At 37.3% G+C, this 72,089-nt stretch overlaps 1 protein-coding gene across 7 annotated transcripts; it reads right to left on the bottom strand.

The window, feature by feature from the left end:
• Window positions 1-21,401: 21,401 nt before the first annotated feature.
• DEPDC1 (DEP domain containing 1) lies at window positions 21,402-50,314 on the bottom strand. 7 transcript variants are annotated; one of them, XR_011487825.1, is made up of 14 exons: window positions 50,180-50,314; window positions 46,895-47,160; window positions 44,376-44,532; window positions 43,585-43,703; window positions 43,030-43,160; window positions 41,677-41,724; window positions 39,109-39,249; window positions 36,352-37,203; window positions 35,732-35,904; window positions 33,335-33,511; window positions 31,772-31,957; window positions 30,910-31,086; window positions 28,039-28,146; window positions 21,402-21,625 (listed from the first exon to the last, which is right to left on the bottom strand). XR_011487825.1 is itself a non-coding variant. In XM_070467957.1 (13 exons), the coding sequence occupies exons 1-12, from the start codon at window positions 50,225-50,227 to the stop codon at window positions 30,946-30,948; spliced, it is 2,439 nt and encodes an 812-aa protein (XP_070324058.1). In that variant the 5' UTR covers window positions 50,228-50,314; the 3' UTR covers window positions 21,402-21,625; window positions 30,910-30,945. The 7 variants fall into 7 exon arrangements, 6 of the variants coding, with proteins under 6 accessions (XP_070324058.1, XP_070324055.1, XP_070324057.1 ...); XM_070467957.1 differs by lacking the exon at window positions 28,039-28,146; XM_070467956.1 differs by lacking the exons at window positions 21,402-21,625; window positions 28,039-28,146 and adding an exon at window positions 29,663-29,747.
• Between the last annotated feature and the right edge of the window lie 21,775 nt (window positions 50,315-72,089).

Raw genomic sequence — 72,089 nt, 5'->3', positions numbered from 1 at the left:
CGTTCATGGGGTCACAAAGAGTTGGACATGACTGAGTGACTGAACTGAACTGAACTGAATCATAGGCCAGATTTTGGGGAGCTGTGTGAACTATGAAAAGAAATTGATACCCATATCATGAGAACAGAGGGAATCACTGAAATATTATGCCCAGGAGAGTGATCTGATCTGATCTGCCTTTTATTAAGACCACTCTGATTACACTGTGGACAATATGTTGGAATGGGAGACTTGGGCAAGATAAACTAGAAAGTGAACAAATAAGTGAAGGTAGTTGATGAAGGGGAATGTTTTGGGTAGGAGGGAAATAATAATGGTCAGATTCAAGAACTATTTCAGAGGAAGACTGATAAAACTCTGTGCTTGGTGAACGTATGGAGAAATAAAAGGCAGAACAAGGTTTGCCTGAAGGTTTCTGACTTGAAATATGGTACAGTTCAATGAGATAATGCATCAGTTCAGTTCAGTCGCTCAGTCATGTCCAACTCTTTGTGACCCCATGAACTGCAGCACACCAGGCCTCCCTGTCCATCACCAACTCCCGGCGTCCACCCAAACCCATGTCCATCGAGTTGGTGATGCCATCCAACCATCTCATTCTCTGTCATCCCCTTCTCCTCCTGCCCTCAATCTTTCCAGCATCAGGGTCTTTTCAAATGAGTCAGCTCTTCGCATCAGGTGGCCAAAGTATTGGAGTTTCAGCTTCAACATCAGTCCTTCCAATGAACACCCAGGACTGATTTCCTTTAGGATGGACTGGTTGGAGTTCCTTGCAGTCCAAGGGACTCTCAAGAGTCTTCTCCAACACCACAGTTCAAAAGCATCAATTCTTTGACACTCAGCTTTTTTTATAATCTAACTCTCACATCCGTACATGACCACTGGAAAAACCATAGCCTTGACTAGACAGACTTTGTTGGCAAAGTAATGTCTCTGTTTTCTAACATGCTGTCTTGCTCATAACTTTCCCTCCAACGAGTAAGCGTCTTTTAATTTCATGGCTGCAATCACCATCTGATTTTGGAGTGATTTTGGAGCCCAGAAAAATAAAGTCAGCCACTGTTTCCCCATCTATTTGCATACTCTGTGTGATATTTTAGTGATGCAGAAAGAGAAAAGCCTGATTTAGATATATTTATTAAAAGAAAGACATCATTGGGAGTTGTGATAGTTTGAAAGCTTTATAGGGAAGTGAGGTGAGTTGGAATCTGAAGGACAGCCTAGGTATGGAGAAGGCAGAGAAGATGGAGAGGTCACTTCTGGTGAAGGGAGAGTGAAGGCAGTAGGAGAGGCACATGTTAGGAGGATTTTCTGACTTTGACACCATTTCGGCTGGATTTCATTTTCTCAGAAGGAATCTCATTTCCTTGAGTAGAGCCATGTGCCGTATTGTGATACCTGTACACTGGCAGTCCACTGAAGAGAAATCTCAGGAATACCAGGACCCAGATACTCTTCTTCATGTTCACCTCTCATTACAAGGAGCCAAAAAAGAAGGCTTTGTAGCAGCCAGGTGCCAGAAAACCACACTACACTGTACTACTACACATTGGCTGAGTGACGGGGCATTAACAAACTGTATTTTATATTGAATATCACTTCCAGGGAAAACCAATCCTACTGGTAACCACAACTGCACCAAACACCTTTCTTAGGTATTCCTGTGATGCTGCGGGTGTAGTCATGTTATTTAAAAACAAGAACTGATTCTAGTGATTTTTGTATTTGGCTTTTAATCTTTGGTAGCCTTTATTTTTCAGCCTGTTTTAATATGAGAAGCCAGCGAGCTGCCTGAGGACTAATTGTTTGAAAAATACAAATAATGGCAATTCCAGGAAGGCTTACAGACTCACGGATTGTATGAAATGTCGTTACCATGTGTGATTAAAGTCACAATGAAAACTAATTACTATGTACTGAACCTCACTGGGTTCGAAGTTCTTTAGGTAAAAAGCAAGAAAAATAGGTATAAGCATTTTTTTAGCTATGTACTCTGTATAAACATTGAGCAATACCAAAACTGATTCTCAGGGAGTTTGATTTCATGTCTAACTGTTCAGCTAATACCTTCTACTAGGTAACTTATTTCCTCTGTCCTGTCTCTGTGAAGTTAGAGAACAGCTGGGTTATATCCTTTCCAAAGTCCCAAATGTAGACCTCTCTTCCAGGTCTGAAAGCGTTAGTAGCTCAGTTGTATCTGATTCTTTGCAGCTCCATGGACTGTAGGCCCCCAGGCTCCTTTGTCCATGGAATTCTCCAGGCAAGAATACTGGGAAAAAAAAAAAAAAAAAAGAATACTGGAGAGGGTTGCCCTTTCCTTCTCCAGGGGATCTTCTGGGCAGAGGCTTTATGTTTGAGCTGCCAGAGAAGCCCCCTTCTAGGTCTAATTGTATCCTTCTGTCATTTCAGCATGATACACTGGACCTCCAACGGAGTGTTACTTTTTCTCTCATCCTCTCCTCTTATTCTCTCCCTTTATTTTTTTAGTTATTTGGTAAAATCAAATCTTTGTTTGATTTCTGTGTTTTCCAAAGAAACTGTTTCATTGTGATAAATTTTGGTGGTGGTGTTGTCATTCAGTCACTAAGTTGTGTTCTACTCTTTGTGACCCCGTGGACTGCAGCACCCCAGGCTCCTCTGTCCTCCCCTTTCTCCCAAAGTTTGCTCAAATTTGTGTCCATTGAGTCAGTCCCGCTATTTAACCATTTCATCCTCTGCTGCCCCCTTCTCCTTTTGTCTTCAATCTTTTTCAGCATCAGGGTCTTTTCCAACGAGTTAACTTTTCAGACCAGGTGGCCAAAGTATTGAAACTTCACCATCAGTCCTTCCAATGAATATTCACGGTTGATTTTCTTTAAGATTAACTGGTTTGATCTCCTTGCAGTCCTAGGAGTGAAGGACAGGGAAGTCTGGTGTGTGGCAGTGCATGGGGTTGCAGAGTCGGACATGACTTGGCAACTAAACAACAAAGTTGGATTTCTAAGGTTTTGCTTGAGCATTTAAATGAATATTACACTCTTCCTTAAGACTAAAGGAGGAATAGCTGAGTAGGAATGGATATATCAAGAGTTCACCATGAAATCTGAGATGCTATAAGATCTCCATCTTCTCCATAGGGGTTAGTTGTTTATCCTTCCCTCCTGTAACACCTCCTTACTCTGAAGGAACTTGTTCAGTAGAAACAGAATTTCAACCAAAGCAGTCATATTCCAAGGTCTATGTTCTTATAAATACTACTTTCATCCACAAATGGAAGTTCTGGTAAATGTTATTTTCTTGATTTCATTACATGCCCAACGATATTTTAGTGCTCCATGTAGATAGATGGGCCTGGAAGCTTCTCAGCTAACTTGCCTTCAACCATTCCCTAACCATACTGTCAGAGTCATTCCTCTTAAAGGAAAATCAGATCATGTCCCTTCTATACTTAGGACCTTTCAAGAGGTCTGCATTACCACTGGATAAAGTCCAAGTACTTTAGCACAGCAATAAGATCCCACACACCTGCCCCTGCCTACTTCTGTGTCAACATCTGCCGCTCTCCCCTTTCATCTGTGCTCTAGCAGTAGCAAGCTGTTTACTGCTTCTTGTCAATTGCATATTGTTTCGTGCTTCTCTTTCTTCACACAGGCTAACTCCTTTACTTGGAGCTCCCCTCCGTCTTTAATCTGGTAAATTCCCAGTTTCCACCACAACCCTGATAGAGCATTGCTTTCTTGTGATGCCTCAGACAAGATATTCTCTTTTGTACTTTTTTTGAAATTCATGTATAAGTTTAAAATTTTTGTATATATCACATCATGTTGTTCATTTGTTAGCATGTCTGTCTTCCACTTCTGATTGTGTGCATCTTGCTTATTGTGTGCTCAGTCACTTCAGTTGCCTCCAATTCTGTGACCCCCATGGACTAAAGCTTGCCAGACTCCTCTGTGGGATTCTCCAGGCAAGAATACTGGAGTGGGTTGCCATGCCCTCCTTCAGGGGATCTTCCTGAGCTAGGGATTGAACCAGCATCTCCTGCATCACAGGCCAATTCTTTACCCACTGAGCCACCTGGGAAGCTCTTGCTTATTGTAGAGAGAGAATTAACTCACCCTAGCACAATGACATTTGGCTAAGTCATTCGACATCTGTCAGGATGGAAACTGGCAGCCACCCATCTGTTCCCTCAGGGTGAGAACCAATAGACGGTCAAAAGTTCTGCACTTACTTCTGCTGCTCCCCTCTCCTCCCATAAATCACATATAAGGCAACCCACCGTGCCCATCTTCTCTCCCCTGCCACCACCAGAACTTAGTCTGCCCTGGCACCATTCAAAAAGATAATAGGCAAAGAAGGATATGTATAGATATCCTTATGATCACGCACACTCTGCCTCTCTCTTTCTCTGGGGATGTTAAGAGTGCTCACTTGCTGGTGGATCCTGCCCCTCACTCATGGAATCCCCCTTGCTTTGTATATGCCTGTTTCAGTAATAATTTGAATAGTTTGTGGTCTCTGGTTTGAGTGTGGTGTATTTTGATATCTGATATCTTGAAAACTTACAGCCCCGCAGCAGCCTACAGTAACATTTGTGCACTCTTATGCTCAGTGAATCAGTATAAGAAGGAAATAAAGCTTGTCTGCTCAATCAAGTTAATAGAGGCCACTAGAAGAACTGCCTTAATTAAATGAACACAAGAATAATTTAAAAATTGAATTTATAAATGAGTTCTTAAGGATTTGGGTTTGGTTTTTTTTGAAAGAATTTGAAATATTTTACTTTTTCTTAAAATCTTGATTATACTCATTTAAATTAATCAGCTGTTGATTCACAGAAAAAAAGGCACAATAAAAGAAAGTTCTGGGCCAGCCCCATTGGATTATGATGCCTCAGCTATTGAAGACCTCAGTACGCTTTTAAGTTCTCAGGTTCTGCCAGTTGGTACAAATGTAAAACAAAAGGGGGGGGGGTTGGCTACTGAATCTTTTAGAACAGACTCCCCCCACCCTCTGGGCCAGAGAACTGGTTTATTAGACAAAAGAACCTTACATGTGGATTAGGAAAACTTATCCTCTTTACTTCAGGCACATGAACATCAGAAAAGAGCTGTTCTAATAGCATTAGGAATTATGGTTGCACTGATTCAGTTTATGGAATTCCTGGATTGCTTATGAGTCATTCTCAGACAATGGAAGAATGGGTTTCCTAATAAGAGGAAGTTGTTAGTAATATTTAACCTTAAGTTCACTCTTAATTGTATTGCTTATCAGGATGTTATATCAGTTTTTATGTTTGTTTACCCACTTAGTGACTTGAGGACAGTGCCCTTATTTATTTGTTACTGTGTTGTAAACCTCAGCACTTAATAAGTAATTGTTAAACATTATATGCTATTGTAAATGGTACTGTTTTATTAATATGAATTTATTCTCCTTGTTGATGCTAGTGTAGAGATGAATTGGATTTTTGCATGTTGATCTTGTATCCAAAATTCTTCTAAACTCATTAAGAGTCCTAGTAGTTTTTTAAAAATAAATCATCATGTTTTCAACATAAAGATCATGTTGCTATGAACAAAGACTGTCTTACTTCTTCCTTTCCAATCTAAATGCATTTTATTTCTTTTATTTTCTTGCCTTATCACACTGCTAGAATTTCAGGACAATGCTGAGTAGAAGTAGTGAGAAATGATAGCCTCATCTTGTCCTTATCTTAAGGAGAAAGTATTGAGTCTTTCACTACAAAGCATGGCATTAGCTGTAGGCTCTTTCAAACATCTTTCATCAGGTTGAAAAAATTTCCTACTTGTTGAGGACTTTAAATCAGGAATGGAGGTTTGATTATGTCAAATGCTTTTTCTGTATGTTAAGATGATCATATGCAAATTGTTTATTAGCTTGTTAATATGGTGAATTGCATTGACTCATTTATAATAGAATATTAAACCAATTTTGCATTTTGGGGATAAACCAGAAAAATATACTATCATTTTACCAACTTTTAGATTCTGTTTGCTAAAATTTTGAGAGTTCTGCACTGTGTTCATGGGGGAATTGGTGTGTAGTGTTTTATTTCCTTTTCTGGTATTGATATCAAGGTAATGATGGAGTCGGAGAATAAACTGGAAATTTCTATCAGCTCTTAAGTTTATTGGAAAATTCTGTAGATTTACTGTTATCTCTTCCTGTTTGGTAGATTTTACCAGTGAAACAATTTGAGCCAGAGCTTTGTTTTTTGAAAGGGCTTTAACTATAAAATTCTTTTTCTTTAATAGGATCAAAGATATATGACTCTAGGTTATTTATTTGAGACATTTATTTCATGATATCTGTTTGTGTCTTTTAAGAATTTGTCTATTTCACCTAGGTTAGTGAATTCAGTGGCATACAGTTGTTCATAATAATTCTATTTTATCTCTGTAGAATCTGTAGCTATATTGCATTTCCCATTTCAAGTATTGTGCAACTGCACCTTTTTTCCTTTTTTTTAACTGATAAGTCTGGTTAGAGGTTTATCAGATTTATTGGTCTTCTCAAAGAGCCATATTTTCTATCTTCAACCTATTTGTGTCTGTATCTACTTGCTTTAGGGTGACAGTCACATTGGCTCAAATATATTAAAAAAATCTACATTTTCTTACTTTCTTCTCCCTCATTTTTTTTTGCCATTTAATTTTTTTAATTGAAGGATAACTGCTTTACAGAATTTTGTGGTTTTCTTTCAAACATCAACAAGAATCAGCCATAGGTACACCCATGTCCTCTCCCTCCCAAGCCTCCCTTCCACCTCCCTCCCCATCCCACCCTTCTAGATTATCACAGAGCCCCTGCTTAAGTTCCCTAAATCATACAGCAAATTCCCACTGGCTATCTATTTTATAGGGTATCATAAGTTTCCATGTTACTCTCTCCATATTAATTTTTAAAAATTAATTAATTAATTTTAGTTTAAAACATTGTATTGCTTTTGCCATACATTGACACAAATCTGCCATGGGTATACATGTGTTCCTCATCCTGAACCCCCCTCTCACCTCCCTCCCCATCCCATCCTTCTGGGTCATCCCAGTGTACCAGCCCCGAGCATCCTGTATCATGCATCAAACCTGGACTGGTGGTTTGTTTCACATATGATAATTTACATGTTTCAATACCATTCTCCCATATCATCCCACCCTTAACCTCTCCCACAGAGTCCAAAAGACTGTTCTTTACATCTGTGTCTCTTTTGCTGTCTTGCATACAGGGTTATCATTACCATCTTTCTAAATTCCATATATATGCATTAGTATACTGTTTTGGTGTTTTTCTTTCTGGCTTACTTCACTCTGTATAATAGACTCCAGTTTCATCCACCTCATTAGAACTGATTTAAATGTATTCTTCTTAATAGCTGAGTAATATTCCATTGTGTGTATGTACCACAGCTTTCTTATCCATTTGTCTGCTGATGGACATCTAGGTTGCTTCCAAGTCCTGGCTATTATAACAGTGCTGTGATGAACATTGGGGTACATGTGTCTCTTTCATTTCTGGTTTCCTCAGTGTGTATGTCCAGCAGCAGGATTGCTGGGTCATATGGCAGTTCTATTTCCAGTTTTTTAAGGAATCTCCACACTGTTCTCCATAGTGGCTATACTAGTTTGCATTCCCACCAACAGTGTAAGAGGGTTCCCTTTTCTCCACACCCTCTCCAGAATTTATTGCTTGTAGACTTTTGGGTAGCAGCCATTCTGACTGGTGTGTAGTGGCACCTCATTGTGGTTTTGATTTGCATTTCTCTGATAATGAGTGATGTTGAGTATCTTTTTATGCACTTGTTAGCCATCTGTATGTCTTCTTTGGAGACATGTCTGTTTAGTTCTTTGGCCCACTTTTTGATTGGGTCTTTTAGTTTTTGGAATTGAGCTGCAGGAGTTGCTTGTATATTTTTGAGACTGCAGAGTAAGGTAAACTTCCAAACTCATTCTATGAGGCCACCATCACCTTAATACCAAAACCTGACAAAGATGCCACAAAAAAAGAAAACTATAGGCCAATATCACTGATGAACATAGATGCAAAAATCCTTAACAAAATTCTAGCAAACAGAATCCAACAACATATTAAAAAGATCATACATCATGACCAAGTGGGCTTTATCCCAGGGATGCAAGGATTCTTCAATATCCACAAATCAATCCATGTAATACACCACATTAACAAATTGAAAGATAAAAACCATATGGTTATCTCAACAGGTGCAGAGAAAGCCTTTGACAAAATTCAACATCCATTTATGATAAAAACTCTCCAGAAAGCAGGAATAGAAGGAACATACCTCAACATAATAAAAGCTATATGACAAACCCTCAGCAAACATTATCCTCATGAAAAATTGAAAGCATTTCCCCTAAAGTCAGGAACAAGACAAGGGTGCCCACTCTCACCACTACTATTCAATATAGTTTTGGCCACAGCAATTAGAGCAGAAAAAGAAATAAAAGGAATCCAGATTGGAAAAGAAGTAGTAAAACTCTGTTTGCAGATGACATGATCCTCTACATAGAAAACCCTAAAGACTCCATCAGAAAATTACTAGAGCTAATCAATGAATACAGTAAAGTTGCAGGATGCAAAATTAACACACAGAAATCCCTTGCATTCCTATACACTAACAATGAAAAAACAGAAAGAGAAATTAAGGAAACAATTCCATTCACCACTGCAACAAAAAGAATAAAATACTTAGGAGTATATCTACCTGAAGAAACAAAAGATCTATATATAGAAAACTATAAAGCACTGGTGAAAGAAATCAAAGAGGACACAAATAGATGGAGAAATATACCATGTTCGTGGATCAGAAGAATCAATATAGTGAAAATGAGTATACTCTCCAAAGCAATCTATAGATTCAATGGAATCCCTATCAAGCTACCAACAGTATTTTTCAGATAACTAGAACAAATAATTTCACAATTTGTATGAAAATACAAAAAAAACCTCGAATAGCCAAAGCAATCTTGAGAAAGAAGAATGGAACTGGGGGAATCAACCCGCCTGACTTCAGTCTCTACTACAAAGCCACAGTCATCAAGACAGTGTGGTACTGGCACAAAGGCAGAAATATAGATCAGTGGAACAAAATAGAAAGCCCAGAGATAAATCCACGCACCTATGGACACCTTATCTTTGACAAAGGAGGCAAGAATATACAATGGAGAAAAGACAATCTCTTTAACAAGTGGTGCTGGGAAAACTGGTCAATAATTTGTAAAAGAATGAAATTAGAACACTTTCTAACACCATACACAAAAATAAACTCAAAATGGATTAAAGATCTAAATGTAAGACCAGAAACTATAAAACTCCTAGAGGAAAACATAGGCAAAACACTCTCCGACATAAACCACAGCAGGATCCTCTATGACCCACCTCCCAGAATATTGGAAATAAAAGCAAAAATAAACAAATGGGATCTAATTAAACTTAAAAACTTTTGCACAATAAAGGAAACCATAAGCAAAGTGTAAAGACAGCCTTCAGAATCGGAGAAAATAATAGCAAACGAAGCAACGGACAAAGAATTCCCCCTCATTTTATACTTTTGATGTCCTCTACTACATCTTCATGTTTATCCTTTTGCTGTTCATTTTGGTTATCATCATTTTCACAGAATTTAAAAATTAAAAAAAATATATACACTGACTTATTTAAGTGATTTACTTTCCAATTGTGGTTTTTCTCTTTCCTATAGAGTCTTACTTCTTTTCTATTTAAAGAAGGCTTTTAAATATTTCCTTTAGGATAGATTTAGTATTGCCATAATCTTTTAGCTTTTGCTTGTCTGAGAAATTCTTTCTCTCTCCTGTTCTAAATGATAATCTTGCTGGGTAGAGTATACTAGGTTGAAGAGTTTTCCTTTTCAGGGCTTTGAACATATCTTTCCACTCCCTTCTGTGGGTGCCAGACATTTAAAATTTTACTTTATTGATTGTTAAGTTTATTTGTATTCTTTTAAATATTATTGAACTTTATTCTGTGACTCACTGTTTTTGGAAACAGTTTGGCCTTTATTTTGTTTTTAAGACCCAGGGGAATCGGGTGGAGAGGGAGGTGGGAGGGGGGATTGGGATGGGGAATATATGTAAATCCATGACTGATTCATGTTAATGTATGACAAAAACCACTACAATATTATAAAGTAATTAGCCTCCAACTAATTAAAAAAACGAAAAAAAAATTTTAGATTGGATTGAAGCAGTGCTAAGACCAATTTTCCTTAATACTGTATTATATGATATTACTGTCCAATACTGAGTCAAGAATCTTCTGAGAATTCTACCAAATTCTTCATGAATCACGAGGCTTTCTAGTCTGTGTGGTGGGAACAGGTACTATATACTCAATTCTGTGTGGGTGAGTAGCACTGTGACCTCTAAACCACTCAAGTGATTCTCCTGGCCTTGGGTAATTTCCTAATATAGTAGTGCTAATAAGTATTTCAGCTGAATACTCAAGGGGAACACTTCACAGAGATTCAGAATTCTTTGTAGATATCCCCTTTTATGACTATTTCCTGTGAACTCTAGACCTCTTGTTTCCCACAATTCTCAACTCCATCTCCTTAATTTAGAATTTTCTAGGCTGTATGGGCATGACAGCGTAGAATCCTTTCATAGCATTAAGCTGGTACAGTTAGGTGCCTCATCTTGTCTAGTGGTCATTGTTTTTTTAATTATAGCTTCCAGTATCTTGAATAGCATTGCTTTTTACAAAATTATTTCATTAGTCTGGTCCTTAGTACTTAAATTTGGTTGGGAACTAAATTTCACTGATTGGTAAGTATATATTTTTGTCAAATAAATTTCAGAGAATTGCCTGAGCTTCATATAGAACAGAGTGAGGAGCTTCTGTTATACATTTTTAGAAGTGGGAAAATGAGATTAAGGAGCTTCATGACCGAAAGCATTAGGTATTATACAGTGGTACTGGAAGTAAGACAATGCAAGAGGGAAGAAATTTAAGACTTTTCTATTAAGACTTGTAAGATACAAATGTGTCAAACACTATGTATATATGGCAGTGAATAAAAAGACCAAGTCTCTTTTTTCATTAAACTGCATCCCAGTGTGCATGAAATCAGGTTTTGAGTACCTATTATTTTTGTATTCAATAATTGAGATGTTTTATTTAATTAGGGGTAGATGATGTAATATAAAAATACACAACATGTGATACATGTTACCTCATAGCCTTATACTTTGTTATAGCACTTGTTACATTATAATTGACAATTTATTCATCTCTTTCTCTAACTAGCCTGTGAACTTCTCCATATCAGGACTAGGGTTTCTTATTTAGTCTTTTAACTCCATTGTCTAGCACAATGCAGTGGACACAGCAGGTATTAGTGAGTGAATACACTAATGGATGAATGGAAGAGTGAATGGTGCAACTTTTCTGTACCACAGTTGATTGCCAAGAGAGTTGTTTTGAATAAATAGGGCTTCTGCCCACTGTCCTATCACCCTTCAGTCAAAATGGCTAACATATTTATTCTCAAGCACAACTGAGGCTGGTGTATAATAATAAGATAAATGTTCAGTACATGTTTTCTAAAGTTTTAATACTAAACTTCTATGACAACTTCAAGCTTTTTGCCTTTAAGTTTAAATGAGCAGCAGTAATTCTTAAATTCAAAGACATGAGAAGATAATTACATATCCACTTGAGTGTTACTCAGTACTTACTTCACAATATGACAAAGGCAGTTCTGTGATCTTTTACGTAAGACAGAAAAAACAATGAGGCAACAGAGAATTGTGGCCCATGTCCATGGCAGCAGGATCTTTCTGTCTCTAGGATCTAGAACAATGCCTAGAAATGAAGAGATGAACACCACCTCATCCTTCTCAAGGCTAATTCACCATCAGCAAAATGATTCAGTGCATAGCTGGAAAAAAGAAGTGACCTCATTTTTGATAATATCAATTTGTGATGAGGATGCTATTATCATAGTTTATGAAGAGAATTCTAATTTATGAAACGGTTTCTTCTAAAGATGCCTCTTTGAAAAAGCAGAGATTTTCTAGTCAAATGCATGAGCAGATTGCGTTTTAGAATATCTGTGGAATATAAGGCTTCATCTCAAGCCAAGCTATTCAAGCCATGATTCAATATCCTGAATTCCAATCAGGTTTGTAAAATAAGATGTCAGATTGAAAACCTCAGTCATTCTTAACTTGCTTCTCAGAAGATCCTTCTATGCAATCAGCAGAATAGTACAAGGGCACACAGAAGAAAAACAAGCCACACACAAACAGAATGTGGTAAAGTTGGGCATAAGTTACAGGGCTTTAGGCCTATTTTATAATTAAAAATTTGGCCAAACATTTGTTAAGATATCAAATATAATTATGAAAAGGTGAAATATCAGAAAAGAATTCACTGAAAATGTCCAAATCAGACTTGTTGAATTATTTATTTCCAGACTTTGCTTATCTTGCATATGGGAAAAAAAAAAAAAGCTGAGTGGGAAAAAAAGCAGATTAGTAGATTCTAATAGCTTACCATGCAAGCTTTGTCAATTAGTTTGCAACTGCTGATAAAAGCACAAAAATGTGTACTAGAGCCATGAGCTAGTCCATGAAACTGCTACAGTGTCTTTCCTGGTATTAATTGCAAATTCAAAAATTGACATTCAGTAAGATTTGCTAGTAATTTCTTTCCACATAAATCCCTCATAATCTTTCTTTAGCTAAGTTAATCATGTCTGTTCAGGTTGTGTGCAATTGATTCAATTTTTCAAAGAATCTTGGTCTCAAAAAAATCACTTTGATCTGTAATATTCATATTTCTGAATGAATGCTTTCAAGTTTTATCTGAATTATCTACTGTTGAGTCAAATTCCTGTTTTATTCTTTTGCATGAGGACACATTTTTGAGTTTCCTGGTAGCTCAACTGGTAAAGAATCCAACTGCAAAGCAGGAGACCCTGGTTCGATTCCTGGGTTGGGAAGATCCCCTGGAGAAGGGATAGGCTATCCACTCCAGGATTCTTGGGCTTCCCTGATGGTTCAGACAGTAAAGAATCCACCTGCAATGTGGGAGACCTAGGTTCAATACCTGGGTTAGGAAGATACCCTGAAAGAGGGCATGGCAACCCACACCAGTATTCTTGCTTGGAGAATCCCCATGGCCAGAGGAGCCTGGCGGGCTACAGTCCCTTGGGTTGCAAAGAGTTGGACATCACTGAGCGACTAAGCACAACAATTTATTGTTTCTTTTTGTATTCATTAGAGGTGTTTTACTTAATTAGGAATTTCTTTTAACAACTGGATTTAGAAAGGTTCCACTGCACTGAAATTATATTTTAATTTATCTTAGGATTTATCTTAGATAGAAGCATTGTGAAACTCTTCGCTGTGTCTTGGAGCTTTACTCAGCCATGAGAAAAAGGCCAGGCTAGACTGCTGGAAGGTGAGAGGCATGAAATGGAGATAAGCCATCTAAGCAGAGGACCATTCTAATCAGGAAAGATCATAAAAACTATCTTTCTGAACCCAGTTAAAACTGCTGAATTGCAGAATTGTGAGCTTAAATAAATGGTCATTGTTTTAAGCTTTTAGATCTTGAGGGATGGTTGTTTAATACAAAAATAGCTATTTGATATCTTGCAACTAAAGATGAGGGACAGATGTCAACTGATGAATATTTGTTTATTTGCTACTCTAAGCCAACTACTAGCATTTGGCTAATACCATAAAACATATTATCAAAGAATTTTAAACATGATATAAACTTTAGATACCTTGATAGAAGCTCCTTAGTTTACCAATGAAGAAACTGAGACTCAAAGAGATTAAGTGATTTGTAAAAGGTCATACAGGTAACTGTAGTGCTAGATTTTATGGCAACCCACTCCAGTACTCTTGCCTGGAAAATTCCATGGATGGAGGAGCCTGGTGGGCTACAGTTCATGGGGTCGCCAAGAGTCAGACACGACTGAGCAACTTCACTTTCACTTTTCATTTTCAGTGCTAGATTTTAAGAATGCTAGGAGAATAATAAAAAAGATAGATGACAAATGCATATCAATTTTGGAAGCAAAGTAAAGTGCTCAGGAACTTCTTTAGAAAGAGAAGAGAATGTGACCATCAAAAGCTTAGGAAAGTAGTTCTGCATGACTGAGATGTTTTCCATCATTACCAGTAGACATATGTCTCTCAAATCTTGTCACCCAAATAGTCTGAATGTTGGATGAGAATGAAGTCACTCTCAAGGGTTTTGTGGGCGTAACCAGAGGTTACAGACTTGCAGGGTCAAATTTCCTTGAAGTCTGTAAAATACTTTTGCACCCTATCACATAGTATAGATTGTTTACATAATAAGGATTTTTTATCTCCAAAATTTCATGACAAACTTGCTCTGAAGAAAAATGAATCCTACTTGTCTTGTTTTGAGTTATGTCCTGAACATAACCTTGAAACCTGTTGGAGAAGCACATTAAAGTGGTCAAGCAAAAAACCCATATTCTATACACTGCTGATACAGGATAAAAATTCACAAGGCCTCTGGTTGTCTCTTTGGGGTACCTCATTGTAAGTCCTCTCTATTTTAGCCCCTCTATACATATTTATTGAGCACCTTATATGTTCCAGATACTGTTCAAGGCCTTGAAGATTTTTTAAAGCAAAGATATACTATTCCAATTGTAACTCAAACCAAAAACAATAGCTTTCTTATACTGTAACCACGGATACAAGTGGTATCCCGACAGAAAGTGCAGAAGAAGCAACTCTAACAACCCAGATTCACTTTCAAAGGTAGTCAAAAGCAAGAAAGACTTAAACCATGAAAACTGGCAGTGGTTGGCAAGCTACCTGCTGCAAATAGGGTGCAACCCACATTTCTGGCTTGTTATCTAGATACCCTTGGCTCCCACCCCACCTCCCTGACAGCTGGCCACTTGCAGATGCAAGTATGACAACATATATGCTCTGGTAAAGCCAAATCTTCAGCACACAGAATCAGACAAACAAGAAAGCAATAGCTGTCTCTGGGAGGGAAAGGATCAATAATCAGTCTCTCAAAACCAAATTCACACATGTAACAATCCAAATAACTAATTTTTACAAATGTCTTTCTCCTGTTAATCTAAATTTGGAAAAGATAAGACAAAAAGACTTCGACCACCCTGAAGATAGAAATCCGAGAGGCTGACTTTGGGAAGAATTTCTACTTTAGGCCACCTTTGTCAGGGGTCCTGGATTTCAGTTGCAGCATCCAGAGCAAGTGAGTGTCATAGTTAGCCTATTCTTATCACCAGAAGTCTAGGAGAGAAAAAAGTCTTTCATCTACCCATTTTAAGTTCCTTAGCTGGGGCCGTGATAATCTGGCCAAAGGAGATTGTTGTTTTTATTGTTCAGTTGCTAAGTCATGTCCGACTCTTTGCGACATTAAGGACTGCAGCATGCCAGGCTTCCCTGTCCTTCCTTCACTATCTCCTGGAGTTCGCTCAGATTCTTGTCCACTGAGTTGGTGATGCCATCCAACCATCTCATCCTCTGCTGCCCTTTTCTCCTTTTGCCTTCAGTCTTTCCGAGCATCACATTTTCTTCTGATGAGTCAGCTCTTTGCATCAGGGGGGTCAAAGTATTGGAGCTTCTGCTTCAGCATCAGTCTTTTCAATAAATATTCCGGGTTGATTTCCTTTAGGATTGACTGGTTTGATCTCCTGCAGTTCAAGGAACTCTCAAGAGAGGGGATATTCAATTCAAAGGCATCAATTGTTCGGTGCTCAGTCTTTTTTTATGGCCCAACTCTCACATCTATACATAACTACTGGAAAACCCATAGCTTTGACTATAAGGACCTCTGTCAGCAAAGTGATGTCTTTGCTTTTTAATACACTGTCTAGGTTTGTTACAGTTTTCCTTCCAAGGCAGATTCTTTACTGACTGAGCTACAAGGGAAGCCCTTATCAATGTAAGTTTCCTTTAAAAAGGATCCTGTGCCCTGGTTTAGAGCTTTTCCTCAGCATTTTGGTTCTACTGGCCGTTAGCTCAAAGAAACATAATTTGGCATGGTTATTCTGTACCATTCAAGATAGAGTAGCAATGAAACCAAAACTCCTGCTCTCAAGGAGTATATTAAATTCCTGCTGTTAAACACCATACACTAACTGAAACAACAAAAACATTATCTTAAGTTTCTGGAGGTTAGAAGTCTAACTTGGTTTTACAGAATCACTTTTCTCTGAAGCCTCTAGGAAAGAATGTTTCCTTGACATTTCCAGCTTTTAGAGGCCATTAAGCCAGCAGTACAGCATCTTCTCTGTCTTCTGCTTCCATCATCACATCTCTGTCTCTGACCTCCCTATCTTCCTTTTATAAGGACTCTTGTGATTATATTGGGACTACACAGATAATCCAGGATGATCTCTCTATTACAAGATTATTTCGATCACATTTGTAGAGTATTTATTTATTTTTTTAAAATCATATAAGGTGTTATAGTTACAGGTTTTGCCATCAGGACATAAATTTATTTGGGAACCTGTTATTCAACTTCACACAAGGAAGTTACATTTCAGCAAAGTCCACCTTTATAGGATAAAGTCTAAGTTCTTGAATACATGTCAGATAAGTTTTTATGATGTTTGGGAAGGAGAAAGATGGGGGAATAGAAGGACTTGAGCTTATCCCCTCTCTTGAACACACTAAAAATAACATTAATAGCTGAGCAACCATTGACAAAAATGACTGGAATCTATCCCACAAAAGATATTATATATCTAAAGACAAAGAAGAAGTCACAAAGAGATAGCAGAAAGGGTACTTTTCATGATATAATAAAATCCCATACTCACCAGTTTGGTTATCCACAGATTGGAAAATAATTATATTGCAGAGTTTCTCCCACAGGAGTGAGAGTTCTGAGCTCCATGTTAGGCTCCCCAAGCTGGAGGTCTAGCACTGGAAGCAGGAGCCCCCAGAGCATTTGGCTCTGAAGGGTGGTAAGGTTTGAGTGCAAGAGCCCCACAGGACTGGGGGGAACGGAGACTCTACACTTGGAGGGTGCACACAAGGTTTCATTTGCACTGGGACCCATGGCAAAGCAGTGACTCCATAGAAGCCTGGGCCAGATTAACTGTGGGTGTTGGAGTGTTTCCTGGAGAGGTAGGGGTTAGTTTTAGCTCACAGTTGGGGTGAACAGCAGTGGCAGAATCCCCAGGGAATATTCACTGGCATGAGCTCTCCTGGAGGTTGCCATTTCGACACTGAGACCTGGCCTGACTCAGTAGCCTGCAGGTTCCAGTGCTAGGATGCCTCAGGTGGAAACATAGCCCCATCCATCGACAGGCTCCCTACAGTCATCATGAGCCCACAGTTGCTGCCTCTAAACACACCCTGTGACATGGCCCTGCCTACCAAATGCAGCTTCACCCACCAGTGGGTAGGCACCAGAAGCAAAAGGAACTACAATTTTACAGCCTGTGGAACAGATAGCACAAAGATAGGAAGCTAGAAAAAATGAGATGCCAGAGAAATATGTTCCAGATATAGGTACAAGATAAAACCTCAGAACAACTAAGTGAAGTAGAGATAGGCAATCTGCCTGAAAAAGAATTCAGAGCAGTGACATTAAGGATGATCCAAGATCTTGGAGAAAGAATGGAGGCAGACTGACAAGATTATGAGAAATGTTTAACAAAGAGCCAGAAGACTGAAAAAAAGAAAAAAAAAGATGAACAATACAATAAATGAAATGCAAAGTACACTAGAAGGAAGCAATAACAGAATAAATGAGGCACAAGAATGAGTAAGTGAGTTGGAAGACAGATTGGTGGAAATCACTGTAGTGGAACAAAATAAAAGGAAAAAATAGCATGAAGTTTTTATGATGTTCTTCCCAGCAGTATCTCTAGTAACTCCCTGACTCAAATCCATAGCTCAGCAATCTTCACTTGTTCCTATTACCCCAACCTCAAGAACACATTTGCTATTTTTCATCCCCAATGATTTGCCTCTATCTACACTACTCTAACCCTACCATACTCTGTCCCTACATATGTGAACCTTCTGCCTGGAAAAACACTCATGCAAGGTATCACCTCATCTTAGAAATGGTGCCCCTTCCGTTTACTCCAAAAAGATCCTTTGTTTCTATTATGGGCTCCAAAATCACTGCAGACAGTGACTGTAGCCATGAAATTCAAAGATGCTGGCTCCTTGGAAAGAAAGCTATGACAAACTGAGACAGTGTACTAAAAAGCAGAGACATCACTTTTCTAACAAAGATCCATATAGTCAAAGCTGTGGTTTTCCAGTAGTCATGTATGGATGTGAGAGTTGGACCATAAAGAAGGCTACTAATGATGAGAAAGAGTTAGTCGCTCAGTCGTGACTATGACCCCATGAACTGTAGCTTGCCAGGTGTCTTTGTCCACAGAATTGTCCAGGCAAGAATACTGGAGTGGGTAGCCATTCCCTTCTCCAGGGATCCTCCTGACCCAGGGATTGAACCAGGGTCTCCTGCATTGCAGGCAGATACTTTATGGCCAGAGCCACCATGGAAGCCCAAAGACAACTGAGAGCCGAAGAATTGATGCTTTTGAACTGTGGTGCCGGAGAAGACTCTTGAGAGTCCCTTGGACTCTAAGGAGATCAAATCAGTCAATCCTAAAGGAAATCAACTGTGAATATTCATTGGAAGGACTAATGCTAAAGCTGAAGCTCCAAAACTTTGGCTACCTGATGTGAAGAAATGACTCATTGGAAAAGACCCTGATGCTGGGAAAGATTTAAGGCAAAAGAAGAGGGCATGCTATGAGATGGTTACATAGCATCACTGACTCAATGGACATGAATTTGAGTAAACTCCAGGAAATAGTAGAGGAGTGAGGAACCTGGCATGCTGCAGTCCATGGGGTTGCAGAGTTGGACACAACTTATCAACTGAACAGTGACAACAATAGATTTGATCACACATTGTATTAGAACTGTCTACGTGACAGTAGTCTTGCTTTATTAGTAGAAGGCTCCTTGAGAGTACGAAGTGTATCATTCATTTTTTCTAGCATCATCACTCACTCATAGTAGTTGGCACACAGTGAGAGCTTAAGTAACATCAAATAAATGAGTATCACTGAAATTGTTTAAGTATAGTAATTATGAGAGGATGGAGGGAGGGAAAAATTGAAGGAGTTTTATCTTGAGTTGTTAAGTAAGTTTAGTAAAGAGCAGCTTTCTCTGCTGAGCCTTAGAAAAGGAATAGCAGACAGGAAAGATGAGATGAGATATACATGACTCACAGGCAGTGAAGATAACAAGAACCGAAGGCGCAGAAGCTTCAGGGCTGCTCCTCTCAGTTGGGGTGCTTTTGATGTGTGCCTGCTTTGATCCCTGCTGTGTAGCTATGGCCCAGGATGTTCTGGAATGAAGAAAAACTACTTACTGTCTTCTGTTTCCAAATCCAGAGTGTGTTAGAAAAGGAGCACATGGGGAGGGGGCTGGTTTATCTGGTGGCAAAATAAAATCATTTCCCAAAGGTAAATAGTCTCTCCCAATGGTTGAGAGCTGATGCTGAAGAAAAGAGGATGCACAGAGGGGACACTGCTGTGTGCAGAAGAGAAAAGCTGAATGCAACATAAAAGCAGAGACAAAAAAAAAAAAAAAAAAAAGCAGAGACAGAGACAAGATAAAATAGAAAAATGCAAAAGAACAGCTGCGCACAAGTGAAGTCAGCTAAGCTGTATAATTAGTAAAGGACACAGTGGGACACTGGGTCATACATGGAAGGATTTTGCCAGCCTCTTGGACAACACATGGGAATATAGTTAGTGACATTCCAGCACCTTATAACAAGGAAAAGGACAACACAGCTAACAGATCATGATGGGGGCAGAGGGAGAAATACACTGCTACTTCTCTGTGTATGGGGGGCCAAGTAGAACTCCCATTTGTGTAGCTTATTTTTAAAAGCATAATTTCTATTATAAATTATGCACAAGTAAAATCATTCTAAGTAAAAGCTGGCTTAAAACTCAACATTCAAAAAACTAAGATCATGGCATCTGGTCCCATCACTTCAGGCAAACAGAAGGGGAATAAATAGAAGCAGTGACAGATTTTATTTTCTTAGGTTCCAAAATCACTGCAGATGGTAACTGCAGCCATGAAATTAAAAGACGCTTGCTTCTTGAAAGGAAAGCTATGACAAACCTAGACAGTGTATTAAAAAGCAGAGACACTTTTTTGATGACAAAGTTCCTAATAGTCAAAGCTATGGTTTTTCCAGTAGTCATGGATGGATGTGAGAGCTGGACCATAAGGAAGGCTGAGTGCCAGAGAACTGATGCTTTTGGACTGTGGTGTTGGATAAGACTCTTGAGAGTCCCTTGGACTACAAGGATATCCAACCAGTCTATCCTAAAGGAAATCAGTCCTGAATATTCACTGGAAGGACTGATGTTGAAGCTGAAACGCCAATACTTTGACCACCTGATGTGAAGAGCTGACTCATTTGAAAAGACCCTGATGCTGGGCAAGATTGAAGGCAGGAGAGGAAGGCGATAACAGAGGACTAGATGGTTGGATGGCATCCCCAACTCAATGGACATGAGTTTGAGCAAGCTCAAACTGGTGAAGGACAGGGAAGCCTGAAGTGCTGCAGTCCATGGGGTCACAAAGAATTGGACATGACTGAACAACCATAACAACAACAAATCATTCTTATTAAATTTGAGATGTGGATTCAGTTATTCTCAAAACTACTTTTTTGAAATAGAGCTTTCATTCAGAAATTTTCTAAACTTGTATAATAGTCAGAGTCTCTTGACTGTCTCAGACTAACCTAGTATAAATGTTCAACAAATTTAATCTCCCCAGGTTGGTAAAGAGAGAAAGGAGATACTATGAACTCTCAAAGAAAAGGAGAAAAAGGGTCCAGGTGGAACAAGCTTTGGAGAGTTACTGTTAGAAGAAAAATCAAGTACTATGATGCCATGCATATTAAACGAGTTTAGGGGTAAAAATCTGGGACTGTACCTAAGTAAACTTCTGATGGACTTGATTCAAAAAGGAAGCACTTCCAGAATATGCAATATTTTAGGGTTAATTGCTCCATCTCCACATCTGGGTATTAGATGAAATATATGTGGAGGTCAAAGTCATTATAGTTCTTCTGCTACTGTTGCTGTTTAGTCACTAAGTCGTGTCTGACTCTTTGCGACCCCATGGACCATAGCCCACTAGGTTCCTCTTTCCATGGGATTTCCCAGGCAAGAATACTGGAGTGGGTTGCTATTTCCTTCTCCAGGGGATTTTCCCAACTCAGGGATTGAACCCACGTTTCCTGCTTGGCAGGTGGAATCTTTACCACTGAGCCACGTGGGAAGCCATAGATCTTCTACGAAGGCCTAAGTCATGTGATTTAACATACCCCAAAGCAGAGACTTTATTTCATTCACCAATAGAACAGTTTCTGCACATTGTGGATACTCAACAAACAGTTGATGGAACAAGAATAAGTGTAGAGAAGCTGAAGCACTGAATCTATTAAATTTGTTCTTGTGAATGGGGATAATAACTGAGAAGAAAATCATGATCTTTCAGACCTGTTGAGCTTCTGAGGCTTGGGCTTCTGTGATTTAGTCCTAGGAGAGAATTAATATTAATAGTTACATTGTTTTGAGTTCCATGAATACCAGATACTGAGCTAGACACTTAGATACACTGTTGTTAATCCTCAAAATAACTTTCCAAGTTACATATTATCTGTTTTATAGATGTGTATATAGGCTGTGAAAAAGTTAAACAATGTTCCGAAAGTTACATAGCCATTAAATGGCAAGCAGTAACTCATATCCATATGACTGCTAAATCAATGTATTTTACTTTTATTGCATTTAATATTGTATATATTTTGAAAATTTTATTCCTTGTAGTAAAATTAGTGTATGTTCATTAGAATAAATTCAGAAAAGAGAGAAAGGTTCAGGGGGACAAAGTCAGCCATGATACCTCCATTCTTTTGTAAACATATGGCAATATAATGTTTCTATAAAGTCACTGCAAACACTGAAATAGGAATCCCAAACCTTTGCTCCTAGGGGAATTATAAAGTTAGGTTCCTTCGCGCCTTTGGCCCTAACATTTTCATGAACTGACTAATCTATAACCTTGTTTTATGTATGTTTCTGTTTAAAAATGCATTACTTAATTGCTTTGTTGATTCAATAACATTTAACCGATAGTCAACAGTGCTATAACTTGTGCCTGAATGGAGTTTACCTAACACATCCATTTGCTCATCAGGTACATTACCACCTTGTTATTCTTAGAAACAAAAGGCAGCACTTCAGCACTATACTTGGGGTTCATTTTAAACGGTGAAGTCACCTATCAAAAGCTCCAAAATAAAAACATGGCACTGCATAACTGTAAAAAGGACACTTATTTACAACATGAGAGCTGAAACAAGAAGGTAGAGTCTATTTTGCTCAACCTCAGCTGGAAACATGCATGTCAGGTGATTCAAATATGGTGTTATTCTGGGCATGTCCATGAATGACCATGGAAATTATAGTCTACTATGTAATCACAGAGCTAGCAACTGAATAATCATGTCAGCCTCTGCTTTCCAAGAGGACAGATCTTAGGTAGTTTATTCCATTCTTATCAATTTTGAAGAAAGCTGTCTACAGATTCCCTTGAAAGTATACATTACGATTTTAGAGAAAATTTACTCAATATGAATTACTCAGGTAAGACTTCTCTGTCTTATTTAGAAGCAAAGATTTATAGAGGTGGGGGTGAAGAGAGGGAATTGTCATTCATTTTAATATAAGGATAATCTCAGATATTTTCCTTTTCCAAATATTTATACTAATTAGCATTCAATTTTGGAAAAAGTAATGTTGGACATGATAGAAATTAAAACAGTTTCAGGGGTATACACATTAAAAAAAAAAGACGTCTTCATACTCCCCAAATTCAGCAATCACTGTTTATCATTCCTTATAAATATATTGTAGAAATACTCTATGCAGCTACCAACATATATATCTACATTTAAATTTTATAAAAGACATAAAAATGAAAAGATATACAGGATAGGATAAGTATCCCAAATTCTACTTTATCCAAAAAGGTAATGGTATATTTTATAACTCTTAAATGCACTAGGTACAAAGACAGTAAATGGTCTTGAGATTTTTGTTCTAATTTTAAGGGAAAGGGAACTATTAATATCAATTGGTAGCATATTATATGCACACTTGTGCTAGGCACTTTATACATTTTACGTATTTTGAGGTCTCAAAGATGTCATGAAGGAAGTATTGTTCCCATTTTATAAATTAAAAATACTGCATTTCAGAGAAGTTAAATAATTTCTTTAATATCACACAGCTGATAATACACAATTAGAACCCACTTCCAGGGCATTATTCCAATATCTATGCTCATTTTATATATATATAGTTTACTTCTTATACATTATGCTTAACATTTGAATTATTAATATGGATATGGCAGTTGATTAGCTCAGTGGTTTAAAAATCTCTAATGAGGATCTGTACCTATAAGTTCATCCTTCTTCAGTCTGTGATTAATGCCACTTTGTACTTGACATTATAAAACCATAAATATTCAGTACAGTCAAATCTCTTAGAGAACACCAGACACTAAGAAGAATGGCATCACAGACCTGCAGATGGCACTGCTGCCCACAAGTCATCCAAATCTAACTTACTAATGGGTTTCTTAAAAATATACTCACTTTACAAATTATGTAACACTGATTCCGAAAGTTAAATTTCCACTGTCTGTGACTTTTAAACTATGTAATTCTTCCAATTTATGATTTGATTTTGAAATTTAATTTTCTGTTTACTGACCAATAAGTGCTTAATAGCAACACTTAGTAGCACTACAGCCTAGCAATAAGTGAAATATAAATGAGTGGAGGGGACACACAATGTTAAGATGGGGAAAAGAAAGACTTTGAACTCTTCACTTGAGCATAAAGTAATGCCTGGCAAGTTAGATCACTGAATTGTAAGAAGACAGGTAGAAACTGCTAAAATCTAAAGATGGATGCAGTCTTTAGAATTCCCAAGATATAAATCAGAAAGTTAACAAAAAAATCCATAAATACAAAAGTCTGAGACATTGTACATAATGAATAAGAATGCAGGTCCTTTCACTGTATTTTTAGCTTCATCATGAACTTTTAAGAAAAATTACTGCTAATCTCAGTCAATCATATAAACCTTTGAGGATAAAAAGAGAGCTACTTTATTCTGAGTTGTTGAGAGATAGGATACTCCAAGATTTCATAGGGTTTTATCTGATTGTTAAGATTACAGGCAATTTAAACTTTTCAATTCCAAATCATCTATTAATATGATAGACATTACTTTTTAATAAATCAACAAACAATAAAGCAAATAATATCCCAAGACATCAATTCTCATAACCTCTCTCATATTAACCCAATCCCTTTTCTAGTTTGTTTGTTTTAATGCTAGGGATCCCTTGCAGTGGATATGAGGTGTTCTCCATAGAACCCCTTCTGTGCTGAATCATTCACTTTTCACCAGTCAGGGATATTGGCTGCAGTCCTCTCTAGGAATCATGCTTGACTAGAGGGAACTGCTTCACCCAGGGTTGTACTTCCCAAATCAACCCATATTGATTGACTGGTTTACAGAAAGGTACCTTCCCTGGTGGCTCAGATGGTTAAGAATCTTCCTGTAATGCAGGAGACCCAGGTTCAATCCCTGGGTCAGGAAGATCCTCTGGAGAAGGAAATGGTAGCCCAATCCAGTACTTGCCTGGAGAATCCCATGGACAGAGGAGCCTGGTGGGCTACAGTCCGTGGGGTCACAAAGAGTCAGCCATTACTGAGTGACTAACACTTTCACTTAGATGAAGGTACAAAGGTTCAGTTCCTTTTGTCAATTTGGGACAATTCTGAAGTCCCATCCCAGCTCCAAAGCCTGTTCATTGGATCAGTTGAGGCCTCTGTTACAATTCTGTTGCAGTTCAACCTTTTCTTTTGCCCCATCCTTCCCACTCCCCATCACTTTTGCAAGTATTGCTAAGTGTTGCTCAGTTGTTAAGTCGTGTCTGATGTTTTGCGACCCCCATGGACTGCAGCATGCCAAGCTTCCCTGTCCTTCACTGTCCTCCGGAGTTTGTTCAAATTCATGTCTGTTGGGTCGAGGATGACATCTAATCATCTCATCCTCTGCTGCTCCCTTCTCTTTTTGCCTTCAATCTTTCCCAGCATCAGGGTCTTTTCCAATGAGTGAGCTAAATGTACTACTCAGTAATCTCTGACAAATATTTGTCTCAGTACTGTAATATCGGTAACATGACCAAAGGCAGAACTAAGACTAGTCCTACAAAGCTGACTAAACTAGGATTTTGGATCTGGATCAATCAATGGCTAGCTTGTAATGAAGAGACTATTACTGGTGGTTGATAGCATACTGACAGCCCTTGCCAAAATTTTTACTGGTGGTGAATTTACACCAATTCTTAACCAAGAAAACAAATCTAAAACAGTATCACTTAATTGTTTTCTCATTTACAGTTTTTAAAAATATTATTTAAAAAAAATCTCATTTTTGTTCCTTTGTATAAATTATTTGCTCTGAATACTTTTCCTCTTTATCATTAGTTTTCAGCAACTTGCTTACATGTGCCTTGGTGCGGATTTGTTTTTCTTTTGCTGTGTTACTTGAACTTCTATGGGTTTATGGTCTTTGTTACATTTAGGAAAACTTCAGCCATTATTTTTGGCCAGTAACTTTTACGTTCTCCCTTTTCCTTCCTTCACTTCTAGGCTCTAATTCACACAATTCTGTTTCATATTTTCACAAAGCTCACTGAAACTCTGTTCTTTTTGTTTTTTCAGTTTGCTTCCTTTGTACTTCATTTTGAAAGTGAAAATGAAAGTCACTCAGTTGTGTCTGACTCTTTGCAATCCCATGGACTGTACAGTCCATGGAATTCTCCAGGCCAGAATACTGGAGTGGGTAGCCTTTCCCTTCTCCAGGGGATCTTCCCAACCCAGGGATCGAACCCAGGTCTCCCAAACCCAGGTCTCCCGCATTGCAGGTGGATTCTTAACCAGCTGAGCCACAAGGGAGGCCTAAGAATACTGGAGTGGGTAGCCTATCCCTTCTCCAGAAATCAAACCAGGGTCTCCTGCATTGCAGGCAGATTCTTTACCAACTGAGCTATCAGGGAAGCCCAAAATCATACCTTCCCTTACCAGGAATCAAACCCAGGCCACAGGGGTGAAAGTGCTGAATCCTAGCCACTAGACCACCAGGGAACTTTATTTTGGGTAGTGGATATTGATGTTTCCAAGTTCATGAATCTTTTCTTCTGCTGGGTCTAATTTGCTCTTAATTTTATTACATTTATTTTTCATTTTGGATATTATAGTTTTAATCTCTAGAATTATCTTTCAATCTTTTTTGTATCCTCCATGTCCACCAGTATATTCCTGATTTTCTTTATATCCTAGAAAATATTTATAATGTTTATAATAACTGTTAAAGTGCCTGTTAATTTCATTATCTCTGTTATATCTAGGTACATTTCTACTGATCACTTTTACCTCTGGCTATGGATTATATACTTCTCTGTTTCTTTGCATGTCTGATAATTTTTGATTGGATGCTGGACATTGTAATTTTTACATTGTTAAATGTAGATTTTGTTGTATTTCTTTAAAGTATTGTTCTGGCACACAAAAGTTACTGGAAGAGCAATGTGAAGATTTTGGGGCTTGTTTTTAAGATTTATAGTAGGGTGAATTCATAGCAGTTTTTCTTCTAGTGCTAATCTGGCCCACACTTGAAGCACAACTCTTCTGAAGATGCTACCCAATGCCCCAAGTATTAGAGGTTCTCTATACTTTGACAGATGGGAATATGTATTCCCAGATCTGTGAGGTACTGAGATTGTTTGGTTTACTGCTTTTCAGTCCATTCTTTCCTTGCCCCCCGCACCCTTCTTTTTAAGTACTCAACTGACTTACTTCACCTTGCCTCATGCCAATTAGTACTCAACAAAACCTTTAAACCACTGCAGATCTCTGAAGAGTGTTGTTTTTTTTTTTAAAACTTTTTGTCTTCTGTATTTTTTAATAGCTTCCTCAGTCATCCTCTGATCTCTAGCTACTTAATGCACTGAGATGCTGAGCTTTATTTTGGCTGTCCCTCCCTGCACCCTGGCATGGCAACTGCCTGTAAGCAGTAATCTGGAGACAATCATAGGGATTCTCCAGTGGCTCAGCTGGTAAAGAACTCACCTACCAGTGAAGAAGACACAAGAGATACAGGTTCGATCCCTGGGTTGGGAAGATCCACTGGAGAAGGAAATGGCAACTCACTCCAGTATTCTTGCCTGAAAAATTCTATGGACAGAGGTGGATGTGATTATGCACACACACATAGGGCTTACCTCCTTTGTTTTCATTTTCTGAGGAATCAGTCTTTTATTACCTGTAGTTGGTATCTAGTAACAGTTGCTTCATACATTGGGCTGGCCAAAAACCTTGTTTGGGCTTTTCGTAAGATGTTATAGAAAAACTTGAAAGAAAGTTTTGGCCAACTCATTACTTGGTTTTCTAGTTGCTTATGGAAGGGTAAGTTAGAGCAATTAATGATACAAAAGTTGTTTTCATAATGAGCAAAAGTCAAAACTATTTTCAAATGTCTTATACATTCTACATTTCCTCAGTACACATTCTCAGAGGTTTTCTGGAGGTATTAAAAACAGCTATTCTGTGTATTTTTTCCCCTAGTTCTTAGAAAATAAGATTCTTAGTTAATACAAAAGCTAAGTTAATTCTGAGTTAATAAAAGATTCTGTAGTATAAAATTGGTATACTTTATTGTATTTGGAACTGTTAATTTTATTCCAGTGAACTGACTTTATTTCCTTAAATTTAGAGTTTAATGTTAAAACCACAATCCTTCATTTCTCTTCTAGAAGTTTCAACAATAATACCACATGCATACACATATACACACATGTGCTTTACCTTCAAAATCAAAGGGAGTTATATCTGTTGGAGAGGTAACAGGCTGAAAGGATATAAAATTCTGGAACTATTTTTAATTCTTCCAAACATGAGGTAAAAATATCACCACTGATAGAAGAGAACAGAAAATATATTGTGAGATATGAGGACAGAGATTTGGAAGGAAAAGAGTTTTAATCGGCATAAATTTTATTAAATTCAATATAAGAGGAAAGGACCTAGAAATTGAGCTTAGGCTTGCTAAGTTCAAGATTTAAATACATTACATTGCCTCTCTTAATTATCCTTACAACTTGGTTAAGTAGATGTTATTATTCATATTTTATGGATGAGGAAACTCAGAGTTTACACTTTCCAAGGACAGAAAGCTAGTCAGGAGGAAATTCTTTGTACTTTCTACTACTGAGTATAGATTAACTAGATGGTATATGAGAAGAGTGGATCCCTAAATGACAGCAATTACTCTATTTTTCCCCTGATACAATGGTATCTGTCCACACTCCAGTCAAAGGCTAAGGATTCTACTTGTGTAATGTATCCTGTATGTTTTCACATATTCAAGGATTGCTTCTGAAGATATTAATGTTTTCTCATTAATTTTTCTCTTTATAACTAGACCAAATATTTTCAACCAGTATGTACAATCAGAAGCTTTCTTTCATAACTAAAAATAGTTTAATAAGACACACACTACAAACTAGTTTAACAAGAAATTGTTCACAATTTGTTTTGGTTCCTTCCTTTTTGCTCAAAGCAATTGAGAGGACTATATTTTTTCCTACAATCTCTTCTAGTGCTATAATTCTAGGTGTTTCTAGTATTAATTTCTAATATTTATAGAGTGCCTATTTTATGCTAGATACTTTGCTAAACACTTCTCTCATGCATTATTGTATTTAATGCTCACAACATCCTAGCAGACATGTACTCTTATAATCTTTATTATACAGATAAGAGAAAACTGGGATTTAGAGAAGTTAAATAACTTGTCTGTGGTTACATAGTAAATAGCACAATAGGATTCAAATATGACTTCAGAGTTCACATTATTAAAATGTTACATCATGTACTCTTTAACCTCAATTGAATGCACACTAATGGATATGAAAGTTTACTATGTCTTTATAGTATTTATATATTTAATATCAATCAATAAATACAAAATTAAATTGTTACAAAACCCACAGTAGTTTTTATCACAATACACAACATAATTCACACTAGTGCATACCTTTAAACAAGAAATTTTTGAGTCTACAAACACCTTGGGAAGAATTCTAATTTGGTTCAATATTTTTAGCTAAGGTTTCTGGGCAAAAGATATATTATTTTCTGTTCCTATTTTTAATAAAAATATTAATCTCAAATGGAACATTGTCATTTTACTGTATGACATTACACTGAGAAATCAAAACCACCATTGAACAATAGATGTCTATTACATCCCAGTCAGTATATATATCTTTACACTTACCAAATAGGTATCAAATAATCTTCAGAAAAACTTGGAAGAAAAATTGCTTCAAGTTTGTACTGATAGTCAAGCAGAAGTTTGGAGAACCTTCTATCAAGATGACAGGAACTTACACTTGGGATTTTCTTCCATGAAATAATAAAGCCAATGTGATACCAGTTTGACATTTTATTTATACAAAGTATTTAGGGCACTGATTCTCAAAGTTGGCTGAATATTGGATCCACCTGGAAAGCTTAAAAAATATAGAGGCCTATATACTATCCGTTAAAATTTTGATTTAATCAATATAAGGTAGGACCTGAGCATTTTTTAAAACTCTCCTGGTGCTTCTAATATGCGCCAATTAAAAAAACACTAGCTTAAAGAACTGTTTCATCATTAAAAAGGCTAGTTTTCAGTAGGAATGAATCCTCATGACTTGATTTCAGGGGGTGTACTGTTATTTTAAGTATATAATAGGTATATTTTCCTTGATTAGAAAATATTTTAGGGGAAGAGGTTTTCTGTTTTATTCATCATTTTCTTCCCACATCTTAAAAAATGAAAGGCATAAAGAAGTTGCTAAATAAATATCTTTTAAATGAACATATGATTGCTTTCTACTTCTTTCATATCTTTACCTTCTTGTAGATTCATGACAATTAGAATGCAAAAGATATTTACTGGAAAAAAATGAATGACTGAAGCAGTTGGGGTAAACATTAAAGGCAAATCCAAGTCTTATATATACATATTTTAAAAACACATAGATATATAAATAGATCAAAAGTAGAAAAAGAATATATAAGAGTGCAATATTTAGTAGATGAAAATTAATTCATCAAGTTTCCAAATATTCTTCACATTCTTGCACTTAGAAACAAAAGTAATTATAAACAACTAAAACAACTAGTTCTTTAAGTAACATCCATAAGCATGTGCAGATAAGTTTTTTTTTTTAAACAGAATTACAGCTTAATCTTGATGAGCAAATGTCAAGTTTTCAAAATTCAAGTAATACAGTTTTAGCACACATCATGATAACTTTTCCAGATAGCTGTATAAAAAACAAAAGATCATTTCCGCTTAAAATACCTGGTATCACCTACAGTTATTTGCTCTCAGTTAAGATCTACTAGTTTCTTAGCAGCTTCACATTGATAAAAACTATTTGGCACCTCCTTTTATAATGTTTTATTAAAAAAAAAAAGAACCTAGAGGGAGGTGGGAGGGGGGATCGGGATGGGGAATACATGTAAATCCATGGCTGATTCATGTCAATGTATGGCAAAAACCACTACAATATTGTAAAGTAATTAGCCTCCAACTAATAAAAATAAATGGAAAAAAAAAAACCTTATTAATAAATAGACTTCCTTTTTAGTACCTCAATTTTTACATATGGCTTCACTTACCAAAGTTCTAGAAGTATTACATAATTTTCAATTCAATTAGTATCTTAAACTACGAAACTTTGGTTTTTTTAAAAATAGCATTGGTTGCTTGATTGTAGGTTTGTCACCGAAAAGTGCTGCTTCACTTTCAGAGGTTGGAAATCTTTTCTGATATATTAAGGGATATTCCTTCTGAAACTTAAAAATGGGGTGAAGAATTAGAAGATATTTAACATTATTATCTAAGCTGAAGCCACTGGTCAAGATTTTATAAGGATTTAGTGCTTTTCTCAAACATGTATTTGATGAGTATCCTTTTACTTTATCCTTGCTTCTCCCTCCACTTTCTCACATATGAAAGGTATCTTGTAATATTTCTTGGAGCCCAGTTAGCATTAATTTTGTAGAATTCTCCTCTGGTATTAATTCTCCTAAATTCCAGATGTTCTTTCTTCTCATTGGTAACACCATGAAGGTCACTGGGATCTAGTTAGTATATTTCATATTTCTTCGAGTGTCTCAGATCTGGAATTGGACATGCTAGAATCATGTGGCTACATTGATATAGAGCTAAAAATTCTAAATGGAAATGATGAGTCACTAAAATTTATATATTATAACCTAAAGTTTATAATTATTGTCCTAAGGTAATCCATGTTATAAATACAAACTACTCAACATAAAGGAGAGTATATGTTATTATTGTTATTAATTTCAGGACAGAGTAAAACCAAGCAGGTAGAAATACATAGGTGTTATATATATATGATATTTAAAATTCAAAATATTAAAATAAGAAATTAGATTCTAAATGCTTTTAAATAACAAACAGCAATAGCATATTAGAAAATATTTATGATTAGGAAATTATTCAATCTCTTACCTGTTTTAGTTTTCTCCTTTTCTCCTTTAGAGGCAAACTCTTATTTTTAATAATATTCTCTAAAAGTTCTGCAATTGCAGCTTGAGAGGTAGAAACTTTCTGCTCATCAAACTCCTGAGCACTGATCTGCTTACAGTATGAATACGTTGGCAAAGGAGCAATCACTCCATCTCCAGGATTTTTAATCTGTAGAGAACAAATGATACAGTCAAACCTATTAATTCAGGTCATGTTCCTATTTGGTAATGATTCTTTCAGTGGAATTTTGTTCATATTATTTTGCTACCAAACATTCAACACTTTAAGAAAACTGTATTATGCAGCAGAGAAGTAGTAAGTCAGTAGGGTCTCACTCCCAGTCCTACAACCTACTACAGCTTTATAACCATCAGCAAGTTATTTAAACTTGTCTTGATTTGTTTCAACCATAAAATGGGATGTACACAAGATATTAATAATGTAAAACCATCATTAGTACTATTAACCATAGATTTTATCCTTTTAACTATGAAATAGTAACAATCAACATGATATTTTAATTCATCTTAAAACACGAATGTTTTGAAAGAGTAAAAGTGTTCATCTACGAGTTTTGAGGTGTAAGAATATGGGCAGGGCCTCTAACATCTGTAGACAAGAGAAAGAAATTGTAGGGGATAGTTATAATTATGGTAGGTCAGGGCAACATTAGAATGGTATGCATAGGAAGAAATATGAGTATATATGCTGGACAGTCAAAGACTGAATAGAACAGGTGGTTGTTTTTGGCTGCTTAGATTCCTTTTTTCCTTCCCATTCCACCCCCAACTATCCTTACCTTTTTTTGAATAACAGATTATTCTCTAATCTATGTAGAGTCACTCAGAGTATGGCCCTCTCTCCAAGTCACTCACCCTCAACCACTTAAAAAATGTGAATTTAACCTAGATTGGGCCAATATGAGTCCATACCAGTAACTTTTCAAATCAAAGGTGAAGGAATGGCTCTTTTCCCCCCATGGAATGCAAAGAGCCTTAATGGACCATAGGGCTTCCCTCATAGCTCACTTGATAAAGAATCTGGTTTGATTCCTGGGCCAGGAAGTTCCACTGGAGAAGGGATAGGCTACCCACTCCAGTATTCTTGGGCTTCACTTGTAGCTCAGCTGGTACAGAATCCGCCTGCAATGTGGGAGACCTGGGTTTGATCCCTGGTTTGGGAAGATCCCCTGGAGAAGGGAAAGGCTACCTGCTCCAGTATTCTGGCCTGGAGAATTCCGTGGACTGTATAGTCCATGGGGTCACAAAGAGTCAGACACGACTGAGTGACTTTCACTTTAATCAACCATATCCCATCATGTGAAGGAGCCAGTTTTCAACTATAGGACTGAAATGGAAATAAGGGATGAAGGGATGGAAAAGAGTCCTCTGACTATTTGAATCTCCATATTCTGTCTATATTCCTGACTTTTGGAGGTTATTTACGTGAGCTGAAATAGTCTCCCTTTTTGATAAGGTTAGTTTGAGATGAGTTTGCCACTTGCAGTAGACTAATATAAAGAATTTTAAGATTTACAATACATACATGGCCCTTTCTTAAGTAGTCAAGATGTTTCTCTACTGCAGCCTGTAGGTAAGAAGGCACTTGAAGAATTTCCTGTTGATGATCCATCAAGAAAGATACTAATCTTGCAGCAAGAAGCTCATCAAGATCTACTTCTTCAGCACAGCGTAATACACTCCGAGAAAAAGTGTGTATCATCTAGAAACATAATAAAAGAGGTGAATTTAAAAGCTTAAGGTTTTATATAAATTAGAGTATCAGTAAATTCTAGGTAGCATTATGCTAACAGATTGAGATAAAGTGATAAGCCAACTTCAGCTTAAAAAATGAGGACAATAACATAACATTAGGAAGAATAAAATGCCAATTTTTTTTTGTTTTAGTACTTATTAAGTATTTCCTTAATATAAATCCCAAATGATTACAGAAGACTTAGCTTTTTAACTTTGTTACAATTTTATTAGTAAATACACAGATTCCATTAATACCATATAAATATGGCGCCCCTGAGTCGGGAAGTTCTCTCCTGGAGAAGTTCTCCTATCCCAGGAAGGGATAGGCTACCGACTCCAGTATTCTTGGGTTTGCCTGGTGGCTCAGATGGTAAAGAATGTGCCTGCAATGTGGGACACCTGGGTTTGGAAGATCCCTTGGAGGAGGGCATGGCAACCCACTCCAGTATTCTTGCCTGGAGAATCGCCTTGGACAGAGGAGCCTGGCAAGTTAATAGTCCCCAGGGTTGTAAAGAGTCAGACACAACTAAGCATAGCACAGCACACACTGTGAGAGAAGAGTGACTTATTAAACTAATCCCACAAAAACACCAATAGGAGAATATATAACATAAACACATGTGGTTACAAGGTTGGCACCATGTATCTTTTGAAACTGGAAAATAGTTTTTAATGCTATTCCATCAGTCTTTAAAGACAATGTATATATTTTTCAGTTCCATCATGATGATCTTCAAATTCTGGGATAAATTTTGGGTTTCAAAACTAATTTACTCTCATTTATATCCATATAAGCCACCAAATATAAGACACATACATGCATGCACCCTTGCACACACTATTTTCCACTTTCAAAAGATATATGGTGCCAACCTTGTAACCACGTGTGTTTATATGTTATATATTCACCTATTTGTGTTTTTGTGGGATTAATTTAATAAGGCACACATAAACACACACTTCATTCTAAAATAATTTGAATACAGAATTGTATTTTAGGCATTGTGCACATAATAGATGCTGAGCATATTTATTGAATTATTTTTGGTTTTATTTCTACATGTCTGGCAGGTTTTTCCTATCTTCTTCTAAGGTACAGTCCTCAGATTTTTATTCTTTTCCTCAGCTTTGTAGAGCTCATTTACTCCCATACCTTCAACTACCACTTTTCAAAATATGTACCTTCAGCCCTGATCTGTTTTTACCAGGCTCATGTTTCCGACACTCTGTAGGATAAATTTCACTTGGATGTCCTATAACCTAACTGAAAAAGTGTAAAATCAAAATTATCTTCTTTCTATTCATATCTCTCTAGATATCTTACCCTACAAACTTCCCTATGCTTTTTAGTGGTGCCACAAGCACTTGAGAGTAATTCTTTCTCTTTATGTTAGGTCTGTTATTAAATAAGTGTCCTTACTGAGTGAAAGAATAGAACTTAGCTCCTGATTCCTTGCTACAAGAACATCCTATAAATCAAAGCTGTGCTCTGAGGAAGTGACAGTACTTTATAGACAGAGAGAGAGAGAAAGAGAGAAACAGGGAGAGACATATTAGAGGTACAATTTCAAGAGTTCATTTCCAATGGGGATCTGTATATGAATGCCTCATCCCTCATCTTCATATGGAACACGAGACTATTTCACAGAAGTTCTCCCAACTTCCTGCCTACAGTGACAAGCCATCCCAATTCACATAATACATCAAATATAACTTTTCCACTCCCAGAGTATCTGAAACACTCTGACTTACTACACATGAATTTCCCATTAATTCTCTATTTCAAGGGTTACAGTGCCCTTCAGCTTTCAGTAGTGCCTATATCTCCTCTTCTTTCCCCACCAAACAGAATTGGCATGAGGCGATATAATGTGGTTTGACAGCCTGACTCATTCCAACATAGAATGAATGAAGAGGCAAAGTCCTCAGACAATACAAAGATCAAGATGTGAAAGTATAAAAGACTGGGCATAAAGGATTAATGTGCATTCTGCTGCACAGTAGGGAAGGTTAGACTTTCAAGTCTTTTAAACTCAAGAATCTAGGATTTCAAGACCATGACATCACTTGAATAGTATTCTTAGTTTGTTTGTTTTTTTTCTTTTTTTTTCTGCTGGGGGTGGGGGGATGGTGGTGGTGGTGGTTTGTGATTCAGACTTACTCTTTCCTTAAGAAATCAACTTACCAGTGATCTTGTACCCATTGCATCATGAAGTTGGGGCATGTCAACATTTTGACTCATTCGAGAAATCATGCGCATTAAAAGTTGAAGCTTTCTACGATTTGGTGGGGGAAGTAACAAACAACATAACTGCAGTGCATCGATGGCAACCCTCTCTAAATGAGGTTGCAGCAAACCTAGGAAAGCAAAGTCAGCCCCCAGAAAAAAAAGAATCATCAATGACACTAGTCGTTTTAATACCACAGCATATAGTTATATAAGGAAGGCAAAATAATATTTTAATATTTTGTTTCTTTTAACTATTCCATGAAATTTACACATTCTTCAAAAACATGGTTAGATTCTCATTATTTTCTTCATAACCCATTGGATTATGAGGGACTGAAAATCTTTCACCAGTTATAAACAGTGACTCAGAATAAATGAAATTTAAGGCAAAGAAAAGGAGTGCTTTAGGTAAGTAGAATAAATCTTGGTTATGCCATGAAAAGTCTTCTACAACAAGAAATTTTTCCTTTGGAGAAAAAAATTAAGCAATTTCAGAGAAGAAAAGCCAGGTAAGCAAAACAGAGTTAGTAAACACTAAAAATTAATATTACATGCATTGAAAGCATCAACCTTACTTTGTGTGCCAGTCAACATAGAAGAAGCTGGAGGTAAAGAGTTTTCTGAAAGTTCTATTGTGCTTTTGCAGAGTCTTTTATTGATTGTGGTACTAGACTCTCCGAGTTCACCTTCCATAGCTGTTTGCACACTGGTACTGCCTTGTCCAAGATTTGGTTTCATGATAATTTCAGCCACTGGTATATTAATATAACTATTCCTTCTTGTACTACTTCTTAAAAGTAAACTCTGAGATCTACAAAGCTGTTTTGGTTTGCACTTTCCATTATATAACTTCTCTTGGTCTTGAATGGTCAAAGTGGAGGTTCTCTTATAACCAACAGAGAATGGCTTTTGAATACTTTCCTCTGAATGAAGATTCATCAGGGATTCCTGTTTGGTCTCAGACTCTAAAGATTGCTTATTATTTTGTCCTTCTATGTTCAGAACAGATTGATGGAAGACACTGGAGACCTCTTTACTTGAACTCCCTGGTAAATCTACAATTCCTTCTAATGAATAGCACCTTGGTTTGATGTTAGAGGATAGAACATGCATTCTACGTAAGCCTACTAAATTATGACAACTTCCTCCCATTATGTCATTAGCACTGTCTCTTCTGTTTTTTAAATGAACTAGCTGCATTTTCTTAGCATATTTTTCTTGAAATCCTTGATCACTTATCTGCAGTCTCTCAGTAGTATCTGATTCTTCTTTTGTTTTGTCTTTATGAAGAAGACTGAGAAGAAGACACTCAGTTGATTTGAAGGAATTCAGATTGTTTAAATGAAGAATTTTTGAAGACTGTGGATCATCTTGGATTTTATGTATCCCACTGGGTCTATCTGAAACTGTGACGTAGCCACAAACAACTACCAGGAAATGAAACAAAAATTAAGATGCAACTGTATGATAGTGGACAAAAATAAAACAAAAACAACAGTAATATTAAAAAAAATAAAGCATCACTATAGTACATATTGTTAGTATAGTACAAATAGCTGCTTAATTCAGAAGCCACTTGAATAGGACACATGCAACATTCAGTTACAAAGTGCAAGACTAGAGGTTTTCCAACTTGTGAGGAAAATAACTTGAAAATTTATTTCAACAATCTAATTAAATGGATTGAGTCAAATACATTCAAAAATAATTTTCAGTCTACAAGTATTAGAAAGCTCTTAATTGTAAGACAACTGTAGTTTAAGAAAACATATATATGATTTTTCTCTCAGGTACCTGGTACATAGCTCCTAAAACCCAAGGAATTTCAAGAGTGATTGGAGCCTTTTATTCTGCACAATGAACCTATCTGAGCACGCTTCAGTTTAAGCTAATGAGTTGACTTAGGGCTGGCCTGAGTAAAGTTGAGTAAAGAATCTACCTGCAATGCAGGAGACCAGGGTTCGATTCCTAGGTTGGGAAGATCCCCTGGAGAAGGAAATGGCAACCCACTCCAGTATTCTTGCCAGGAGAACCCCATGGAAAGAGAAGTCTGGCAGGCTACGGTCTACGGGGTTGCAAGAGTTGGACACAACTTACCTACTAAACCACCACCAGTGCTGCCCTTGCTTAGAAGGGTGGAATTTTAGTCCTACCTCAAGGAGACCTGGGTTTGATCCCTGGGTTGGGAAGATTCCCTGGAGAAGGGGATGGCTACCCACTCCAGTATCCTGGCCTGGAGAATTCCATGGATGTATAGTTCATGGGGTCACAAAGAGTTGGACATGACTGAGTGACTTTCACTTCACTTGACTCTGGAGTTTCCCAGGTGGCACTAAGTGGTAAAGAACCCACCTGACAATGTAGGAGACTTAAGAGACATGGTTTCAATCCCTGGGTCGGGAACATTCCCTGGAGAAGGGCGTGGCAACTCACTCCAGTATTCTTGCCTGGAGAATCCCATGGACAGAGGAGCTGGGCAGGCTAAAGCCCATAGTGTCACAAAGAGTCAGACATGACTGAAGTGACTTAGCATGCATACACGCATACCTCCCTGGAGCGGGTGGTAGGGTGGTTGGTGGTGGTGGTGGAGATCAAACTTAATCAACAATGACCTGTGATTTAACCAACCATGTCTATGTAGTGAAACCTCAAATCAAAATGGAAATAACACAGCTATGGGAGCTTACCAGTTGGTAAATACATGGACAAACTTGGGAGAGTAACATTCCTGAAGAGAACATAGAAGCTCTGCACAGCCCTTACCCCTATTTCTTGCCCTATATCTCTCTTTCACTTGGCAACTCCTGACTTATATACTTAATAATAAACTGGTGATCATTATGTAAAGCACTTTCCAGAGTTCTGAAAACCATTACAATGAATTATTAAACCTCAGGGGGGTTATGGGAATCCCTGGGTTTGGTAATTAGCCAGGGACAAGGGCTATTAAATCTGAGGACCCATTTGCAGCTCCTGTATGAAGTGAGGACAGTCTTGATGAACTGAGCCCTTAATATGCAGGGTCTAAGCTAGTCTTGGGTAGTTAGTATCCAAGTTGAAAAACTTTGCCCTCAACTTTTGGGGTCTGGGTTAACTCTGGGTAGTGTCAGAAATGAACTAAATTGCAAGACGTGATTGATGTAGAGAATTGGTGTTAGAATGGTATATTTGAATGACTGGAAAACATAAAAGCAACCAGAATATTTCTGAGTTTTAAAATAATTTATAGCCTGTCACTTTCATACTTATCTATACTTTTAGATTTTTTAAATTATGGGGGACTTGGAAACCAGTAAAATAAATCTAAATAATAAGGAAAAATCTATACATACCCAAAATGTTCACAAATAATTCATAATATTCAAAGGTAAGTAGAGGTTCAGGGAGATCTAGAAAATAATCTGCAATTGTTCTGAATACATCTCGCTCAAATCCAATATAAGTTGGATTATTCATGTCATTACTTCTTGGCCCTAAGTGGAAAGCAAAAAAAATGGTGAAATATATTTCTTTTAAATATAATTTTTAAAGATACTTATAAAAAGCCTAAAGCCTGTATTTATTTCATGAAGGATCTATGCTTAACAACAAATTCTGTCATAATTCAAAAATTTAAAAGGTTGTGCATATCTCATGCCTTCTCACTATCTTTTCACTAGAAATCACTGCAATTATTAATATTTTGTTTAGTTTTAATATGTATATGACTGAAAAATTTGAAATACATTTTAAAAGCATCGGGGAAGTTTATTTTAATTGAATTTTATCACAATTCATTTTATACATCACAGGATATTTAGATATTGCAAATAATTCTTTCAAATTGTCTTTTGCAAATTTATATTTTCATGATTAAATTTTGCCTGATATAAAGCATACTCTGAATGAATTTAAATAATATCATTACATTGCTGTTCAATTAGCTTAACATTATTGAAATAATTATGCCTACTTACTGGTATTTTCCTCAGGAAATTCTGATCTCATGTTATAGATGAGGAAACTGAAGCTCAGAGCCACTCGCTCAAGATGCAAGAGCCTTTGATGGCAAAGTTAAAATTAGAACTCAGAGCTCTGTAAGAGCAAGTCATAGGACCTTGAGACTCAACAGCATTTAAAGTACGGTCCATGGACTACATAATTAGAAACATCAATGTGCCTATTAAAAGTATAATCTCTTCTATACAGTACAGAATCTATCATAATTCCTATGCTTCTAGGAATTATTGATCTAGAAATTTTTGTTGTTGGTTCACTAATTTAGTATCTTCCAAATACTGATCTGGGCATCTTCACCATAAGACTCTTCTAAGATACGATTCAAAAAAAAATCCTGACATAGTCAATCAGTTGAACCTGAATTTTTGGTATCTCTAGTGACTGTGATATGCACTAAGATTTGAGAGTTACCCTACTATCTTTCAAGGTAACACACACATCAACACACTTAATAGTTTAAAGGCTAATGAGGGCTTTATGTGGAACAAAACAGACAATTTTTATAAGGAGGATATGAGATATATTCTTAATATGTAGAATAAAAATTTTGATAATCATTAAAAGTTTTCTAAGATAGAAAATTCCTGACTGGAATTAAACATATAAAATTTACAGTTAGAGAATCTACGTTTGAATATATAGCTCCTCATGCATTAGAAAAAAGTCCTAAGTTTTCTTTTCTAGAAAAAAATTGGGAGTAGTATATTGATCACTGATTCTTGTATGTCACAGGATTACTGTGGGGGAATAAATAACAAACATGTTAAATGAAAGTCTTAATATCGCCTCTGGCCAGACATATTATTGCTAAACTGAAATCCAGTAAGTTATATCTTTGGTATCATTTATGCATAACATGGACTGGGAAGCAAAAGAAACAAACCTTAAAGATGAGCTATCTGAGAAATCCCTGGAAGTATGCTATCTGAGTTGCTAACTATGAGGCAAGGTATGAGAGAGAAAGGCAGGTAGGTAGGGGAAGGTAGAAAGAATTTAAAAAATCTTATGTTTCTATTCAAGATCTTTACCTTGATTTGATAAATAAAATTTTTCTGTATCTAGTATTATTTACTTTATTGCTATTCTGTTATTTTGTCATATTGACACCCAGTGGACAATAAGGGAATATATACTTATTTTAAACATTAATAAAATACAAATTTTATAAGACCTAGAAAATTACTTCTGTAATATAATTATTAAAATATAATTTTACTTTTGATGATTAAGAAGCACACACCTCTGCATACATTTTTAAAATTGACTTTTGAGAGCAATTAGTGTTTTGTACTTGAACAGGGCCTTAAATTATAAAAATCAATAATCATTGACCAGTATGGAAAAAGCTTGAAGAACAAAACATTAAAAAATGATCTAATTTAGTGAAGATCATTCTTTTTGATAAACATAAAAGCCCCATTAATATATCCTATGGAGAAGAAGCATATCATGAAACATCTGAATGCTGAAGCTGTATACAATGGCAAGGGGAATGAAGTGTGTTTTATGAGACTTTATTTCTGATTGAAACTTTATACTTACAAGCTACTTTATTTGTAAGTTGCTACTTGAACTCCCTGGACTCATGAGACAATTGATGTAGATTATACCTAAAAATCCTTTGAGATCTTCTAGCTTATGATTTTATAATCTATGAGAACTGAGTCATAAATGATTAGCTTGTATTATAAAATCATTATCTGCACAAAGTTAAGTGCTCTATAACACAATCCACATGCAATGAAATGTAATCAGTTTTACTAGATCTTCATTTAAACACCAACAGAAATGATATAGTTCAATTTTATCATGACTTTCACGAATTAGAATCCCTTGGTTTTTATTAAAAACTATCAATATAATACACATACATATCACACATATACCATTTGTTTACTTACAATTTGCTAGGCACTTCATGGCAGATAGCACCCAGTGAGGAAGATCATCTACACAAAAAATTAATATCATTTAATTAAACAATTATTTTAACAATATATTAAAAACTTCACACTTGCTATATAATTATACATATATTTATATATATATATACATACTACCAGAATTAAAATTGATTACATATAGGGCCATATAGTATTTTAAAATGCAAGTTTAAAAGTTAGCTATGCTTCTTGAATATTACTGATTTGAGTGAGACTTATGATAGAAATAAGCTATATTTTAATATTTTATTTTATAAAATATAAACATACAAATATATATGAACAAATATATATAAACATACAAAATATAATATTAAAATATTATATTTTAATATTAAGGTGATTTCAAAGCAAGGCTTGCTTAAAATCTCTCAGTTGCCACTAAGTGAAATATGATGCATAAGTGTTGCGGTTTTTTGACACAAACACAAAAACCACACATACATTTCACTTGAAAAGTTAATAGTCATAAAGAATAGAAAGCTTAGATGAGAGCATACACTCAAGTTATTTCAGGTAACGAAAGATGGGACTGATCCAAAGCTGCATGCATATACAACATAGCTCCTGGTTTTCAACATTTACTTTTTGTTCTTATGGTTAAAATCTCAAAAGTTCCTGCCCACAGAAAGAAAATCAAAGTAATGCATGTCAGTTAATTCTACAGCCAGCAACTGCTTATTAGAAAAAAAAAAAAAAACAAGAGCCAACATTTTGAGTAAATTTATTCATACACTTCCTGTAATGTAAATTTTCCACTGCAACTGGCTTGATTTCCCTGATTTTCTTTAAATCTGAAACCAATACATTATATAAAATACATACAATATAAAGCCAGTATTCTTTTAAATACTGTTCTTAAATTTGGACTTATTTTATTGTGTGTTACTTTGGTTTTGCATGTGCCTTGACCTGTTTAAATATGTATGTAACTTCTCATTTAAGCTCCAAAAAGGAATGGACCATTTTTCTCTTAATCATCTAATCTTTAGCACAATGCCCAGCACATTGTAGGTCCTCAATAAAATCTGATTAAACAATAGTTTCAATTATATTTGCATACTCTTTGGATGCTTCCTCTTCCATTAAAAAAAAAATTCATGCAAGAATCCACCTTTAGAGCTAAAACAATAGTGTTAATAATATTCATTTAAAAATTATTTCACCATGATTACCAAAGCACCTCTGATAAAACAGTAGTCTCCCTAATGTATATACTTTATATATTTTGGTCTTTCTTTATCCTCACTATAGCTGCAGCCTTTTTTTAGCAAGTTTAAAATGATTCCAACTTCTTTTATTGATACCAACCTGATTTGTCTTGCAGTATAACTACTCCATGTTTACTTGTATTGGTCATGTTGTACATTATATACTGAGGCATAACTTGTTTGGGATTTATGACTTCTTCTAGGGAGGATACACCTAGAATGGTTTGCAGGCTAAATAGAAGAAAGAATACAAGCTTTTTTTTCTCCATAAAATAGGTGGAACAGAAATATGAGAGTATGAATAGAAAACAGACAAAGCTTTCAGAATATTTTTCTTAAATCAAACCTCTAAGGCTTATATTTAGTATCTACTTTAAAGTATATTTATCTTTATAACCTTTGAAGGATTCCAACATAGACCCCAAACTATAGCTACAACTTTGAGTCAAAGAAAAAGCAAATCATAGTCAAACCATTCTACTTCTACTGTACCAGAACAATAAATACAAGAGTATTTATTAAGAAACACATATATAGGCAAAATTCTAAGCTTTGAGAATTAATCTGCTCTTCTTCAACTGAGCATCTTGATGAAAATAACAAAATAACATTCTAAACACCCCAGGAACTTGGTTATAGCTTAGTTTTAGCTTACTAGATCAGAATAACATATCTCCAAACTTCTTCAACATCTTTCTGGCTTATTTCTCTGTTATCTGCTAAATTTTCTTGATCTTCATCGATTATTTCACAGTTCATTTTCTCTGCATTTTCCTGAAAAAAAGAGTTACTTTGGTTTAATATGATATGTTCAAATTTTGGAAATAATGAACTGATACTACTTCTAATATTTAGTAATTCTATTAGTATCAGTCTACTGTGGAGCTGTAAAGGTGTCACTTGAAGAAATAATACAGTATTTGGGGCTTCCCAGGTGGCACTAGTTGTAAACAAACTGCCTGCCAATGCAGGAGACTCAAGAGACACAGGTTCAACCCCTGGATTGGGAAGATCTCCTGGAGAAGGAAATGGCAACCCACTCCAGTATTCTTCCCTGGAGAATCTCATGGACAGAGGAGCCTGGTGGACTATAGTCCATGAAGTTGCAAAGGGTTGGACATGACTGAAGCAATTTAGCACTTAGCATACACAGTAATAGAGCTTTTGGTTTTGTATCTGCCCCCACTACTGTCAAATTAATTTAAAATACAACGTGCTTAAATTATACAAATAGTATTTCAAGTATGTCTCATTATAATTTTTATTATTATTTCTCTGAGTTCCAAACAAATTTACATGTATACATTTAGAATATAATATAGCTAAGTGATTCCAAGCATTGGCTTCAAATCTTAAAGAATCATTTACTTCTAATTATTCTATTGATATTATTAAGCACACGGTAATTATATTTAAACTAGTGACTAGTAAAAAGGGTGTTTTTACCTGAGAGAAATGTAGTCCATGTTTTTTAGGAGTTCTTCGAGATAAGTTTCGCAATTTAAAAATACTATCTTTATCTTTGGAAAAATTCTCTATGCTGTTTTTTCTCAATTCTGGATGCCTTCGTGGAAGAGTTTTAAGTGGAGAACTTGAAGGAAATCTGGTTTAAGAATATGCAATTAAATAATGTGAGATAATGAACTTTTAGTGCCTATTTATCTTTTGAATTGTGGTTCTGGGAGAAGACTCTTTAGAGTCCCTTGGACTGCAAGGATATCAAAAAAGTCAATCCTAAAGAAAACCAACCCTGAATATTCACTGGAAGGACTAATGCTGAAGCTGAAGCTCCAATACTTTGGCCACCTGATGCGAAGAGCTGATTCATTGGAAAAGACCCTGATGCTGGGAAAGATTGAGGGTGGGTGGGGGGGGGGGAGTGAGACAGAAGATGAGATAGTTGGATAGCATCACTAACTCAGTGGACATGAGCTTGAGCAAAATCTGGGAGACAGTGAAGGACAGGGAAGCCTGGCATGCTGCAGTTCATGGGTTGCACAGAGTTGGACATGACTTAGCAACTGACCAACAAAAATCTTAAAAATAACTCAAAAACACTGGATTTAATTTATCAAGGAATGAATATTCCACATAAATTAATTTTCTCATTAAGCCTTTAAATTTTTTTTAATAGTTTCCTGATATCATGAGTAAACTGTATATTTTAACTTTATTCCTGTATAATTCACAGTTACTATTAGGACTAATTCTTTTGGAGAGGTACATACAAAACAGTTCTAGAAAGTTACATTTTCTAAATTTCTCTTATTAGTTATCTAATTTGTACATATTTTCTGCCCCTTGTGATTGTTCAATTTTCAGAACTCTGTTGCTCCTATTGATTATAATGCTTTTCCTCCCTTCAATTTAATATAAAATATTTCAAAGATACAAACAAGTACAGGGTGTTTTTATAAAATAACATCCACATAGGCGACTATCAGCAAATGCAACTATTAGCATTTTAACAAGACTTCTTAAACCAATTCATAGTTTTATTATCACTGTAAAAGGCCTAGAGGTAGAAAGATTAAGAGTTTTGCAGAATTTCAGGTAGGAGAGAACAATAGTCTAATAAAAAAAAATCATGAAGACAAGCAGACAGATCAGAGAGTACTGAGGCAGCATGATATACACAGTTTGATAATTACATTATATTTAAAGAGGAGAAGGAAAAGAATGAAAGCAACTACAGGAAAGATTGCCATTCATTCAGATATGGATATAAGAGGTCAAAAGTTAGCTTAGGAGATGGTAGTGATTTTTCATATGCTATATGATATGTGAAGTGCCTGTTTAACAGGCAAAAAGGGAGCCCTAAAGCTCAGGAGTGATATTTGGGTTGGAGGCATGAAAGTCATTAAGATGTGGCATGAAAGCAGAGACAGAGTAGGAGACTGTCCAGGGAGAGAGGTGAAGTGTAGACAGGCCTAGGACCTTGAGGACAGTAAAAGCTAAAGGATGAGCGCAGCAGAGAAACTCAAAAGGTGACTGATGAGTAGCACAGAGAGGAAAGATTTATATAGTTTTATACAAAGTATTTATATATTTGTTATTGTAGTTTCCTTGTGTGACATAAATCATCTTTGACGCATAGGCAAAAATCTATTTCTACATCTCATTTGAAAAGTACTCATTTTGTAGAGTAAAAAAGCATGTGTATTAGAATCCAAAGATCTAATTTAAGGGATATATAATCAAGAACTCTGAGTGTATGAGAGAAAACTCAATTATGCTGACCCAAGGGAGTCAGAAAGGTCTCCTGTCTTCAAGGTGGGCTACAACACAGCTGACATGAGAAGAAACGTATTCACTAGCCTGATGAATGTGTACATAAGCAAATTTCAGACTGAATGAATAAGATTTGTTGACGCATGGTCTCCACCTTTTCACCTGTAAAAATGAGTTAAAATCTATCCTGTTTAGCTATTCTAGGGATTAAATAAGGAAAACACATAACTCATAAATTAAGGCTTCTAGTACATGATAAATGCTTATTTTTTTTCAAACTGTCGTATATTTCTTTTGTTAGTTATTATATAAGTTTGCTATTACTTATCTCATCACATGTATTCTTAGATTATATAGATTATATATGTCTATTGAAGGCAAGAACCTGTGAGAATTTGTAATTCTTAAATCTATGAAACTAAAGGTTGATAATGTTCTGTCCTTCACATGTTACAGAGCTTTCAGAAGATGTTAAAGTTACAGTATCTCCTTCTTTCCTCACAACTTTCTATATTATTATATATACTGTCTATCATTATAAGGTTTGAATTGTGCAGGAATTAGTCTTAAAGGACTTTAACTTAAGTGGTTTCAATTGAACTCAGAGCAATAGTTTTCTAAAGAAAATATTACTTCTCCTAAAGAGGCTGCTGTTTTAGTAGCTATATAATAGAAGCAGAGTGAAACTTTATGGTTAAATGGTTCAGTTTTACAGTTATTTCTTTGTCTAATACCTGAATAGCTGACTGTTGTCATCAAGATTTTCCGTCCCCCATTTGCCTTTGATATCTTCAATTACATGATTCTTAAGAAATTTTCTCAAGAGCTGGATAGTCTGTTGCCTTGTAACTTCAGGACCAAAATTGCTATTAGTTCTTAACAGGTCATAAAGCCAGTCCACTGCTTCTCCTGCTGTAAAACAGTTGCCATATTTTTTGAAGTGTTGCCTATGTTTTCTTAGGGGCATTCCCACTCGAAAAGATGTGGTAATTTCATTCCACTGTAAAATGAAAAAAAATAAAAATAAAAAAAATTCACTCATTCACATATTATTAAATCATTGAAATTCATGAAGAAATCATTTGTCTTATTTGTGCTAAAAATTTTTACATCTCATACTGATTTCTTATTATTAATTACAGTGTTACGAATAATGCAGAACTGTAATGAACCTGCCTTTAGTCCTCAACAGAGAAAGCATTTATTCCTGTTTCTACAACTTCAACTAATTTTGATATGATAGTAGCATTTGTATCAGACACTATGCATTACATTCATTATTTCACTTTAATTCTCACAATTCAATGAATGGGTACTATTATTATCCCATTTTCAGATATGGAATATGAAGCACTGAGATATTTAATAACTTGACCAAGGTCACACATCTGAAAACCAGGCATTGGATAAACTCTAGAACCTGCACTCATAACTAAGCAGGGCAAACAAAACTTAACGGCAGGCAGTAGTTTTACTGGTAAAACTTTTTACCTTTAGTTTTACCTTTAGTATTAAAAAAGTTTATATATTTACTAGTGGAGATTCCAATAATGAACATAACAGATGGACCAAATTAAAACATAAGTCTATTGTTTGTTTAATGATACTGTGATATATCTACATTTTAAAAAGATGATCACACTTTCAAAAATCTTTTTCAAATTACCCAAACTTTTGGCTTTGTGGCAGGTCTAAGAGTGGTGATATAGAAGGTTGTGGTGATAAACGTTTTTTATTGGAGTACAATTGCTTTACAACCTATGTCAGTTTCTCCCATACAGTGAAGTGAAGCAGCTATATGTGTGCCTATATCTCCTCCCTCCTGGACTTTCCTCCCACCCGCCCCCTATACCACCCATCTACGCCAACACAGCAGCAAACCGAGCTCCCTGCGTTATACAGCAGGTTCCCACTAGCTATCTATTCTACACTTGGTAGTTGGGCTTCCCAGGTGGCTCAGTGGTAAAAGAATCCGCCTGCCAAAGCAGGAGATGGAGGTTCAATCCCTGGGTCGGGAAGATCCCTAGAGGAGGAAGTGGCAACGTGCTCCAGTATTCTTGCCTGGAGAATCCCATGGATAGAGCCTGACAGGCTGCAGTCCACAGTGTTGCAAAGGGTTAGACATGACTGAGCACGCCCAAATTTATATATATATATATATATATATATATATATATATGTCAATCCTAATTTTGCAATTCTTCCCACCCTCCCTTTGTCCACACCTCCATTCTCTATGTCTGTGTCTCTATTCCTGCCCCAGAAATAGGCTTCATCTGTATCTTTTTTCTAGATTCCACACATATGGGTTAATATAACAATATTTGTTTTTCTCACAGACAGCTCATAGAGCTCAATATCAAAAAACAAACAACCCAAGTCAAAAAAATGGGTGGAAAGCCTAAAAAGACATTTCTTCAGAGAAGACATACAGACAGCCAATAAACACATGAAAATATGCTCATTGAAAATGGGCTTCCCTTGTGGCTCAGGTGGTAAACAATCTGCCTGCAATGCAGGAGACCTAGGTTCAATCCCTGGGTCGGGAAGATTCCCTGGAGAAGAAGGCATAGAAATGGCCCATGAACACATGAAAATATGCTCAACTTCATTAATTACTGCTGCTGCTAAGTCGCTTCAGTAGTGTCCGACTCTGTGTGACCCCACAGACGGCAGCCCACTAAGCTCCGCCTGGGATTCTCCAGGCAAGAACACTGGAGTGGGTTGCCATTGCCTTCTCCGCACTAATTACTAGAGAAATGTAAATCAAAACTACACTAAGATATCACCTCAAACCATCAGAATGCCCATCATCAAAAAAAAAAAATCTACAAACAATAAATGCTGGCGAAGGTGTGGAGAAAAGGGAACTTCTTGCACTGTTGGTGGGAATATAAGCTGATACAGTAAAGTGGAGAACAGTATGGAGATTGCTTCAAAAACTAAAAATAAAACTACCATATGATCCAGCAATCTCACCAGTGGGCATATGCCCTAAGAAAACCATAATTCAAAATGACACATGTACTCCAATATTCATTGCCACATTATATTCAATAGCTAGGACATAGAAACAACCTAAATGTTCCATGACAGAGGAAAGAATAAATAAGACGTGGTACATAGAGAGGAATACATAACTTTTTAATTGAAAAAAATCCTACTGTAAGTCCAACTATGTTACTACTTGTTATGCTACCACTTCTCTAACCTATGTGGTCCCAACATCATAGCACAAAATTTTCAGGGCTGAAAACACAATAACTGTTCTTTTCTTTATACACCTCCACATTTCACATATTATTTAAGAAACTTATATTGAGCTGCGGTTTATACAGAGAATAAGTTGTCTGTTATTCTACAGATAACAACACACTTTCACCTACAGTAATATCTACTCTGGACAACTCTCCTAATGTCACATAACCAGTGGCACGGTATCCTCGGGGACTGATGATTCACCAAATACACAAAACACTGTGCGCGAGTACAAATCCTGTGACTACCAACAGTGGCTCCTCATGGGTACTTAAAATATTCTGAGTTTAGTTATGAAATAGCTGGTATTGAGTGGTATTCAGTCGATACAACCTGTATTTAATTCCACAGGACCGGCAAAATGAAGCTGTCACTATGTGATCCTACAAAACACTGGAACTCGTTCTAAATTCCCCTAGAATCCTGTTGGGGGTACAAAATCTGGCGTGAGGAGCGTCTAAACTCAGAATATTCTAAGTCATTCCAGGGGATGCCGAAAACACCAAGAACAGAGTCGATTAAGAAGTTGGGTCGATGCGCCTACCCTGGAAGCCTGGAGCAAAGGAGGGGGGCAGACTCTCAAAAGAGGGGGACAAGCGTGTCCTACAAAGGGCCGCGATACCCGAGAACTCCCCTCACCCTCCTCTTCAGCGATCTCCTGGGCTGTGGGGCCCATCCCTCCGCACTAGGAAAAACTATGAACCTTCACGTAAAACCGGCCATCACCCCGCTGGCCAGTCTCGTCGTTCGCGCTGTCTTACCAGCTTGGTGGCCCGATAAGGGCCGGGAGGCACATCCCGATTCTCCATTCCGCCCACCGGGCCCAAGGGTCCCTCAGCGCCCGGTGCCCGACATGGCAGCGGAAGGCGACACAGGCTCAGGCTCCCACAACCGTCTGCCCCGCCGTTGATTTGAATACCGCCGAGGGCTACGTTGATTGGCTGAGCCGTTTGGCCACGTGACGCACCGCCCTGGCCCGGTCGCAGAGGGCGTGGGCTGTGGACTCTCTCCAGGTTGCGGCGCAGGCCGGCTTGGCTGAGAAGAGCTGATCTCCCTCCCAGGAGGGTGAGACGGGCTCCTGACCTCACCTGGCTTCTCTGAAGTTGCTTGTCCGTCTTGCGGTCATTGGCGAGGCGGAGTCATGCTTCCACACTCAGAACGGGTGAGGCGGTTTATTCCCCTACAGGATGTTTGGAGCCCAGCGTTTGGCTTAAAGGAATTTGAAATTTGGAAGGAAAAAAACGAACAGACACAAGCCTTTTCTGTCTGGTCCCGCAGGGTCTCACGCAGTTGGTTAGCAAGTGAAACAAATCTGGGGCGTAGCTTTCACCCTACTGACAGATTGGTTTTGCTTTTAGGAAGCTTTCTGGGTATAAGGACCACAATTCCATCTTCCCCAGTGCTGAAATGTAAGTTAACCCCCCCCCCCCGGTTAATTGGGTTGTGAAATGGAGCTTAGTAGTTTTCCGTCAGTATACGGCTTGTGAGAGGTGATGTAAAACTTGCCAAATTGCTTCCCTTAAAAATCTATCTCTTCAGACGAGAATCCTGGTTTTATTTAAATCATGGATGTACAGAAACTAAAGTTCCCAGAAGTTTCTCAGAATCTCAGGTCCTGTTGGCAGATCTCAGACTTCGTACATTTAATAAACGTTCTATCACCAGTTTGAAACTGTTTGGTGGTGGAAGTCCCTTAGTTCAGACACTGAGAAATTACCTGAGTGAATTGAAGCCGTGGAAGAATTAATTTGGAAATTAAACGACAATTTGAAAGGATAGACCATAGTAAAAAGAGAGGTAAGAGAAAATTTTTTAGGGAGAAGTAGTATAATGGTGTGCAGAGTTTACTTATTGCATTTCGGATTATTTCGTTGGAGATACATATCTTTTCTGAACAGACCAATGGATTGGAATTTTCAAAAAGCTCTTAGTGGATAGGAATAATCAACTTAGTTTTGCATTTGTGTTAAGGAAAACAAGTACAGTGATAGATATTACAAAATAGTGTTAACCATTTTTAAAATCTGGCTTTATGACACATTGTTCTAGGGTTTTCTTTTTTGTTTCCTGTTTCCCTTCAGAATGAAAGAAGAAGAGAATGTGGAAATCAAAATGTAGTTTGCATTTTTTGTCTGGCCTTCTAGTTGAACATTATCTTATATACAGCCTTCGGGATGAGTAGCCACAGCCTAATATTACCTGTTTTTATGTAATATTACCTGACAGGGGATACCATTAATGCACAAAATTAATTTCAAATTACAAAGCTTCATCTGAAACATTATAAAAGGTAACAATAAAAGTGGGCTTCCCTGGTGACTCAGTGGTAAAGAATCCGCCTGCCAGTGCAGGAGACTTCTTTGCTCCCTGGGTGAGGAAGATCCCCTGGAGAAGGAAATGGCAACACACTCCAGTATTCTTGCCTGGGAAATCCCATGGACAGAGGAGCCTGGTGGGCTACAGTCTACGGGGATGCAAAAGAGCCAGCCTCGACTTAACGACTAAACAACAGCAACAACAAAACAATAAAAGCACATCTAAATTTTTTGTAAGAAAATGGTTGGAGGAGTTCTGAAAAGGTGTATAATAAGATGTAGGTGTCACATCTTGAGAAGACCTCTGAGACTCTTATTTAGTGACTTCCATATTGTTTGTGGGCTCACTCTGTATCACCTACCCTCCTCTGACCATTTCTTTAGATAAGAAAATATGTAAAAGTCAAGGTTTTGTCAAACATGGGTGGTTTGGCTTTTGTTAAGGTGACTTTACATATCTTTGCTCTGTGAAAGTGAAGTCACTCAGTCGACTGAGTCCCACTCTTTGCGACCCAGTGGACTGTAGCCTACCAGGCTCCTCCGTCCATGGGATTCTCCAGGCAAGAGTACTGGAGTGGGTTACCATTTCCTTCTCCAGGGGATCTTCCCAACCCAGGGATCGAATCTGGGTCTCCTGCATTGGAGGCAGACGCTTTAACCTCTGAGCCGCCAGGGAAGCCCTCGTTGCTCTTAGCACCTGTTTATTGATTTCATACTTTGATTCTTAGAAGTAATTTTTTATTTCTCTCATTACCAAGATTTTAAGAGTCACTTTATCATCTTTTCCTCATTCTTTGACATCAGAATGTCTCACCTGCATTTGGATTACTTGAGATATCTGTTAAAATGCAGATTCCTTAGCTTCCCCAAACAGTTTTGGGGGAGTGTTTGTGTGTGGTTGGGCATGGCAGGATAGTACAAGGTGCATTCTTAAGAATGGAGGAGTCTGAGTTCTCTGAAGATTTCATGGAGCTGATCTGCTAAAATGCCCCTAGACTTCCTACCTGTGGACTTATATGTGTAAGAAATAGTCCTCTGTTAATTTACTTTTGTGGCTGAACCTAATGATAATTGACAGAATGAATATCACAAAGTAAAATGAAATGAATGCATCATCTCTTAAATATGAAGAGACATAAAATACAATGAAACAAATTTTTCCACTTTGACAGAGATTATGTGTCTTGGTAAGTTTTCACCTCTTGCCTTGCAGTTTTATTTTTTAAATTAAAAAATTGAATTTAGATTGTCGTTTGTTCATTGCTCTATCTCTAGCTGCTGCTGAACAGTACATAGTAGTAACTTAATAAATAATTGGTGAACAGATGAGATCTTTTTTATCACTAAAGGAAAGTTTATATATAGGTGGTATAAGTAAATTATCTTTCCTAGGAAACATTTTATGAAATCTTTCTGCATATTTGTCAGTTATCCTTGAAATTTAGCCATTCCACTATGCTATGTTTAGAGTTTGAGTTCATGAGTATTGACTAATATTTGGTATGATCTGAGAAAATTTCCAGTTCTCTTATATTGCTCCAGTTTGTTTTCCTCCTTGTTTTTGAAACTAGTATTATTGATTATTTTATTTCCTGGCACTATATTCTTTTTCTTAAGCCCATCATCTTGTAATTTTCATTTTATTATTATTTTCCCTTTAAGTTCTGAGAGAATTCTTCCAGCTGAGCATTGAATTCATTGGTCCAATTTCCTTTACTCTGTTATGTATTACACGCTATGCTTAGTTGCTCAGTCGTGTCCAATTCTTTGCTTCCCCGTGGACTGTATAGCTCACTAGGCTCCTCTGTCCATGGAGATTCTCCAGGCAAGAATACTGGAGTGGGTTGCCATGTGCTCCTCCAGGGGATCTTCCCAACCCGGGGATCGAACCCAGGTTTCCCACATTACAGGTGGATTCTTTACCGTCTGAGTTACATAGTAACTCACTCTAAAATGCTCCAAAAGGATGCTCGTCTTTGAGCTGCTGGTGTTTTAATTGTGTGCATTAATTTTCTTTACGTATTCTTATAAAAGACTTTTTTGAAAATTTACTATCAGTAACTGAGATGAGTCTCAGTGAAGGCTGGATCAGTCAGTTCAGTTCAGTCAATCAGTTGTGTCTGACTCTGCAACCCCATGGACTGGAGTCACACCAGGTTTCCCTGTCCATCACTAACTCCCAGAGCTTGCTCAAACTCATGTTGCATCGAGTCGGTGATGCCATCCAACCATCTCTTCCTCCATTGTCCCCATCTCCTCCTGCCTTCTATCTTTCCCAGCATCAGGGTCTTTTCCAATGAGTCAGTTCTTCACATCAAATAGTCAAAGTATTGGAGTTACAGCTTTAGCATCAGTCCTTCCAATGAATATTCAGGACTGATTTCCCTTATGATTGAGTGGTTTGATCTCCTTGCTGTCCAAGGGACTCTCAAGAGTCTTCTCCAACACAGTAGTTCAAAACATCAATTCTTCAGTGCTCAGCTTTCTTTATGGTCCAACTCTTACATCCATGCATAACTACTGGAAAAACCATAGCTTTGATTAGATGGACATTTGTTGGTAAAGTAATGTCTCTGCTTTTCAGTATGCTGTCTAGGTTTGTCTTAGCCTTTCTTCCAAGGAACAGGTAACTTTTAATTTCATGGCTGCAGTAAACCATCTGCAGTGGTTTTGAAGCCCCCCAAAATAAAGTCTGTCACTGTTTCCATTGTTTCCCCATCTCTTTGCCTTGAAATGATGGGACCTGATGCCATGATCTTAGATTTTTGAATCTTGAGTTTTAAGCTGCCTTTTTCACTCTCCTCTTTCACCTTCATCAAGAGGCTCTTTAGTTCCTCTTTGCTTTCTGCTATAAGAGTGGTGTCATCTGCATATCTGAGGTTATTAACACTTCTCCCTGAAATCTTGATTCTAGCTTGTGCTTCATCCAGTCTGGCATTTCTCATAATGTACTCTGCATATAAGTTAAATAAGCAAGGTGACAATATACAGCCTTGACATACTCCTTTCCCAATTTGGAACCAGTCCCTTGTTCCATGTCTGGTTCTAACTTGTTTCTTGACCTGCATACAGATTTCTCAGGAGACAGGTAAGGTGGTCTGGTATTCCCATCTCTTGAAGAATTTCCCACAGTTTGTTGTGATTCAAAAAGTCAGAGACTTTAGCATAGTCAGTGAAACCGAAGTAGATGTTTTTCTGGAATTCTTTCACTTTTTCTATGATCCAACGGTTGTTGGCAACTTAATTCCTTGTTCCTCTCCTTTCCTAAATCCAGCTTGAATATCTGGAAGTTTTCTGTTCATTTACTGTTGAAGCCTAGCTTGGAAAATTTTGAGCATTACTTTGCTAGCATGTGAGATGATGCAGTTGTGTGGTAGTTTTAACATCCTTTTGCCCTGCCTTTCTTTCAGATTGGAATAAAAACTGACCTTTTTCAGTCCTGTGGCCACTGCTGAGTTTTCGAAACTTGCTGGCATATTGAGTGCAGCACTCAATATCATCTTTAGGATTTAAAATAGCTCAGCTGGAATTCCTTCACCTCCACTAACTTTATTCTTAGTGATGCTTCCTAAGGCCCATTGACTTCACACTCTAGGATGTCTGGCTCTAGGTGAGTGATCACACCATCATGGTTATCTGGGTCATGAAGATCTTTTTGTATAGTTCTTCTGTGTATTCTTGCCACCTCTTCTTAATAGGTCTCTCACATTACAGGTATCCCACATTATAAGCATATACTTTACCAGTTGAACCACCAGGGGAGCCCAAGAATACTGGAGTGGTTAGCCTATCCCTCTCCATCACATCTTCCCAACCCAGGAATCGAAGCGGGGTCTCTGGCATTGCAGGCGGATTCTTTTCCAGCTGAGCTACCAGGGAAGCCCCGAAGGCTTGGTACATCCATGGAAATATTTTAAAATACCTACTTTTTACTTTCAACCATCCATGTCCGAATTCCTGTATCCTCAGGCATGCAGACAGATGCTACAGTTTAGGATTGGAAGTATAGTTGACATTCATTGTTTTGTTTGGCAACTCACTCATTTCTTTTGAGAGTAGCATACTTCCTTATTTGGAATACTAATTCTCCCACTGTCACATGTATTCTGAATGGACTCTTCCATCTTCCCTATGTCCAACTGATTCATAGCAATTTGCTTCCCTGACTCAATGAGGTAGTCACATGACCAAGCTGAGTTAAGCAGAGTCCTCTGAGATTTTTTTCAAACTGGGTCAAGATGGAAGAGTTTTCCTTTTCTGGTGACTGAGAAGATATGAGCTAGGAGCCAGTGTTGGCTATAATCACAACTGAATGGAGTCTTCTGGTCTGTTAAAATGCACTGATTCAGATAAGGAAAAGGAGAGCTAGCGAGTGCTAGTTTTAGTTTTTCTGAGGCTAACTTATATTGCTATAATTTGATTACATGATTCATAATTTTTTTTTTTAGTTTGTTTAAATCTTTGTCTTGTAAATGTTGTCAAACCATGCTTGAGTCCATTTAGCAGGGTACATTAAGGCCAATCTACTGACACTGGGTTGTGCTGAAGGAAGGTGCAGTGTTTATTACAGGTGCCAAATGAGGAGTGTAGGAGCTAATGTTCAAAAACCCCTAACTCTCCCAACAGATTTCAGGGAAACAATTTTAAAGGCCAGGTGAGGGAGAGGAGCTGTGTGGTAGGTGATCAGCTTGTGTACCATTCTCTAATTGGTTGATGGTGAAGTTTTGTTTTTGTTTTTTGGTGTTTTGTCTTTTGTGGGGAGTTTTACCTCCTGAGACCTCTACTCTCCTGTCTAGTACACAGTAGATGGAAGTCCCTAACTCATTTCTCCAAAGCCTCCAGTGAAGCTCATGGTTTCAAATGCACTATCTAAGTCTACTGAGTTTTGGAAGAGAAGTAGGAAGATGGGGTCTTAGAGTTAGGCTGCCGTGTTCTGTATTTTTCTGTGTTGTGCTTGTGTTTAATAGAATAATTTACAGGAAATAAACATTTGAGATGGAAAGGACTGTGAAGAATTCAATTATGTGATTTTTTTTTCCCTATGCAAAATTATATTAGCCAGCTTCCAAGAGAGCCCCTAATGAGTCATGCTTCCTGGTATTTATATCCTTGGGTCATCCCATTACCAACCAAGTATGGCTGACCTCTGTAACCAGTAGGATATTGTACAAATGACAGTGTGATTCTTGACACTAGATCAGAAAAGAAATTCCTTCTCAAATCTTGCTATCTCTTTGGTCTTTCACTTTGGGAGAAGTTAGCTGTCATATCCTGAGGCCACTCAGGAAATCATTTGGAGAAGTTCCTGTGGAGAGGAGCTGAAGCCCTCTATTTAATAACCAGCACTGAGTGAATGAGCCACCGTAGGAACCTCCGGCCCCAGATAGGCTTTGGATGGCTAGACTTGGGGAGCATCTTGACTGCAGTCTTATGAGGGTCCTTGAGTCAGAGCTACTAAGTCATATCTGAACTCCTGACCTATAGAAACTATACATTTAAAGCATTAAATGTTCATTGTCTTAAACTATTAGGTTTTGGGAGAATTGTTACACAGCAATACATGACTAATACAAGGATCCTCCTTTTTCTTAAGAAACCAACTGGATAAAGGGTAGAAGAATTTATTCTGATGGAAAAGATTAGGGGAAGAACAAATATGAACAAATATTTCTTCATTGGACTTCTTAATTATGAGATGCCAAGTAGAAATTTAAGTGTAGAAGTCAAACATGCAGGTGGACATAAGATTCTTAAGTTTTATAGAGAAAACAGAATTACATAACAAATTGAGAGGAATCTGTATATAGATTATCTTTAAAATTATAGGAAGAGATGTGGACAAAGAGAATGGAGCTCATCACTGAGTCACAAGAAAGAAGAGTTAGCAAAGAAGTCTGAGAAAAGACAGTCACTGAGATAGGAAAAGAAACTAGCCTGTGTGTTAAGGAAGCCAAGAGGATAAACTCTCTCTAGAAGGGAGTGGGTCATCCTTTATAATGACCTGAGAGATTGAGCAGGATTATTATAGTAGAGACTTGTCTGTGGGAGTTGGTGACATGGAGATCAGCAACATCTTCATAAGAGCAGTCTTAGTGTAGTGGGGGAAGAATGAAGCACAGTTGGAGTGACTTGACAAGAGAATGGGAATAAGGAGGTTAAGACAGACATCACTAACAGGTTCATGAAGTTCTGCAGTGAAGAGGAGGTGAGAAATATGAAGGTAGTTGGAAGAGGGGAGTTTATTTCTATTTGGTGTATTTATAATTAAAGATATAGAACATGAGATGACATTTGTAAGCTGATGGGAATAATTAACTTCAAGAAAATAATTGGTGATGCAGGAAAGGGGATAATTGTGAGAGCAAATCCCATAAAAGACTCAGAGGGAATGGAATTGTTTCAGGAAGGGAGACCCTTTCCAGGGCCCCGGAGTGGCTTGTCTGTCTCTTGGAAATGAACTGTCCGAGGAGACATGTGCTGAGACTCACAAAGCAGGAGACTTTATTGGGAAGGGAGAGCCAGGTGGAGAGCAGCAGGATGAGGGGACCTGGGAGGACTGCTCTGCCACATGGCTCACAGTCTTGGCTTTATGGGATTAGTTTCTGTGCTGTCTGTGGCCAGTTGTTCTGATTCAGGGTTTTTCCTGGTGGTGTACGCATTGCTCAGTCAGGATGGATTCCAGTGAGGAGGATTATGGGAGGTTGGTAGGACATGTGGCATCTCATTTTGACCTTTCCCAAATTCTTCCAGTTGGTAGTGGCTTATTAGTTCCATGTTCTTTACCAGGACCTCCTGTGGTAAAATTACTCATGCAAATAATTATGGTGTCTGGCCAGGGTGGGTGGTTTCAGTTAGTGTTTCCCCGACAGAATAGAAGTAGAGATACTAGACTTTGATGGGAACAGAAATACTTCCTCTGTCTATTAAGAAGGCCATTATGGGCCTTTTCCTTAGTAATACAAAGAGTGTGGGAAGTGAAAACATGTCAGAAAAGCTGTCTTGCCATCTCAATTCCTAGTCTATATAATTAATTGAAGGAATTAATCTCTGATACAGAGTTTTGATTGATTATTCATTAAAGGAATATATATTGAACTCCAACAAAGTAGAAGTTACTTAGGCAAAATGATAGAATATCTTTCTCTAGGAGATTAAAACCTACTTTGGAATTGATCATGCACACAAGTAATTTAGATGCAAGAATTTAATGGTTATAACGGAGATGTGTTCAAAGGGCATTGGAGCATAAATGAAATAAGGACCCAAGACTAAGGGGGAAGGCTGCTTAGCTGACACTTAATGGAAACTATAAGGAAAAGTAGGAACTTGCAGTTGAGCTGGTTAACAACAGCCATAATAAAAAAAATAGCAATGATGATTCTGAGACACCTCATTCGTACATATGTGGGAGAACACAATAAAAAGGTGGTGATAAATCCTTTTCTACTTTTCTCCCTGTGGTTTATGTGAATGCCTTCACATACTTGCATATTAGCTCTTTAGTGGACTATCCTTGGAGTTCTTTGTTTAGCTGTATGTAAGTGTAGGACAACCCACTCCTGTGTTCATGCCTGGGCAGTTCCATGGACAGAGGAGCCTGGTCAGACATGACTCTTTGCGCATACACACACAAGTGTATTGATTTAGACTTGATTGCTTGTGAACCACAATAGATTTAGAATCCTTTAGAGATAGGAAGTTGAACATTTCCTTAAAAACTAACACTAAGATCTAATAGTTTTAAAGTGGAAATTCTGCATTTTAGAATTTAAGTTAATTTCTGTCAAAACTGTATATTGTGTGTGTGAATACACAGGTGTGTATATAAATTGAAATTCAAAATAAAAAACACTTGAATATATGTAGGGTATACTAGCTAATCAGAATTTTCTGTTTAATCAGAATACTATTGGTTTTAATATTGTTGAACAGCTTTCTAAAATAAATCACTTTCCTTTGATGTCTTGTTAATGCTTAAAAATGTGTATTAAAATTATAGGAAAAATTTTAAAGTAATTTTCAATTTTATTTTGGTTAGGATTTTACTATACTTGAATACTGCAGTGTTTAGGTCCACCCCCGCCCCCCACCTTGGGTTTCTGCTTTTTTAATAATTCTAATGCATGATTGTGTGTGTCTATGTGTGTGTGTGTGTGTGTGTGTGTGTGTGTGTGATGTATGATAATAGGTAATACAGTTTTATAACTTATATTCTGCTATTAATGTAGAACTTTGGTTTTTTTCCTTACAGCCATTCACATAAAGTACTTTTCTCTTATGTCTTCTTTTATTCTATCTGCTTTTTTTCTGCTTCATCCTTTGTGTCTTCCTGTGGAGAGGTAATATTAAGGAAGGAGAAAATACTGATCTTCATATCATGTCATTTTATAGACTTGTATTTTTCTTTGAACTTTAGTGCTAATTCTTTGTTCTCTTTTAACTCTGCTTAGTCAATACTTTTACTATCCTCCAGGGAGTAATAATCATTAATGAATTTTAGTGAGTATATGTGGAAAATGCTAATATAATATACAACCATCAAATGTCTGGATTCCCCTTTGTTTAATGTATGTTTTGTGTTTTTCAGTGAAAAGTGATTCATTAATAATCATTTGGTCTTTAGCTGTACAACTACACTAGTTTAAAATATTAACGTAATGATGTATATATGTATGTATGAATTCCAAAATCAGAAACAAAAAATCCTTTGGTGGACTGCTTCTTAACTATATTACATACATGGGAGATCTGGTAAACCCAAGGTATGACAAAAACATTGGTAGAAAGGAATTCATAAAAGAGGAGCAGTTTGTGATGTTTTTGGTCAGAAAAGACTGCATGAAGACTGTAAATGACTCTTCTTTGCAGGAAATTCATAGAACAAGGAACGTTATCTCCTACTACAGTGGACATTTACTGATTGATTGTACAACATCCCTTTTCCCTTAGCCACCTTCCTTATGTGTGTGCTTAGTCGCTCAGTCATGTCTGACTCTTTGTGATCCCGTGGTCTGTAACCTGCTGGGCTCCTCTTTCCGTGGGGATTCTCCAGGCAAGAATACTGGAGTGGGTTGCCATGTGCTCCTCCAGAGGATCTTCCCAACCCAGGGATTGAATCCAGCCTCCTACATTGCAGGCAGATTCTTTACCATGTGAGCCACCAGGGAAGCCCCTAGGTTTTTCTCAGGACATCCACTCTTTTGGTGTATGGCCCATATTTCTCAGGACATCCACCCCTTTGGTGTATGGCCCATATTTCTCAGGACATCCACCCCTTTGGTGTATGGCCCATATTTCTCAGGACATCCACCCCTTTGGTGTATGGCCCATATTTCTCAGGACATCCACCCCTTTGGTGTATGGCCCATAAGTACAGGGAGCTGTACTGCTGCCAGTTCAGGGGGTAGCCCTGAATTGTCTTAAATGGAAAAGACCCTGATGCTGGGAAGGATTAAGGGCAGGGGGGAAAGGGGACGACAGAGGACGAGACGGTTGGATGGCATCACCAACTCGATGGACATGAGTTTGAGCAATGAGCGGGAGATAGTGAAGGACAGGGAAGCCTGGTGTGTGCAGTCCATGGGATTGTAAAGAGTCGGACACGACTGAGTGACTGAACAACAGCAACAACAAAATCTCCAATAGAATACATATGCATGTAATATGTATGTGGACTGCATAGAAAAGTCATAAAACTGACTTCGGGAGGTCCTGTGTGGGCTGTAGCACCTGAGCTAATCTTGACAAGTCAGTTGAAGTTGTCCAGGTGAAGAAACGGAAAGAGGAAGTCTCTTGAGAAGGAGTAACTTATACAGTCATGGAGGTTTGTTAGTATGGACTGTTTGTGTTAGTTGCTCAGTCACATGTGACTCTTTGCAAGCCCATAGACTGCAGCCCACCAGGTTCTTCTGTTCATGGAATTCTCCAGGCATAATTCCCATGCCCTTTTCCAGGGATCTTCCAGACACAGGGATCAGACCCAGTCTCTCCCACATTACAGGCAGATTCTTTACCGTTTGAGCCAGCAGGGAATAGTTTTTATATGACTAGGCTATGTGGTGCAGGGAATTGAAGAGTGAGATGAATCTGGAGAGGTAAGCGATCCTCATGATGGGTTAGGATCATGAGGATGCTTAAAGATTGTGTGAGGATTTCATATTATACTACTCACGTCTATTCTTGATTAACCTTGTTCTGACTTTCAAGTTCATTTTCCTATAGACAGTCACATTGCAGTTGGAATCTTTACATTTAGATTCTTCCTATATAGGCTTCCTACAGATGATCCTTCATGCACCCACTTAATTTTCCACTATATAGTTTTTAATCTCACCTTATAATAATGTAATTATGTTATGTATTGTATATATACACATTTAAAACTCAGTGTTATAATTCTTGCTTTCAAATATCAAACATATTTTAAAGAACTACAGAGAATAGAAATAGTCTATTATATTTGCTCTTATATTTACCATTTCTCTTGCTCTTTCTTCATTCTCAATGCTGCAGGCATCTTGTGGGTGTTTCTCTTCTGTCTGAAGAGGTTCCTTTAACAATTCTTTTGGAACAAATCTGCTTGCAAGAAATTCTCATAGTTTAGTTATCTTCATCTGAGACTATGTCTATTTTACTTTCATTCCTAAAAGATATCTTCTATATATATGGAATTCTGGTTTAAAAATTATTTTCTTTTAGCATTTTTAAAATGTTCCATTTCCTTCTGGCCTCCATGAGATAGCTGTTAACTTGAATAAGTGTTTCCCTATAAGTAATGCATTATTTCTCTCTGGCTGCTTTCATGGTATTTTCTTTGTCTATAGCTTTCATCAGTTCAGTTATGGTGAATGTGGGCGTAGCTTTGTTTGAGTTTACTGAATTTCTTGAACTTGCAGATTTGTGCATTTTTCTCTACATTTGTGTAGTTTTCAACCATTATTTCTTCAAATATATATATGTATAGATCAAATTGCCAACATCTGCTGGATCATCAAAAAAGCAAGAGAGTTCCAGAAAAATATCTTATTTCTGCTTTATTGACTATGCCAAAGCCTCTGACTGTGTGGATCACAATAAACTGTGGAAATTCTGAAAGAGATGGGAATACCAGACCACCTGACCTGCTTCTTGAGAAACCTGTATGCAGGTCAGGAAGCAACAGTTAGAACTGGACATGGAACAACAGACTGGTTCCAGATAGGAAAAGGAGTACGTCAAGGTTGTATATTGTCACCCTGCTTTTTTAGTTTATATGCAGAGTACATCATGAAAAACGCTTGGCTGGAGGAAGCACAAACTGGAATCAAGATTGCTGGGAGAAATATCAATAACTTCAGATATGCAGATGACACCACCCTTATGACAGAAAGTGAAGAAGAATTAAAGAGCCTCTTGATGAAAGTGAAAGAGGAGAGTGAAAAAGTTGGCGTAAAGCTCAACATTTAGAAAACTAAGATCATGGCATCCGATCCCATCACTTCATGGCAAGTAGATGGGGAAACAGTGGCTGACTTTATTTTTTTAGGCTCCAAAATCACTGCAGATGGTGATTGTACCCATGGAATTAAAAGACGCTTACTCCTTGGAGGGAAAGTTATGACCAACCTAGACAGCATATTGAAAAGCAGAGACATTACTTTGCCAACAAAGGTCCATCTGTCAAGGCTATGGTTTTTCCAGTAGTCATGTATGGATGTGCGATTTGAACTATAAAGAAAGCTGAGCACCGAAGAATTGATACTTTTGAACTGTAGTGTTGGAGAAGACTCTTGAGAGTCCTTTGGACAGCAAGGAGATCCAATCAGTCCATCCTAAAGGAAATCACTCCTGAATATTCATTGGAAGGACTGATGCTGAAGCTGACGCTCCAATACTTTGGCCACCTGATGTGAAGAACTGAATCATTTGAAAAGTCCCTGATACTGGGAAAGATTGAAGGCGGGAGGAGAAGGGGATGACAGAGGATGAGATGGTTTGATGGCATCACTGACTCAATGGACTTGAGTTTGAGCAAGCTCTGGGAGTTGGTGATAGACAGGGAAGCCTGGCGTGCTACAGTCCATGGGGTTGCAAAGAGTCGGACATGACTGAGCAACTGAACTGAATTGAAGTTGCAGTTACAAGCAAATGTAAGGGCATTGTGTTATAGTTGGTACTTTAAAGCTTGTGAACATTTAATATTGTTCTATCTTAACTGCATATCAGAGACTTTAGACTTAACTGAAATTTAGTCCTTACAAGAAATTCTAAAACCAGGAACCATGAACACTGTAAAATGAGCTATTGGACTCTGAGAATCAGGATGGGTAAGAATGACTCTAGTTTATCTGCCTTCTCTTGTCATCATCATGAGATTAATTAGGTTGGATGCCTGCTTCCTAAAATCCTGAACTTTTAGTTAGGCATTCATTTCCTAGGGACCATGATGCTTTCAATCATAGCCTTAGTGTTAACATTAATAATTCTAAGATTCTCCAGGAATACCTATCGGGAAATGACAAACTTTTTTTAGACTACGTATTTTGACTCTTTCATGAGTAATCTTTCCTGTTGAAGCTTTCATATATTGCTTCAGTAAATATTTAGTGACTGCTTACTGTGTTCTGGAACTTTGCTAGATATTGCTAAATTAGTCAGTAAAACATAGTTTGAGTCAGACTTATTTAGAATCTAGCAGGAAATAGAAGCCAATAATATAAAGTTTAACTTGTGTTGTGATAGAAGTATATCGCTTAGGAGTATAGAACATCTAACTCAAAAAAGGCCTAGGATAACACTTAAGACCAAGAACAAATCAGCCAAGTGAAGAGATGATTAAAGCTCTCTTTGACTTGTGACTAACTTAGCCTGAGATCTCCTGACACCTGTAGCTTGTAAATAGTGACGCTTTATTATTCTAATTCAATGTTATTTTGTATCTCTTAAAGAATGAGTGTCCAGAAAAGTTTACATACTTTTTTCCTACATATGGATGACTGATGACACAGACCTGATTAATATATAATCATGATCAGATACAAATGAATAAAACAGTGATTAATCTTAAAGAAATGTTATAACTACCAGTTACTAATAAATAAGTTTATATGGGTACAACCTCCTAAATCAAGTCTTTTATAATAATTCTTGATGAAATCTTATAGCAGTTTTCCTTTACTGTTTTCTCAGCTGACAGTGGATCCGTGGATCTATTTGCTTGTCTTGCAGTTTTGTTTCTAGAGCCCTTCCATTCTTTTTTGTCCTTCATGATGGGCAATAAGAAACGTTCTTGTGAAATGTCAGTCCCATTTTTATTAGATTATTTACCTATTTTATACTCAGTTTTCCAGAAAAATCACTGCTTTCAAGGATAGTATATGTTCATTTAATGTCTCTGATACCTTATTCTCAGGTATCTTTTGTTTTCTTTTCTCCTCTTATCACTGGAAGTTTCATTTCTGAGTTTATTCCTTCCAGTTAGTATCTTCATATTTTCCTACAGCATAGTGAGATAAAAACAAAAAAATCTTGTTTGGCTGGACAAGATGAATGATTGAATAAAATGAAAGTAAAATATAGAATTCAAAGCCTTTGGTAGAGGAAGATCATGGCTTAAAGGTAATGGTGGCAATTAATATTTCTGTATTCATGGACAGAAAGGCTTTGAGAGGTCAAAATAATTTATTTCCAGGTTATTTTCAAGTGAACGCCAGACCAAGGGGAGAGTGACGGCACCTGGGGACCAAGGTACTCTGATCGAGAACCTGGATATTACAAAATGTACAACCATGTAGGCTTCTACTCAGTGGAGTGCTTCAGTTCAGCTCAGTTACTCAGTTGTATCCAACTCTTTGCAACCCCATGGACTGCAGCACTTCCCTGTCCATCACCAACTCTTGGAGCTTACTCAAACTCATGTCTTTCAAGTTGGTGATGCCATAAACCATGTCGTCCTCTGTCATCCTCTTCTCCTCCTGCCTTCAATCTTTCCCAGCATCACAGTCTTTTCTAATGAGTCATTTCTTAGCATCAGGTGGCCAAAGTATTGGAGTTTCAGCTTCAGCATCAGTCCTTCCAATGAATATTCACGACTGATTTTCTTTAGGATTGACTGGTTTGATCTCCTTGCGTTCCAAGGGACTCTCAAGAGTCTTCTCCATCATCACAGTTGAAAAGCATCAATTCTTCAGTTCTCAGCTTTCTTTAATAGTCCAACTCTCACATCCATACATGACTACTGTAAAAACCATAGCTTTTATTAGATGGACCTTTTTTGGCAAAATAATGTCTCTGCCTTTTAAAGTGCTATGGACTGAGTCAAGTCACTATATAGAGCTGAATTTTTGTTGTTTTTATTACTATGATACCTTCTGTTAATATAAAACAATAAGTAAGAATACCCTATGATTAATAGACTAAGACAAAAAAATGAGACAACTAGCTTTGCACTTAAAGCAATTTCTAGTCTGTTATGACTCAGTTGCCTAGTTTCAAGACTTTATTGCCTCTTTAAATCATAATTAATATAGATAATTTGATACATTTCTGGTTCCTAATCACTGCTTATTCAAGCACTCAGAATATTTTAAAATCCAATTTTATATTACTATTTGTTTTATAAATGGGGAGAATTATTTTTTTCTGTTTTGGTGAGAGAATTCTCATTATGGTAGTTGAGTAATGCAACACTGAGTTAAGCCAAAGAATTAATATCATAGTATATATTTATATTAAGAAATGTACAGAGGTTTGAAGATCTTAATGATGGCAAAATTGAAGAATAAGAAGTGATTTTAACATTTATAAATTCAACATCCTGGAGCATGTTTTATGTTTGAAAATTGCTTAAAATTTTCATTACAGGTTTTAAGGGTATTTTCTATTTTGATTGTATAAAATAGAGCAAGGATAACCCAGAGATATACAACTTCTCAGTACATTGCATTTACTTAGTTCAATTAAAAATGCATAGCTCTGAAAAGAGTCTGTGAAGATTCAGTACCTGCCTTTCAAAGAGTTTACACTTTTCGAAAACAAGGATGATTTCAATACCATGCCACGATAGGTGCTCTAATAAGGGCGTGCACAGTGCGCTGTTGGTGCACAGAAGAGAGACTTAAGCTTATCTTGAATATATCTTCCCCAGGGATAGCTTCCTGCCTTATGAAATATAGCATGGTTTGGGGGAGTCTTGAATACATACTCTGTTGAAACTGCAATAATAGTAATAAATGACTAATGTACCCTGGGATAAGAGTGCCTGCACTGGAAGGCTGGGTAACTTGGAAAACAGTGGTAGATGCCTTTATGCCAAAGAAGTAAATCAATGATTGGAGACTATGATTATAGTTGATGGACTGCAATGCTAACAGCTTAGTGATTTAGCATCTCTGTAATGTTCCTGTTGAGGTAGGATTTCTTGTGGAGTTTGTGGACTGTGTGTCCGTGTCTCCCCTTCACCTTTCCTCCCACCACACCAGTCACCAAAAGACAGGGGAAAGTGAATCTGGGTCAACCAAGTGGGAGTAAACCATAAGAAAGAGTAGAGATGAGGTATCAAACAGCTAAATTTTGCTTAAGCTGCAGCGCAGAATGCTTGTAGTTCATTTTACATACGCCTGATGTAGAGGGACTGCCCAGATACAGGGAAAAGAGTTTCGTAGAAAATGGTAGAACTCCTGCCACCTCACTGGGCATCTGAGAATGGCATTGAAAAGTGTCCAGCATGATGTGCTCTCAGTTGGCCTGGAATTCTAGGCAGGGTGGACTTGTGTGTTTGGAAGGTTGTACCATGGCCCAGCTCTAATCAAGTGTTAGGTAAAGTTGGGTAGAGAGACCTGGGCTTCATAGGACCAGAGTGGAGACATTTTTTTCCATTTCATTTTTTCATGAGGCTTTGATTCTTGCAGGGATTTTTCTTGAAACCAGGAGGTTTTGATTCCCAATTAACAAAGTCAACTTCCTGGAAATAATGTTATTGTGCATCCTGAAAAATATGATTCTGAAAGTGTCACATTTAACAAAAGGACACATTTTGTTACTGAATATCTGAGACTTGGACCCAAACCCCCTTTGTTCTGACCTGTTTTATTTCCATAGGATTTAGTCTCTTTCTTGTTGTATCCCTCATTATTTAAGTAACAAATAGAATCCAGTGTATTCTGATATTTTTACTGACTGTTAAACATTCAAAAGTACTAGGACAATAAACTAAGAAAATAGTTAAAAGTGAGTAGTTATTAAACAAAAACGGATTATGATATTTCTGAATTAGTCCCTAGAAGTTTGGAAAAATGAATTATCATCCATGATCAGGTCAACTTGGGCAGGTAAAGTACATTAAAGTAATAGTGACCTTTCAACCTTTCAAAGTTCTGCTCATGAGACTTCATATAGACAACTTTTTCTTTTGATTAGTAGTGTAAGTGATGTGTCAAAGTTTTGCCCCCCACTCCTTTTGCCATGTTTGCCTTGGAAATGGAACTGGGAGTGCTGTTCTTGTCCTAGTTCTCATTACTGAGGCCAGGAAATGTTAGAGAGGTGTTGAGTTGTCAACATTAGCTCTAGCTTTCTCAGGATGGAGGGAGCTTGCCTCACCACTAATTCTTCCTTGTGGTTATTACCTTTGACAAGCTACTACTCATCAGCTGGTTAAGAATGACTTATGTGCTCAGCAGAGTACCATCACATTTCAAACATTATCACCATTCTGATTTTTTTGTCTGTAGGATTTGAAACTGCCACAGCTTCCTCTTCCTCCCTCCCTCTCCTACCTTCCAACATTTTTGCTTCTCTTGGGCTTTTACTTCATTGTTGTCATTTGACTTTGCTCCAGATATTTTAATAGTTAGATAACAAGGCTCCTGCTTTTGAAAAATAAAGGAAAAAGATACAATTTTAGCTCTCAAGAAGCTCACAGACTAGTAGGATAGGCGAAAAAGGAGCCAGATAATGATAAAACCATGTGGCAACTTTTGTCAGATATTTATATTAATTTTATATTGCTATGCATCAAATTCATTCCAATTCCAAAGAAAAGCAATGCCAAACAGTGTTCAAACTACTGTACGGTTGCACTCATCTCACATGCCAGCAAGATTATGCTCAAAATCTTTCAAGCTAGGCTTCAGTAGTATGTGAACCGAGAACTGGCAGATGTACAAACTGGCTTTAGAAAAGGCAAAGGAACCAGAGAGTAAATTGCCAACATATGCTTGATCATGGAAAAATCAAGGTGATTCCAAAAAAACATATACCTTTCCTTCATTGACTATGATAACATCTTTGCCTGTGTGGTTAACAGCAAACTGTGGAATATTCTTAATGAGATAGAAATACCAGACCACATTTCCTGCCTCCTGAGAAACCTGATGCAGCACAAGAAGCAACAGTTAGAACTGGACATGGAACAACGGACTGGTTCCAAATTGGGAAAGAAAGACTTCAAGGCTGAATATTGTTACCCTGCTTATTTAACTTATATGCAGAGTACATAATGAGAAATGCTGGACTGGATGAAGCACAAGCTGGAATCAAGATTGCCAGGAGAAATATCAATGTCAGATATGCAGATGATACCACTTTAATGGCAGAAAGTAAAGAGAAACTAAAAAGCCTCTTGATGAAGGTGAAAGAGCAGAGTGAAAAAGCTGGCTTAAAAGTCAACATTAAAAAAATAAAGATCATGGCATCCTGTCCTATCACTTCATGGCAAATAGATGGGATAAATGTGGAAACAGCATTAGGTTTCATTTTCTTGGGCTCCAAAATCAACGTGGGCAGTGACTACAGCCATGAAATTAAAAGACCTTTGCTCCTTGGAAAAATAGCTATGATAAACCTCGGCAGTGTATTGAAAAGCAGAGACATCACTTTGCACACAAAGGTCCATTTTGTCAAAGTTGTGGTTTTTCCATTAGTCATGTATGGAGGTTCTTTGCTGTTGTTAACTTGGAGGCCACCTTTACTTTCTTATGAGGAGGGCCACTCCATAGGGAGCCCACAGCATGCCAGTGTGATCTGGCTTTATCAGAGTAAGCAGGTGAGAGGACAAGAGTGCCAACAAGATAGCAGTCAGGGTTTTTGTAATTTAATCTTGGAAGTGATATTTATCACTGTTGCGTATTCTGTTTGTTAGAAGCGAGTCACTAGGTTGAGTCCATACTTGAAGGAAGAGAATAACCAAAGATAGGAGGTAGAGATCGTTGGGGGACCATTTTAGAAATTGCCTAAAATAACCTGGAATAAAATGTCTGTCAAAAAGTCCATAAACGACTTCTTGTAGGAGATGAGTCTATTTTTAAGGCCAGAAGTTCAGTTCAATTAGTCACTCAGTCGTGTCCAACTCTTTGGGACCCCGTGAACCGCAGCACACCAGGCCTCCCTGTCCATCACCAACTCCAGAGTCCACCCAAACCCATGTCCATTGAGTTGGTGATGCCATCCAACCATTTCATCCTATGTCGTTCCCTTCTTCTGCCCTTAGTCTTTCCCAGCATCAGGGTCTTTTCAAATGAGTCAGCTCTTTGCATCAGGTGGCCAAAGTATTGGAGTTTCAGCTTCAACATTAGTCCTTCCAATGAATACCCAGGACTGATCTCCTTTAGGATGGATTGTTTGGAACTCCTTGCAGTCCAAGGGACTCTCAAGAGTCTTCTCCAACACCACAGTTCAAAAGCATCAACCCTTCAGCACTCAGCTTTCTTCACAGTCCAACTCTCACATCCATACATGACTACTGGAAAAACCATAGCCTTGACTAGACAGACCTTTGTTGGCAAAGTAATGCCTCTGCTTTTTAACATGCTGTCTAGGTTGGTCATAACTTTCCTTTCAAGGAGTAAGCATCTTTTAATTCCATGGCTACAATCACCATCTGCAGTGATTTTGGAGCTCAGAAAATTAAAGACAGCCACTGTTTCCACTGTTTCCCCATCTATTTGCCATGAAGTGATGGGATCGGATGCCATGATCTTAGTTTTCTAAATGTTGAGCTTTACGCCAACTTTTTCACTCTCCTCTTTCACTATCATCAAGAGGCTCTTTAGTTCTTCTTCACTTTCTGCCATAAGGGTGGTATCATCTGCATATCTGAGGTTATTGATATTTCTCCCAGTAATCTTGATTCCAGCTTGTGCTTCCTCCAGCCCAGTGTTTCTCATGATGTACTCTGCATATAAGTTAAATAAGCATGGTGACAATATACAGCCTTGATGTACTCCTTTTCCTATTTGGAACCGTCTGTTGTTCTATGTCCAGTTTTAACTGTTGCTTCCTGACCTGCATACAGATTTCTCAGGAGGCAGGTCGGGTGGTCTTGTATTCCCATCTCTTTCAGAATTTTCCACAGTTTATTGTGATCCACACAGTCAGAGGCTTTGGCATAGTCAATAAAGCAGAAATAGATGTTTTTCAGGCCAGAAAGTGACTTCTGTTTAGGTTCAGTGGATGCAGCTGAAAGGGCTAAAAACACTGGAGCATGTTGAGGTGACAAACATTTATTAAAATGCTGTGTGCAAAAAATTGTGTTGGGTACCTTCATACTTTTGTTTAATCTTCAAAAAGTGTTGCATGGAAAAGAGTCTAGAGGGTAGAGCTTCTGTGTGGGTTGTGCCCTGCCCAGCTCTCAGGTCACTACCCATAGCGTGAGCAGCTTGTGTTGGGAGTGTGCACATAGTGGATGAATGAGTTTAGTGGTTACATCCTTGTGCCTGGAGTGAGCACTTCCTTACTAGTGATGTTATTTTATCAAGTTAATTAAGATCTCTAAATCTTAGTTTCATCATCTCCAAAATAAGGAATTATTAAATTTCAGGATTGCTATGAGGACTACCTGAGAACATCATCACCATCATCATCAATTATGCAGTGCTTACTAACATTCGGGCACTCTTCTCAGCATTTTGAATATACTGACTTTCACAGTAACCACATAAAGAAGGTGTTTTTATGGTTCATTTTTACCAATGAGGAAACTAAGTCATTGAAATATTAGTAAATTTGCCTAAGGTCACAGAGCTGGGAACAGTCCAACTCTTTACTCTGTGTTTTTGATGTCATCTTTCATGTAGAGGTGGGCACAATAAAGGACAGAAATGGTATGGACGTAACAGAAGCAGAAGGTATTAAGAAGAGGTGGCAACAATAAACAGAAGAACTGTACGAAAAAGATCTTCATGACCCAGATAACCACAATGGTGTGATCACTCACCTAGAGTCAGACATCCTGGAATGTAAAGTCAAGTGGGCCTTTGGAAGCATCACTATTAACAAAGCTAGTGAAGGTGATGGAATTCCAGTTGAACTATTTCAAATCCTAAAAGATGATGCTGTTAAAGTGCTGGACTCAATATACCAGCAAATATGGAAAACTCAGCAG

This window comes from Odocoileus virginianus, chromosome 5 (genome assembly GCF_023699985.2).
Source record: "Odocoileus virginianus isolate 20LAN1187 ecotype Illinois chromosome 5, Ovbor_1.2, whole genome shotgun sequence".
In the NCBI taxonomy this organism is placed as follows: domain Eukaryota; kingdom Metazoa; phylum Chordata; class Mammalia; order Artiodactyla; family Cervidae; genus Odocoileus; species Odocoileus virginianus.
Note: the sequence above shows the minus strand (reverse complement) of the source record. Positions and strands in the feature narration are given on the sequence as shown.

What these genes read in the sequence shown, in the direction of transcription:
- DEPDC1 (XM_070467957.1), bottom strand. Translation starts at nt 50,227, where the DNA reads ATGGAGAATCGGGATGTGCCTCCCGGCCCTTATCGGGCCACCAAGCTG. An exon ending in TATACTGCAAGACAAATCAG is followed by an intron (nt 41,725 to 43,029) that starts GTTGGTATCAAT and finishes TTTTTTGTGTAG; the next exon opens with ATGATCTTCCTCACTGGGTG. An exon ending in ATTATTTGTGAACATTTTGG is followed by an intron (nt 37,204 to 39,108) that starts GTATGTATAGAT and finishes ATTTCCTGGTAG; the next exon opens with TTGTTTGTGGCTACGTCACA.